Genomic DNA, 72,089 nt, shown 5'->3' with positions numbered 1-72,089 from the left:
TTGAGATTATTTAAGTTTAAGATATTAATAATCGTTTATTTGATTAACAAATTTAAAATAAAAAGATGTGGTATGATTGCAAACGAGACAACTATCCACCAGACCCAAATGACAGATGAAAGCAACTATATATCACCATACAGCCCTCGACAATGAAAAAATCCATACCGAATAGTAAGCTCTAAAAGGTCCCAACACAAAACAATTCAACCCTAAAAATAAGTCATCTTGTAACTAACAGTTGTTTTTTAATATTAGTAAAATGGTTTTTAAAAAAGTATTAATCTTGTAATTGCTTTCTTTTGCCTACTGCGCTATGTACATTGCAGTATATCAGTTTGATTTTTCTTGAAAAGAGAAAAGTATTTGATATAAAGAAAATACATTTAATTTCAGTTCTGTTCCAGTATCAATTCGCAGTTTTTCTGAAATATTGTTTTGCATCTTCGGCTTGTGACATGCATGTAAAGGGGTTACGGCCTACATATAGGTTTAGTATCATAGACTCGAACTTTTAATTTAAAAAAAAAAAAAACAGGTTACTATTGTGGTGACTTTTACGTGAAATTTTATAAGTACAAGGACAATTTACCGGCATTACTAAATAATCGAAATTTCCACTAATAGTAGTATGGAAGTGTAAACCAAAATTGATAGGATTTGTCCTTATATCCTTTGCCAAAGATGTAGTATATATTGTGATATGTTAAAAATATGAAAAACACAATGATAGGTCACCGAGTTTTGTTTTTAAGCTACAGGCTGTAAAAATATGAAACACTTTGTATGGACTATACAGAGAAAAATTTTAAGGTATCATCATATGAATATTTGAAGGTAAAATGAATGATAGAATATCAAAATAAAATGTGGAAAGATATAGCTCTTATAAAATTCTTTCAGAATACCAACAGAAAATATTGACATGTAGTAGACAGGGCCTCGGCTCCGTGTTGAAGACCGTACTGTAACCTATAATTGTTAACTTCTTATATATTGTGACGTGGATTGAGAGTTGTCTCATTGGCACTCATACCACATCCTCTTATTTGAATGTACAATTGTTTCAAATATTTCTGCGTCAGTGATATTTTAAACGGCCATGATAATGAAGAGAGATATAAAAGCAGTTTTAAAATACGTATTAGAAATACAGGTTTATCTTTAATTTCAAACATCAGACTATAATACAATGCATTCAATACCATTTTAATTTCTAAGCTATGTTCATGATCGACTTCATCTATGCAGAAGTTCAGTCCCAGCAACCAGAGTAATTTTCTACATATTTTCAACTTTATCATTTTTCATGCCATTAAAATTAATTGAATATCCTATATTTACCACGCTTTGCCATAAAAAAGATCAAATTGCTGAATGATCCCCCTCCTAAATTATTAAAATATTCCCAGTGGCATTAAGGTCCGTACTGGTCATGATAAATAAGTATAAATTAGGTACTAGGGTAAACATTTTAAATATCTGTATAAGGGGATGACCATTTGATTTTTAGAGGGGGGGGGGGGGGTTGTTCAGAAAATTATTATTCTAGTAGGAGTTAAAAATAAATAAGTATTACCAGGCAGGATGGAAAAGAATAATCTGCAGGATGCAGGAAATAATTGTGTACAAAAGTTGAATAAATCAATCAAATAGTCGCCCTTTATCAGTAACTGTATGTATAGATAAGGGTATGTTTTTATCAATTGTCACCTCGTGAGATTGTACAAGGTAAAACGAGGATTCCACATGGCTAAGGTGTTAATTGACTTCTTAATTTATAACCTAATACTATGTAGATGAAGTGAGCCCCGCTTATTTATCTAATTTATTCTTCTCGTTAAGTGAACGACCTCAGCGTGAATTTGTGACAATTAAAGGTACAATTAAAGCCAGGCGGCATATCAGATCGTATATTACCGCAACCAACAACACAGCAGTAGTCCGTTTTAAAATCTTTAAATTGGTCATTGTTAATAAAGTTGTCTCGTCAATATAATTTTTATATTTTGATTCAAATGATGCTCATGTTGCTTTGACATGTAAACGCAAACTTTTAATCAGATGATTTTTTTTTTCCAAGTCTGCATGGTCACTGCTTATCAACCGTTAGCCCCAAGTTGATGAACTCTCGGAAATTATCGCGTGATTTCATAGTTTGGTAATTAGATTAGACATGCGCAGTTAAATGTGAAACTGGTGTATTATTTATAAATATTTCGGATAACAGATATCCTTCATCAGAAATATGATTGTGATGTTGAATGAATCATATATCCGTCTACTTAGATTAAACTATAACAATCTTGAAATTTATACAATAAAAAAAGTCAAACCGAACATCAGGTAAGACGCTTGCACAATTCTAAATATGTGTTAAACACGACATAGGTTATATGACTAATTACAACAGAGAGTTCAAATATATGCTTTAAATAAAAATAATAATGTGCGATATGAACTAGCACAATTCTAAAGCTTTAACGGTGATGACAGTTATGATGTTACAAGAACGATTGCGTCAATAAGAATTTCAAATAAACAGCCCTGAACGATCTAAATTTGTAAATATTTCAAATTTGACAACGGTAGAGTAGTTACAACAGAGTCTGCGTATTTAAACATCGCAAACAAACGGCCGTTAAAATATAATAATACATTTTGACTAAGGTTAACTAGTTGAACGTGGCTTGGTCCTTTTACATCCCTCAAAAAATTAAGCAATTTAAATTGGTATATTCAACAGATTTATTTTAGAGATGAGTAAGGTAAAGAAATAGAAACAGAGACTGTAATAATAAGTAATATAACCCAAATGTGAAGCACTGCATGGAGTCGAACTACATCTTTTCATTTATCCCATTTGGTGCCAAAGTTGTTAATTTTCTTATCCAAAATCTTTCCCGAGTGAGTCTATCCTCCCTAGACCAAGCAGAGTTGTGGTCAATGATTGTAATGGTCAGTCGATTGAGATCTGCCTTAGTGTGGCCAGGGGATCTCAAATGTTGACTGAAAGGGAGGTCTGGCTTGCATTGGTAGTCGCTACGATGACCGTTCATTCGTTTGTGAAACGGCTGTTCTGACTCGCCAACATACTGTTTACCACATTTACACTGTAGGAGATACACAACATTTGTAGTCTTTCAATTAACATTGCAAAATATGGTGTATTCTGTATCAGTAGAGTGACTGTTAAAAGTCTGGGTAACCAGTATTTGTTTGCAAGTCAGACATCGTTTGTTTCCCCCTTGCAAGAGCCCACAGACGAAGAGCCTGCTTGATAGGACAAATCAGCTCTCACCAGCAAGTCTTTAAGGCTTTTGGGCCTACGGAAAGCCAGTACAGGTGGCTCGGGAAAGATCTTGGATAGTTTAGGATGTTTTTTGATTTCTTTCCAATTTTCGCGGATAAGGTGAGATAAGTTGTCAAATTTTGGATGGTAAGTCAACACAAAAGGCACCCTTCTGTTGACCTTTTTGACTTTATATTGTAAAAGTTCATCTCGGCTGATGTTGTTAGCACGAGAAAAACCTTTATCAATGTCTTTTCTTTTGTAGCCCCGATGTTTTAGGTGACCGCAAAGTTCTTGTAGTCGTTTTTTTGCAATATCGTTGGTGGAGCAAATCCTTTTTATTCGTATGGCCTGGCTGTAGGGAATGTTCTTGGTGCAACGTTTAGGGTGACAACTCAAAGGAGATAGATATTGATGTTTGTCTGTGGGCTTGCAATACAGATCTGTAAATATGTTTCCATCCCTCACTTGCGTTGTAGTGTCAAGAAATGTGATCTTAGAGTCAGAGATTTCATATGTGAATTTTATTGAGGAATGGGCATCGTTGGCATGTTGAATGAACAAATTTAGTTCTTGTTCAGTATTATCCCACTTCATGTCAATATCATCGATAAATCGGAACCAAGAGAGGGGTTGATGAAGAGAAGAATTGAGAATTCTCTGTTCTAATTTCCCCATAAAAATATTGGCATAAGACGGGTCCATCTTTGTTCCCATTGCTGTTCCATTGTTGTCTTTTTTTTAAAAAGCTTAGAGCTTTGAGTCTTAAAATAGCTAAAACCGAACATCATGTATCAAATTTAAAAACTTATCTGTCTCAGGGTATTGTTCCGATGGGGCTTGTTTCGAAAGCTTCACCCCTTACCACCGGTGAAAAATCTATCAGATTAATGGATAGATGGAATAATATTCTCCACAGTAATTCCGTGAAATTGATGGATCTATTACACGCTGAAGCGTCTCATAAACATTTAAATTTACAAACTAGTTATAACCATCTTTACAACAAATCATGCAAAGAACTTTCCGGTCCTGAATTGCTCACCATCAACGAGCGCCTCCATGACATCTTGCGCATTGAATTCCGAAAATTACACAAAAAACAAATTAATAAATTTAAACGAGACGGCGTACTTTTAGACACTGTTGTAAGAGAGCAGACCACCTTAACTCTCAATCGTACCATCATAACCGGAAAAAAATCCCGGAATCACCGATTCAGGAGAAAAAAACAAAGTTGCATGAACTCTACAAACACTGTAGTCAATTTGTCTTCAGTTGCTTTGTCGGAGACCGAGACTAAGGTACTGTCAAAAGGTCTTAATTTTTGTCCCACGCCGGGCAAAATAGATTCTATACTTTTGGAAGATGACCTAGAAAAGTTAGCAAGATCCCTCAGAATCAAGGAATATTTTTCTAAGGACACCACGATATTCCCAGATTCAGGAAAAAAAGTTCATGGATTCCTAAACCCAGTAAATGTGCTACTTTAGAACATATTATTGACAAAATTAAATCCGACGTAACACATCTGTCCACTGCCACTTCCCAAACATTCAACAATTTATCGTCTGAAGAAAATGAAGCTGGGCGGTTACTTAAAAACAGAGACGACATTATAATAAAACCAGCCGATAAAGGCAGCGCTGTTGTCGTCATGGACAAATGTGACTACATTCAAGAGGCAGAACGTCAACTCTCTGATGAGAGATTTTATAAGAAATTAGACTCCGACCCCACCCCTCAATTCAACAAAGAGATCACCACAAACCTGAAAAACATGTGTGAACAGGGACATATTGATGAAGACACATTTAAATATCTGAAACCTGAAAAATCAAAGCCGGGGCGTTTCTATCTTCAGCCCAAAATACATAAAGTCAATAATCCAGGTAGACCAATTGTTTCCGCCAATGACCACCCTACAGAGAAAATATCAGAATTTATTGACTTTCATCTGAGACCACATGTGGAAAATTTACCATCCTATATACAAGACACAACACATTATCTTAAGAAAATGGAATCTTTGAACCCTCTCCCACCTGAAACGATCCTTGTCTCGCTTGATGTTACTTCCTCTATACTAACATCCCCCATGACGATGGTATTGAAGCCTGTAGGGAAGTCTGGAACTCTCGTGACACCTTACATCCACCGACTGAATGTCTCATCCAGCTTCTAACTTTTGTATTACAATGCAATAACTTCACATTCAATGGTGAACACTTTCTCCAAGTTAATGGAACAGCAATGTGAACAAAGATGGCCCCGTCTTATGCCAATATTTTTATGGGGAAATTAGAACAGAGAATTCTCAATCCTTCTCTTTATCAACCCCTCTCTTGGTTCCGATTTATTGATGATATTGACATGAAGTGGGATACTACTGAACAAGTACTAAATTTGTTCATTCAACATACCAACGATGCCCATTCCTCAATAAAATTCACATATGAAATCTCTGACTCTAAGATCACATTTCTTGACACTACAACGCAAGTGAGGGATGGAAACATATTTACAGATCTGTATTGCAAGCCCACAGACAAACATCAATATCTATCTCCTTTGAGTTGTCACCCTAAACATTGCACCAAGAGCATTCCCTACAGCCAGGCCATACGAATAAAAAGGATTTGCTCCACCAACGATATTGCAAAAAAACGACTACAAGAACTTCGCGGTCACCTAAAACATCGGGGCTACAAAAGAAAAGACATTGATAAAAGTTTGTCTCGTGCTAACAACATCAGCCGAAATGAACTTTAAAATATAAAGTCAAAAAGGTCAACAGGAGGGTGCCTTTTGTGTTGACTTACCATCCAAAATTTGACAACTTATCTCATCTAATCCGCGAAAATTGGAAAGAAATCGAAAAACATCCTAAACTATCCAAGATCTTTCCCGAGCCACCTGTACTGGCTTTCCGTAGACCCAAAAGCCTTAAAGACTTGCTGGTGAGAGCTGATTTATCCTCTCAAGCAGGCTCTTCGTCTGTGGGCTCTTGCAAGGGGGAAACAAACGATGTCTGACTTGCAAACAAATACTGGTTACCCAGACTTTTAACAGTCACTCTACTGATACAGAATACACCATATTTTGCAATGTTAATTGAAAGACTACAAATGTTGTGTATCTCCTACAGTGTAAATGTGGTAAACAGTATGTTGGCGAGTCAGAACAGCCGTTTCAAAAACGAATGAACGGTCATCGTAGCGACTACCAATGCAAGCCAGACCTCCCTCTCAGTCAACATTTGAGATCCCCTGGCCACACTAAGGCAGATCTCAATCGACTGACCATTACAATCATTGACCACAACTCTGCTTGGTCTAGGGAGGATAGACTCACTCGGGAAAGATTTTGGATAAGAAAATTAACAACTTTGGCACCAAATGGGATAAATGAAAAGATGTAGTTCGACTCCATGCAGTGCTTCACATTTGGGTTATATTACTTATTATTACAGTCTCTGTTTCTATTTCTTTACCTTACTCATCTCTAAAATAAATCTGTTGAATATACCAATTTAAATTGCTTAATTTTTTGTGGGATGTAAAAGAACCAAGCCACGTTCAACTAGTTAACCTTTAAGTTAGTCAAAATGTATTATTATATTTTAACGGCCGTTTGTTTGCGATGTTTAAATACGCAGACTCTGTTGTAACTACTCTACCGTTGTCAAATTTGAAATATTTACAAATTTAGATCGTTCAGGGCTGTTTATTTGAAATTCTTATTGACGCAATCGTTCTTGTAACATCATAACTGTCATCACCGTTAAAGCTTTAGAATTGTGCTAGTTCATATCGCACATTATTATTTTTATTTAAAGCATATATTTGAACTCTCTGTTGTAATTAGTCATATAATCTATGTCGTGTTTAACACATATTTAGAATTGTGCAAGCGTCTTACCTGATGTTCGGTTTGACTTTTTTATTGTATAAATTTCAAGATTGTTATAGTTTAATCTAAGTAGACTGATATATGATTCATTCAACATCACAATCATATTTCTGATGAAGGATATCTGTTATCCGAAATATTTATAAATAATACACCAGTTTCACATTTAACTGCGCATGTCTAATCTAATTAGCCAAACTATGAAATCACGCGATAATTTCCGAGAGTTCATCAACTTGGGGCTAACGGTTGATAAGCAGTGACCATGCAGACTTGGAAAAAAAATCATCTGATTAAAAGTTTGCGTTTACATGTCAAAGCAACATGAGCATCATTTGAATCAAAATATAAAAATTATATTGACGAGACAACTTTATTAACAATGACCAATTTAAAGATTTTAAAACGGACTACTGCTGTGTTGTTGGTTGCGGTAATATACGATCTGATATGCCGCCTGGCTTTAATTGTACCTTTAAGTGTCACAAATTCACGCTGAGGTCGTTCACTTAACGGGAAGAATAAATTAGATAAATAAGCGGGGATCACTTCATCTACACAGTATTAGGTTATAAATTAAGAAGTCAATTAACACCTTAGCCATGTGGAATCCTCGTTTTACCTTGTACAATCTCACGAGGTGACAATTGATAAAAACGTACCCTTATCTATACATACAGTTACTGATAAAGGGCGACTATTTGATTGATTTATTCAACTTTTGTACACAATTATTTCCTGCATCCTGCAGATTATTCTTTTCCATCCTGCCTGGTAATACTTATTTATTTTTAACTCCTACTAGAATAATAATTTTCTGAACAACCCCCCCCCCCCCCCCCCCCCTCCCCTCCCCCCCCTAAAAATCAAATGGTCATCCCCTTATACAGATATTTAAAATGTTTACCCTAATACCTAATTTATACTTATTTATCATGGCCAGTACGGACCTTAATGCCACTGGGAATATTTTAATAATTTCGGAGGGGGGTCATTCAGCAATTTGATCTTTTTTATGGCAAAGCGTGGTAAATATAGGATATTCAATTAATTTTAATGGCATGAAAAATGATAAAGTTGAAAATATGTAGAAAATTACTCAGGTTGCTTGGACTGAACCTCTGCATAGACGAAGTCGATCATGAACATAGCTTAGAAATTAAAATGGTATTGAATGCATTGTATTATAGTCTGATGTTTGAAATTAAAGATAAACCTGTATTTCTAATACGTATTTTAAAACTGCTTTTATATCTCTCTTCATTATCATGGCCGTTTAAAATATCACTGACGCAGAAATATTTGAAACAAGTGTACATTCAAATAAGAGGATGTGGTATGAGTGCCAATGAGACAACTCTCAATCCACGTCACAATATATAAGAAGTTAACAATTATAGGTTACAGTACGGTCTTCAACACGGAGCCGAGGCCCTGTCTACTACATGTCAATATTTTCTGTTGGTATTCTGAAAGAATTTTATAAGAGCTATATCTTTCCACATTTTATTTTGATATTCTATCATTCATTTTACCATCAAATATTCATATGATGATACCTTAAAATTTTTCTCTGTATAGTCCATACAAAGTGTTTCATATTTTTACAGCCTGTAGCTTAAAAACAAAACTCGGTGACCTATTATTGTGTTTTTCATATTTTTAACATATCACAATATATACTACATCTTTGACAAAGGATATAAGGACAAATTCTATCAATTTTGGTTTACACTTCCATACTACTATTAGTGGAAATTTCGATTATTTAGTAATGCCGGTAACTTGTCCTTGTACTTATAAAATTTCACGTAAAAGTCACCACAATAGTAACCTGTTTTTTTTTTTTAAATTAAAAGTTCGAGTCTATGATACTAAACCTATATGTCGGCCGTAACCCCTTAACATGCATGTCACAAGCCGAAGATGCAAAACAATATTTCAGAAAAACTGCGAATTGATACTGGAACAGAACTGAAACTAAATGTATTTTCTTTATATCAAATACTTTTCTCTTTTCAAGAAAAATCAAACTGATATACTGCAATGTACATAGCGCAGTAGGCAAAAGAAAGCAATTACAAGATTAATACTTTTTTAAAAACCATTTTACTAATATTAAAACACAACTGTTAGTTACAAGATGACTTATTTTTAGGTTTGAATTGTTTTGTGTTGGGACCTTTTAGAGCTTACTATTCTGTATGGATTTTTTCATTGTCGAGGGCTGTATGGTGATATATAGTTGTCTCGTTTGCAATCATACCACATCTTTTTATTTTAAATTTGTTAATCAAATAAACGATTATTAATATCTTAAACTTAAATAATCTCAAGCATACATCATGAGAGAGAGATGTGTATTATTAGTTGATTTATCATTGTGTTGCTAAATATCAGAGTCAATTTGATGTAGCCCCCTGTCACGTATGATATCGTTAATTATCGCGGGATTTAAACTTAAACGCGCATAGGATTTCGAGATCAGCGTTGATAAGTCGCTTATGTGAAACTGGTCTATTACATTTATAGTTCCTTTTTTTGTAATTGGTGTTGTTGTGTACACTTTTTAGGCGTTTATATATATATATATATATTCTTACATTAGTACCTTTGTATTTATCCAGTGAACTTGGTTTTCGAATTTTAAAGTCCGAGCCTCTTTCAAAAAACTAAAATTATGAATTATTTTAGATGGAAAAAAACACAATTCAAAATGATTAAAATATTGATTGATTGTCCAATATTTCCGTTGTATTATAACAGTTGTTGTTTTTTTAGGTCGACAATTCATTTCGTGAGTCTCTTCCTTTAGATAAATCATATGCCGTATACGTATAAATAATTATATCCTTATTGTACTTTGGTGCCAATGTGTATATGCATTGAATTAGAAAATGTCTAACATGGACCGCTATGGTTTTGCTATATACCTTTATTTTAAAATTCTTATGTGCATTCTACTTTGCTGTAATAGTCATGGAAAGGAATTCACTGGACCAAACGTTTGCTGGTAAGAATATACCTTTCAGTTAATGTAGTTATATGTATCAAAAGCCAGAGGGGGAAACAACTTATAGAATCCCTTTGAGGAACACTGAAATTGTAACAAGAAAAACAACGAAAATAAACACACGAAAAAAACGTGTTTTTTCAACATCCGTAGAGATATATTCTCTCCTTTTTTACGCTGATCCGCCGATGTCGCGGAAATTTAAATTCTTGCTTCGAAATTATGATTGTAAAGTGATATATTCCATTTTTTTATATATATTTTTCTTTTGGTTAGGTATGAAAATGGGTGTGTTCCCATTTCGCCTTCACAGCCAATCAAGGTAAAAAGTACTACGGCGAGATGAGACTTTATCCTAGTGTTTTAGATTTTAACATACACGCGAAAACAATGAATTTGATTTTGCTTCAGAAGGACAGGATTAACGTATTATTACAGCAGTTCATTTGACACTATCATCTCTTTAAAACAAGAAAGCATTCGTGGTGATATGAATTTGATGTTTTGTTTCCGTTTAAATAATGTTTTGAAAACTACAATGTAGGTGAAAATATTTTTTTAATTTTACCTTCGAAGATTCTGTTCTATAGTCTTTTTTAGGACTTGTGGTTTTGTTATATTTAGTTTTTACGTAATACTATGATACTTTTTTAAGAGCGTACCAAACGTTTGTAAGTGGACTACTTTCTGTTACTCTTGGGGGAGATAGGTGTTTTTTTCTTCATGAACACTTACTTTTAATCATTGTGATTAATTTCTGACACTTGCATTATTTTTCAAAATTCTCCTCAAATCCTAAAATAAAACAATATGTCTTTTTGTTGTTTGTGTGATTGAATTGCTGTCTTATAAAGATATTTAGTCTACCCTACAACTACCTCTATTTATATTAAGTGGCTTCTCCAAACAAGTTCCATTCTGCAATGCAGATTTATCACACAACAAACCGTCGGTAACTGTGCAACAAATGGCAAATGTATGAAAACAAATTTAGGCAACCTCAACCAGGATATTCCATCTATTTGCAAACAAGGAAAACCGGAAATTTAACAAACGATTTCGATAAAATTTGTATGTTGAATTTGATAGAGACCATAAAACCAGGGGTCTGTTGTTCAACTTGACGTTACACTAATCATATGATTAAGAAATTTTAACGACTCGTTAGTACTAACGACAAATTGAACAACAGATCCCTGGACAAATTGTCAATGGAATCTGTATAATAAAGTTAAACAAAATAGACGTACAAACAACAACGAACAACACATTTTTCTGATATCCTGAATTTGCTCATAAACTCTCCCCCTCTTCTGTCTATCTAGACCATTAGCTAACTTCTAGTACTAATACTTTATTCTCTTAAAACCAGTAAAATCAAAGGTACAGAGAATTACCTTTAAAAAGAAATATAAATAATACATAATATTGTAAAGGTGAATTATATTGGTTTAGTAAGAGATACCATACAAAGACAACATAAATATTAAGATGAATGAAATCCGATGCTCGATCAGATGCCAGTAACTTGTGAAAGTGTATTGTGACCAACGAGCATAATGTTTAAACGTCAACAAGGGAAAATCGAGAAAAGGAAGCAGAATAGACATTGACTTCCTTATTAGGAAATGCATTTTCAATTATAACTTTATGCGCAGTATTTAAGTCGGTTTTTAGGAATTTCAACCACTTTGTTCACGATCTTTAACTGAACCGGTGTGGATTGAATAGAAGTGAAATATCTGATTTTGAAACTCTTAACACATGACTTATAATATTATATTAATATGGTCAAACTTTTCAGTTGATGATCATTCAAAATGGCTGTCAAAGACTAAATATATATATATATATATATATATATATATATATATACAACCAAGTCTAAATTGAAAACAACGTTCAAACCTTTGATTGCGTTGGATAAAAACCGCAATTTTTATACATGTGCATGCAAAACAAATTTCTTGTTAGAGGGATCTTAATACAGCACAAACAACATTTTCCAAAAGACCAAAAAAGTGAAAAAGTATATTTTAACAAAACGCATTTGACTAACAGGTCGAACAACAAATGTTCTTACACCCTGCTGACTGCCATTGGCGATTGCCAAATAAACGGATCACCGATGTAATAAATATATATATATAGTTGACAACATGGATGTGAAGTTAAAGAATAAACTAATCAGTATGATCCTCCAAAACAAAGGACAAACAGTTGTTTTAACTGACTGTAACCGGTGCATGATCAAAACATTCTTCAATAGATTATCTACTTACCCTCAAATCAATTATATTTAATTATCGCAAATCCTCCCCTACAATAACTAATCTTCAAAAACGTCAAAACAATTTAGTTCCAAATACTTTAGCCATAGTAAAAGTATCGAAATCCTCTGAATGCAATATTTCCCTTTTCACACGATACGTCTTTTTCCTTGACACGATGAATGAAATATATACATTTCCTTGTATGATGATGTCTGAACTTATACCTGTTTTGCATTAGTTTGGTTCGATTGCAGGATATAATTTGCAGATTAAAATATTTTTTTTAAGTTTGAAGATTATTTTTCAACAAAATGTTTATTACAATGAAGTACTTTTTCTAAACTATAGGAAGAGGATTAATGAACAGAATATTCAATACTGTTGCTTGACTTATTACTACGACAACGGAAAATGCAAAGGTAATGGTATAGATATATCAAATATGCACACAAAAATGAAGAAAAAAAGGAAAATAGTTCAAATTTATAAAAAACAATATATTTGAAGTTATTTGTATTATTTTTATTTTTAAGTGTATTATTAAATAAATAAAAGATTCCAAGTATTTTCATTTTTTGGTACAAGAAAATGTGATATACAACTTCAGTCTATCCAATGATATAATTTCAGTATGTATTCCAGGAAGTACATCTTTAGATGGCATAACATGTACTCTTTGTCCCCCTGACAGATATGGAGAAATATGTAAATATAAATGCAATTGCGGTTTGACACAAAAGTAAGTTCTCTTTTGCTTTTAAAATTTTACATGACAAATGTTGTTAATTTTAGTTGCCTGGCAGTGTTCTGTGGAGTATCTGAATATATAATCAAAGTACTGAAGTACTGAACATCGGATGACCGCAAGTTATTGTGGATGTCACAAGCACTTGTCTCAGAAAAAAAAATCACATCTTTATACCTGAAAGTGAGGTTAATGTACAGATGTATTTTTTTCTGAGACAAGTTCTTGTGTGGAAGATAAATAAATGAAAGGAAATTCAACATCACCGTAATAACTATTATATATATATACATATATGTATTGTAGTGATACAAATCAATATACTCTGGTTTATAATAATATTAATATTTGTATATTACAGTTACATGTACATATAATTTTCATCCATTTGTATATCAATCTATTCTACTAATTATTAATAGTGCAGTGCAAGTGCACGGTGGACACTCTTCTATAATAATTCGATTTTTCTTATAGATTGGATTTGAGTAGGCATTCATATTTTCCCGCAAAACGAGAGAGCAAGGACCAATAACTCTGCATGTATCTGTATATAATCTTCACCTCGTTTATAGGAGATTGCAATCGTTCTCGAGATTTCTTCCGCATGCATGCGTTAACACAATTTTTCTGTACGTCTGCATAGATATTGATAATTTTTACTTACATACATATAAAACATTTTAATATTATTAAATTATGTTCTAAAAAAAATATTTGATGAGTATTCATTGAAGAAATGAATATATAGCAAGCGATGAGGAATGTTATTTTGCACTCGATGATGTCGGCGTATTTATCATGTTTATAGATCGGTTAAAAACCCAAAACTAATTTACATAATGGAAATTTAGGCGATAGCAATACACCGGAATGACCTCACGGTCATCCGCTGTAAAAAGCTAGGAAATGGATGGAAGGGTTAAGAGCAAAAAAAAAAACAAAAAAAAACTAGTCTTACCCTAGTGTAAAACTAGTCCATAGACTGGGAACGATCTAGAGCATGACATTATTTTGACACCTGTCTGTTGATGAAGACTATTGCCGTCTTGAACTCTTTGGTTGTTGTTTTGTCGTTGAACATGGTTAACTGTCTCACTGAAGTATGTCCCATATGCCCATTTATTAATATATACTATATAACATGAAAACTATTAAGGTATATTCCTTAATAATTTAAATTTTATCTACAAATTGTGATTTAATTTGGCATGATGTGTTCCTCTTTCTGTTCACATTTGACCATATTTTTAATACTTTTTTATTCGAGCGTCACTGATGAGTCTTCTGTAGACGAAATGCGCATCTAGCGTACACAATTTTAAGCGTGGTGCTTATGATTAGTTTATTTATATACTTATTTTTAGTTCAATAACATGCGACTAATTCCAAATGGGTGAAAATCAAAACTCCCAATGTTGTCATCAAAATGTGATCACACTTATTAGTCATCTTGTTAGTTAACTTCCAAAATTTTCCAAATGTTTGAAAAAAATTATTAAATGGAAAATACATGTAATAATTGCTTTTTTAATTAGCACTCAGTATATAGAATTTGTTACTGATTCAATGTACAACAAATGGGTTACTGTTTTTTATAATGTTCTTGATAATAAAAGAATAAAGATTTTCTCTTATTTGAAACTATTATTTTCAAAAGCCGGAAAATAAGAAGCCGATATATAGCATATTTTAAAATATTATCAAGCACCAAATATTCTCTCATTGTCTGTTTTGGATCTAACACACGGCTACTGAAGGAGAAGAATGGAAGTATTTTTTTAAAGAAAGATCCGTAACTTTTTAAAACCCCTAAACTGAAACTAGCATGAAACAGCAATACTACAGTACACGTACATATATAGGCATATATTCAACATTAAAGGACGCAAAGCCAAAATAATTGCCCAATTAAAACAAAAAGTACTGAGGAATCACTCATATATCCGCCACTCGTTCTCATCTTCATCATGTTGTTTTCTGTTTATGCTGTTTAATCGGACCAAAACTCCCATTATTTTATTGAAAAGCTGTTACACCATTTCTGTTCCCTTTCCTACTACTTTCTATCCTTTTTTATACCTTCTAAACGCTATACAACCATTTTAAATAATAAAGCTAGCTGATTTTTGTTACATTTTTCAGTGATCAATAATAAAACGCATGTTACATTTTTTTTGTTTTTATGAAAGTTATAGAACCTTTGTGAGCACGCTCACATACCCCAAGCCCCTTCATTGTCACTGGGGCAAACAAAATCTCACCCAATTCCTGAATTAAAAAAAAATCCTTCAAAAGTCAACTGATAATTTTTTTTGTGTGGATATGCACATCTACATATTATGTCCTCATTAACTACAAAGTTTCATAAAATTCTGTTTTGTGGTTTCAGAGGAGTTCCGCTGACAAACTGTTGCAATAGTATACTTAGGCCAAAATTCTAAGTTATAAGGGACATAACTCCTAGAAAAAAATATGAATCATAATTTCATGTCGATATGCACATCTACATAGTTTGTCCTTATTATCTCCAAAATTTCATAAAATTCTGTTAGGTAATTTCAGAGAAGTTGCGATGACAAGAACAGTTCCACAAACCCATCCTCATTTCCCCAAATGTGACCTACCGCCTCGGTGGTCTCGTGGTAGCGTGTTTGCCTCGAGTGAGGGAGGTCGTGGGTTCGAACCTTGACCGGGTCAATCCAAAGACTTAAAAATTGGTATTTGCTGCTTTTCCGCTAAGCACGCGGAATTAAGGAGTAAGAGCAAAGACTGGTCGCCTCGGAGTCAGAATATCGTGTCCGGGTAAGGTGACATGTCTTCCTGCGGACTGTTACCTTGTGAACTAGCACGTTAAAAATCCGGCTCAGCGTGTCGGTCTAGTACAAAACAGGGTAAATATTCATATTGCATTAACATGTTCTCGTCCTGAACATGCATATTAATTTGCCGCTGGACGTTAAGCAGTCATCCATAATCATCATCATTCAATGTGACCTACCTTATTAGACTTATCACCGGGTTTGTACTTTTATGATCAACACGACAGGTGCCAAATGTGGAGCAGGATCTGCCTACCATTCCATAACACCGGTTTTTTAGTGGGGTTTGTGTTGCTCAGACCTTTTTCTATATATTTGTTTTGTGGACTGTTGTTTGTCTCTTGGTCCTTTTTTCGTTTTTCCATCGATTTCGACTTTGACTATCCGGTTGGTATCTTCCGCCTCTCTTTCACTAAATATTTGAGTGTTCTTTTTAATGGCAGATTAAAGATTTTTGCCTTTTTTCTATGATTCTTAATTCACAGTATCGGAATCTTTACTCTTTACCCCTCCCTCCACCCATTTCCTCCCAAATACCAAAAACAAATGTTTACAAGTTTCAACCGTAGATGTATAAACCATTAACCTATCAACTTTTAAAACAAATTAATGATAAATAGTTATCTCGTATTCAGATGTGATCACCAGATTGGCTGCACCGACATTTCTTCAGCAGTGACAATAAGGTCCAGTACAAAGGAATACAGTTACATTCATAGTAAGTTGAACGATTCTAAGTTATGAAACATATGGATATGCGTGGTATACGTCAAAGCGACAACAACAAAAAGATATGACAAAAGACAACGACTACCGAGGTCCTTAACCTTGGACAGGCGCATGAATAAGTGGCGGAATTTCCCAATTTTTATAATTTGAAGATCTCCACCCTCACCTTTAATCTGGATCACTGGAATCACATATTTTTTTTTTCTTAACAACTATTCTTATGGCCTGTGTGATAACTTTTCTGTTTATGAAAAACATTTCCTTTTCATAGTTGTTACATAACACTTATCTTCTTTAAAATGGACATATCTCAGATGGTTTACTGCGTATTATGCTCTAATTATATCAAGAAATACGATACAGTAAGTTGGTTTATTCTGGCTATTCCAACTTTTTGAATTTGATAGCTTATATATTAAGAAATTCCCAGAATTATTGTGTTATCAAGAGGAGTATGTTGGATATGCTGTTAGATTACGTAGATCGTAAGCTTTATTTGGCCAGGTGTTACTTTGTTTGTTTGATTGATCATTAACACGTGATTAGTTCCTTCCTTGGCCGAATTTCCTTGTGTCGAACTGTCTGTTAATCTGAACGTCTGAAAATGTTACGTAAAAGAATATTGTTTCTTGCATTTAGCCAGATAAAAATGTTAAAGATAACATCAATATCGTATTACAAATTTCATGTTACCGTTCAATATTTTTCGATAATGAAAAAACAAATATATCGAATGCTCGATAAATTTTATTGTTTTAAATTTTTTTAATTTCCCTGTCTCAAGCATGTAAGTTTTGGATCTCACTTTTCACAATGGTAGAATCTATCCATTTATTCTTAAATAGTATAATGTATATTTATTGTTTGTATTTTTTTCTATATATAAAAATAAGAAGATGTGGTATGATTGCCAATGAGACAACTCTCCACAAGACACCAAATGACACAGAAATTAACAACTATAGGTCACCGTACGGCCTTTAACAATGAGCAAAGCCCATACCGCATAGACAGCTATAAAAGGCCGAAAATGACAAATATTAAACAACTCAAACGAGAAAACTAACGACATAATTTATGTACAAAATAATGAACGAAAAACAAATATGTTACACAGCAACAAACGCCAACCACTGAATTACAGGTCCTTGACTTGGGACAGGCACATACAGAATGTGGCGGGGTTAAACTTGTTTGAAGGCGCCAACCCTCCCCTAACCTGGGACAGTGGTGTAACAGTACAACATAAGAACAAACTATACAAATCAGTTGAAAAAGGCTTAACTCATCAAATGGACACAAATAGAAATACATCTAACAAAAACACAGAGTGAACGTGGACGGGTACGTATACATACACACAACAGAAAGACAATAAGTACAGATCTGAGAGTACTCGCAGTTACTGACAGCTAGTTCAAAGCCAATAACAACTAATGAAAAATGCATCTAAGACTAAAATATCAATCAGTACACATCCAACTTCCAATTGATTTAGTGTAAAGACGTCATAAAATGTATATTACTTGGTTGGTACCGCTAATGCCCGATGGTTAATCATACCCTGTTGGTACTAACCGCCGAGTAACAAGTACTTAGGTACAGGCATATGATTTGAATGATTCCTTTGTTATTTTCCATTTCATAAATGATGTATTTGTACTAAAAGTAAAGTTATAACCACAACAGGCAAGTTTAACCTTGAATGGTACTTTGCTGTTCTGTTTCGGCTCTTAAAATGTTAGTTTTTTGGTTTTTTTCAAGCTTTTTAAAATTTTAACTTTTCAAACTTTATGTTGAGGTTTATTAAAAACCCAAAGATGTCGTGCTTAAATAATGAAAAAAAAATTCTTTGTTTCCCTTTCCAAGTTCACTAGCTGTGAAATTCATTACCAACTCATTAACTCGAACTATTTAATTTGATTTGTAACATTCTAAAATATACAATGTATACCAAAACTACAAAACTTCTATAAGAAACAATACAAAATGCATTTACTCGCTATAGTGTCAGCTTTTGGTGCTTCAGTTTGGACTAGACACCATCTCATTAACCATCAAGATGACCCCCAAAGACTGCCGATGGTCATGTTACCCGATATAAACATAGAATTAGATAGACAATAGTATACTGACGATTTTTCTTGGTCTGTCTGATTTCATGTCATAGATTAAGAAAATATGTAAATCTTCGTTTTACCTGTACAATAAAGGTTCTCGTAATGGCTCCCTTGTTTCAGTTTTTAATTTTGACATCTTTTTTTTATAACTTAACATTCTGAGCACATACTAAGGGATGCATTAAAGATTGCATGCATACGGACTCATACAGGCTGAATTATTGTCTTGCAAGACAATAATATATCCACGATATCTGTTGGCTTATTTTTACAAAATTGAACCAAATGACTGCTAATAAGCAAGTATTATTTCGACATCCACTTTTATAAATGTTTGAAACAAAACAAAATTATACTTTAATTTATTGTCTAAATCGTAGTTTTTGTCCATTAAAATGTATGATTAAAATTATTATGTAATGTAATGAATGAACAATTTTGAAGTATCAATTATTTGCTTTCATATGCATATGGCATATTTCATGTTTTGTTTTGATTTTACATTTGGTTTTCAATGATGTTGCATATTTTATGGTTTTTTCTTAAAATTCCTTAAATGTCTATATTTTTTTCAAAGTTAGACTTCTGAACTTCCGGATTTTGACAGACAAAAAAAAAACGAGGTAGACTTTTCAGTTTTGATTTAAAAATTATTCTTTGGGAGAAAGACAACTTTGTATGACAAGTACAATGTTTAATTTGATATAATGTAGTTTTGTTTCTTTTTTCTACAAATACCACAATGTATATGTGTAGCACTTAAAATATTTCTGAAAAGCCTTCGACGGCTACCTATTGACCAAATACTTAGTTACCCCTTTTCTAGGTATAAACATCCTTTGGTTTATAAAAGTTTGAACGGAAATTAACTATATCGTAGTTAAAAAAAATTAAAAAACGGTCAATTAAAAAAAATCGCTTTATTTGCAAAGTTATAATGCGTGTTTAAGAAGTTCAGAGAATTATTAGAAGTAAAAAATAACTTTTTGTTATGTCGGGGCCATTTATAGTTTGCTATGCGGTATGGATTTTGCTCATTGTTGGAGACCGTACGCTGACGTATAGTTTATAGCATATACGTCTTTGGTCTCTGTTGGATAGGTGTCTCATTGGCAATCATACCATATCTCCTTATTTTATTTTTATTTTGAGCTTGTAACATATGTTTGGATAACGATGGGGATCGTTTAATTCCGTATCAGATGATGTCTTTCAAAGCCAAGTCAGACATGCAATGTCAACTGCAAGATGAAATATAACATATGTACGAATTTACACGATCACTCTACCATACGAGATATGTTTTTTACCTGTCCGTTTTCATTAATTGAACAACTTCTTATCGACATTTTTATAGACAAAACTCGGGGGCCTTGGTGGCCGAGTGTTCTAAGTAGTCCAACTTTTGTATCACTAGTCAGTCAACACTGAGGTTGTGAGTTCGAATCCCGCACGGGGCAGGTGCACTCGACTCCAATCTTAAATGACTAGGATTGTCAGTTTTCCTACTGAAGGTCAGTGGTTCTCTCCGGGCACACCTGCTTCCTCCACCAGTTAAAACTGACCGCCACGAAATAGCACAATAGTGTTGAAAGTGGTGTTAAACACCAATCAATCAATCAATCAATAGACAAAACTCATCATTTTGAAAGCTGCAGTTCTACTGAATGCCACGATTTACAGTCTACCAGACAACACTCATGAAACTGCAGGCAAGTGCATGAGGTTGTTGTATCTATTTGTAGCATTTGCATTGTCAATGAAGAAAGTAAATAACACTCTTGACGGAATTAGGCGAACGGTTTTCATAAAGTGCATTGTCCGACTATCATCGACTCAACCTCTAAAAATTTTGTGACTTTGTGATTTTCTACCGAGACCTTTACCATGACTGTATAGCCCAATAGGTGAAACAATTAAACGATTTCCAATTGGTCCAGTAGTTTCGGGGGAGAAGTTTTTTGTACAATTTGACGGACGACGGGCGATAGACCGTCGCCAATGTAATGAAAATAACTCATTTGATACTTCGGGTCTATTGAGCGTAAAACTATTAAACTGAATAAATGGCCCTATTTTCAAAGTTTTCATTAATTTAGATATCAACAATAGTCTTGTTTTAAGTTTCAAAGGTATTGTGGCGTATTTAAACCATTCAAGTTTACCTTAGCCGTATTTGGCACAACTTTTGGAATTTTGGGTCCTCAATGCTCTTCAACTTTGTACTTGTTTTGACTTTCTAACTATTTTGATCTGAGCGTCACTGATGAGTCTTATGTATACGAAACGCGCGTCTGGCGAATAAAATTATAAGCCTGGTACCTTTGATATCACCCCCAGTTTTTGGTGGGGTTCGTGTTGCTTAGTCTTACGTTTTCTATGTTGTGTCATCTGTACTATTATTTGTCTGTTTGTCTTTTTATTTTTGGCCATGGCGTTGTCAGTTTGTTTTCGATCTATGAGTTTGACTGTCCCTCTGGTATCTTTCGTCCCTCTTTGATAACTATTTGTAGTATAGATTACTCCGACTGTACAACATGGATATATTGAAGAAAACAATACCTTCTTTTCATCTAAATTTAAAATTAAATCAAAGTAATAACGACTTTTACGACCAGACTTCCAGTTGAACCCCTTTGGTGCATCTCTATGCTTATTCTGCCGACAATGGGAATTAAAAAGAAAGTCTTTCCCATATTACCATTATTTAAATGCTTTTAAATTCATTTACCAGTAAGGTTTAAAAAAAATATAATAACTGATATCAGGGATGACCACAAATCTTTAATCTAGTCAACCCTTGCATGTCTATATAAATGGTACTTCGGTTTTTATATTAATTGTCCAATTAAATGTAAATGACAGTTTTTTAAACCTGAAAAAGATGTCTATTTTCTAGGTTGAGAATGGGGTTTGAACTAGGTTTCAGTAACTGCACTCGCGAGTATTCTGAGATTGATAATATACTTTTCTTAATTCTCCTTTGAAACATTTGGAAATCATTAAGAAATTAAGGTTTCAATACCCTAAGGCAAAGTTGACCCTAGGTTAATTTGGCTATTCATTTCAGGTCATTTTGGTTATTTAGCTTCTCGGGTATTCAAGTATTAACACATCTGCTATTTCAAATTTTGGGTTTAAGAGTTCTTGAAGAATGTAACACCTGTAAACCTGAAAGGCGCTTCTAAATATGTGTCATTTTCTAGCACTGAGTCGATATTGCTGCTGTTAGTTACCGCGGTTATAACGGTTTAATAGCCATTGCTTCAGCATTGAGATGATAACATTAGTTGAATTTGGCTATTTTTAGGCCACTTCTAGATATATAGGTTTTTAAGTATTCAAGTATTTAGTATGCATCCTTGGCGTTCTAATTCTGTCTTGGGCGTTCCAGTTGAAGGTTAATTCGGAAAAACGCTTCGGTCTCACCAAACTTATAAAGAGTTATTTTCTTTTTGCAATTTTTGGGGGTTTTTTTTGTACGATCTGATGAGTCGATCCCTTCCAATCGATTTTTTGCAACTTATCACAATGTCTTGCTGTTACACTACTGTTTCAGGTTAGGGGAAGGTTGAGCATTCACAAACATCTTGAATACCGCCACATTTATTATGTGTTAAGATTGTAGTTCAGTAGTTCCTTTTTTTCGTTTATTGGTATAAGTTTAAATCAGTTCATATTGATTATTTTTTCAACCTCTCCTCTGAAACCAAAGGTCCAATATTGACCAAACTTGGACGAAATCATACAAGCGAGAAATAATTTATGTCGCATATTCGCGTTTTACAAAGTTCATGGCTACAAATAGAAAATATGGTTATATCATTGACTCTTATCTCGAAAAATATATCAGATAGAAATAAAAAACAATCTGTAGTTAACGTCAAAACGATCTACATGTCATTATCTTCTTCCATTTTCTAATGGTCCGCAGCGTCAAGAGATTCATTATAATGGTTAATTTTACTTATTTAGTTCAGTTTTTTAAATGATTATTTTTACCTACCGTATTTTTGTATTTTTATACTAAATAGTCTTATCTTAGTTTGCTACATTGCAGGCTTAAATGCTACTTACAGCGGACTTAAACAACGTGAAAGCACTACAGTCATTTCCCTCTCTACAGAACAAAAAGAAACAGATGACACAAAGAAACATACAGGTTATTGTTATTAGTATTATTGGTAGCAAGTCATTTGACCATTTCGTACATCTGTCATTTCGTACCCAATATTTTCCATTTCGTACCCATGATCAAAACCATTTCGTACCCTATGGGCCAACTGCATTAACCATTTCGTACCTCATAGACTAAATACATGTTTACTATTTCGTATCATATATATTTGTTAATCATTGAAATTTTGTCCCAACATAGGTATTGGAAATTTTGTAAAACAAAAATGTATAATTAAAAAAAGAAAAGATCCTTCATAGTGCCCCATTATAAGTTTTTTTAAATGTTTTTAAAATATTTAATGCATACTGTTCTATTCAACAAAATATATACAAAAAATGTCATTACTTTTTTTATGAACAAATAGGTAAAATATGCTATAAAACCTTATGATATAATTTTAATTAAAAAAAAAATATTAAAACATAAATAAAATGCTTTCAGCAGTAGAAAATTTCTAAAGACTTATGCTTGGTGGAATTAAGCAATAAATACGAACTTTGATAGTTTTGATTACACTTTGTTTGTTTGCAGGGTTTATCCTTAACTTTTTAACTCTAAAAATATGAGGTTAATTAACAAACAAAGGAATAATTATCTGTAACTGCATGTTTTTATAGTTATGAACAGTTGTTTTGTCGTGAAATGCAGTGAAATGGGATGAAAATGAAGAAAGCCAGGAATCAAAATGTTTGCATAAGAAATGGCACACATATAAATTTTCCATGAGGTACGAATAGGTATACATATAAATTTCCATGAGGTACGAATAGGTATACATATAAATTTTCCATGAGGTACGAATAGGTATACATATAAATTTTCCATGAAGTACGAATAGGTATACATATAAATTTTCCATGAGGTACGAATAGGTATACATATAAATTTTCCATGAGGTACGAATATGTATACATATAAATTTTCCATGAAGTACAAAATGGCATACAAATATTATAAATATTCAATGAGGTACGAAATGGTCAGATTACGAAAATGTTTTTGTAAGGGTACGAAATAGGGGGGGGGGGGGGGGGTGAACGAAATGGTTAGGGAACTATAATTCGTATTATTAAGTACAATATGCTGTGTTGTATTGTACCTAAATGGAAAAAAAACAACTAAGATTTCTCGTTAAATTGTTTTACATTTGCCACATAGGAGCTTTTTATAGCTTGCTATGCGGTAATTTAGTCGTTGTCGAAGGCTGTACGATGTACTATAGTTGCTAACTTTTACGTCATTTGGTCTAGAGTGGGAAGTTGTCTCCTTGCCAAACATACCACATCTTCTCATCTTTATTTTGTTCAAGGAAAGAAAGTTTACAGATTTGCAATTTTGTATAGTAATACAGAAGACCTCTTCAGATATACATAGTATGAAATTTCGAATAAACATATTTTACTCGCAATGAATGCTTTTTCATTTATTATCTTTGAAGAGATCTATGGTCAATGAGTCCATGAATGATAAATACAGTTTCCTCTTCTTTCAGATAATAACACAACAATTATTTATTATCTGGTGGTAGCGAGTGGTTTAGTTGGTTGGCTTATATTTTGTTTCGCCGCGGTGAGATTAGTTTGCAAGAACATAAAGCGAGAAAGACCTTCTCGTCAACTGCTTTCTCCTCCATCTCAAGAAAATGGTGTCGAAATACTGTCTCCAATTATACACAATGAAAGTATCTATGACGAAATAGACGTAGGTCCGGCTTTTCTATATTCAATAACTTGTCATTCGCAGTCTAATTTTGGTGTAAAGAAAGACAGTGTAAAGCATCTTAACATCTCGACCATGGAACACAATTCCATTTGTGAAGCTAGTATGTCCTCTCAGAAAAATAAAGTATCAGAACAAACCGATTCTTTATGCGATAATAGCCAGGATCCTTTTGATGAATGTAATGAGAACAAAAATGATGATAACCTACATCCATACACGTCATCAACAGCTGGCAAAGAAGACACAAGATGTTAATTTGATACAAACTAAAGACATTGTTACTTTGTGGCATCACTGGTTTTGTCGGCTCAAATTGAATCAAGATCTTATTATGTAAAAGTAAGTTTAAGGAGCGTATGTTGTGACAAACTCAGTTTTGATAGTTAATTTAGTTAAATGTAGTATATAAAATTGAGAATGGAAATGGGGAATGTGTCCATGTAGTAATAACCGCTTTCGTTTGCACAAAACTTATTTCTCAAAAACCTTCATCCTGATTATGATATGAAGGATCATCTATCAATGCTTCTCAATAAGACGTAATACTTCTGTCAGAAGAGCAGACACAAATCGGTAATAGTGCTTGTCAAAGGTAGAGATAAATATTGTCTTAAAAGAGAAGAATTGAGTTAAAAACAAAAACACCGAAGATATTTAAAAAAAACTATAGATTTTTAAATGTTATTCAAAAAGGTACATATAATGAGTATTTATATACTATTTTTATCTTACAACCATTTTTATTTAACAATTGAGAATTTGAATAAACGGGCGATTCCTCAATTTTGAAATAGATTGTTGTGAAAATTAATTATTTCGTTATGTAGACAAGTAATATCCTTCGTATGATAAAGTATAATCTTATAGGGTTCCAGAACATCTTTGTTTTCGTTTTGCTCGATCGTTTGTTTTTCTGTGTATATTTTGTGGACTGTTATTAACTTTTTTTAAAACAACTTCATATCTCGACTTGAGTCCGGATTAAGTGTTGCTTTTTATTATATACATTCATATTGTTTGTAGAAATGTTATGAAATGTAAGAAAAAGTTGTAAGAACAGGAAATTGTCCACATATTTGTTAAGTGGCAAAAATGTGCTCTGTTGTTAAAGTTGTGCTCAAAGTTAATCAGTTTGTCAATCTATTGCCACATTGATATCAAACAGTTTTAAGATTTTAGATAACAATTTTGATACTGATAGATCAAATTATTTCTTGAATAAAACAATAACAAGAGACGAGGTTATCAAAGGTATACAAAGTGTTAAAAATAATAAGTCACCTGGTGAGGACTTGATAATAAATGAATATATTTTATCATCTTCTGAATTGATGTTAGATATATATGTATATATGTTCAATTTAATTTTCGATACAGGTTTCTTACCTGAAATATGGCTTTTAGGAAATGTTATTCTAGTGTTTAAAAACAAAGGTAGTAAAAGGAAACCGAAAAACTATCGGCCAATAACGTTACTATCCAGTTTAGGTAAAATATTTACTTCCATTTTAAGCAATAGACTTTGTGATTATTTAGATGAGTTTTTAATTTTACAAGAAAATCAAGCAGGTTTTAGACCAGGATACAACACAAATGATCATATTTTTGCTCTTTATGCCTTTTTTGAACTCTTGAAATTAAAGAAGAAAAAGTTTTATTGTGCGTTTATTCATTTTCAGAGAGCTTTTGATACTATTCAAAGAAATCTCCTTTTATTTAAACTTTTGAACAATAATATTAACGGAAAAATTTTCCGAGTTATACAAAATGTGTATAAAGATATAAAATCCCGTGTTGTCTTCAATAATGAGAAATCTAACTTCTTCCCTTGTGAAATTGGTGAACGACAAGGTGAAAATTTATCTCCTGCTTTGTTTTCTGTATACCTGAATGATTTACAAGCATTTTTAGAAGAGTTAGATACAAAAGGTTTACTGTCAATAAGTGCAGACCTAGAAAATGAACTAGATGTGTATCTGAAGATTTTCTTATTGTTATATGCTGATGACACTGTTTTATTAGCGGATAGTAACACTGAATTACAAAATATGTTAAACAAATTTGCCATATATTGTAACAAATGGCAACTTAAGGTAAATGTTGATAAAACAAAAGTTCTTGTTTTTGCTAATGGTAGAATTCCACAAAATTTTAATTTCTCTATTAATGATACTGAAATTGAGATTGTTAAAAATTATAAATATTTAGGAATATTTTTTTCAAAAAGTGGTTCATTTTTACAAACAAGAAAATATTTAAGAGACCAAGGAATACAGGCTATGTATTCTATCTTGAAGAAGAGTAGAATTAATAATTTATCCATTGAATGTCGTTTCGTTTATTCAAATTCTCAATTTATCTTTTGAATGTCAACTAGCACCGGATTTGTAATAACACAAGCAACACGACGGGTGCCACATGTGGAGCAGGATCTGCTTACCCTTCCGGAGCACCTGAAATCACCCCCAGTTTTTGGTGGGGTTCGTGTTGCTTAGTCTTTGGTTTTCTATGTTGTGTCATCGGTACTGTTGTTTGTCTGTTTGTCTTTTTATTTTTGGCCATGGCGTTGTCGGTTTGTTTTCGATCTATGAGTTTGACTGTCCCTCTGGTATCTTTCGTCCCTCTTCTAGATCTCTTTGATAAGGCTGTTGTACCTATTTTGTTATATGGTTCAGAGATTTGGGGTTTTGAAAACTTTGACTTATTAGAGCGGGTGCACCTAAAATTTTGCAAACTCATTTTACATTTAAAGCAATCAACCCCAGACTGTATAGTTTATGCTGAACTAGGTAGATTCCCAATACTTCTTTATGCAAAAGTTCGTATGATAAATTTTTGGGACAGAATTATAAACGGTAAAGAGTGTAAAATTTCTCATGTTCTTTATAAATTATTACTTATAAATTTGAATAACTATGGTTTCGAAAGTAAATGGTTGATTTATATAAAAAATGTTTTAGATAATTGTGGAATGTCTAATATTTGGAATATGCAGTTTGCTGACAAATGGGTATCAAAAAGTGTGGAACAAAAACTGAAAGATCAGTTCACACAATTATGTTTGTCACAGATAGATAGCTTACCTAAATGTCTATGTTATAGATTTTTTAAGACTAATTTGAAATTTGAGAATTATCTCAACATATTGCCTAATAATTTATTATTTGTATACTGCAAATTTAGATGTGGAAGTCACCGGTTACCAATTGAGACGGGAAGATGGCGAGGCTTGTCACGAAACGATAGACTTTGTCATCTCTGCGATTCAAATGGTATTGGTGACGAATATCATTGCATCATGACTTGTAAATCTTTGGATGTAGAGAGAAAGACATTTTGACCTGAATATTGCTGTAAAAATCCAAATACTTACAAATTTAATGGTTTATTTAATTCAGACAATACTATCATTTTAGAAAAATTATGTAAGTTTATAAAAATAATACAGGTGAAAGTCAGTCCTCCAAGTTAAGTTACGTTTGTTCACACATGTGCATGCTTATATATACATATATGTAATTGTAGATATATATTTTCTCTGTAACTATGACATGTAGTTTTGTGAGAATAAAGTTCATTCATTGAACGAAAGTAATTATAATGATTAAATTGAACATCTCAATGAGTAATGATGGGGACCGCAATATTGAATATTTTCGCTATGTAATTTTTGTCTTGTTAATGTGTTTTCAAAATTTCCAAATATAGTTAAAAAAATGCAAATTCATCCGCATTAATCGAGCTTATCTAGGCTGTAATATGTTTTGTCTTATTCTTGAAGATATTGTAAGGTGTAGGTCACGGTTTATATATATATGTATTAGTATATATAGTCAAAGATGTAATGCGTAATATCATGATTTTTATTCGAGAAACAAATATTTATATCTTAGAAAAGGGTGAATTTCACAGATAATAATAACTCAACACATTAGATGTTCAAATATTTTAATGTTTTAAATAAAAACACAAAGAACAGTTTTAAAATATTTTATTATAAGTTCAGAGCAATTCATATTCTTCCATAACAAATAGATTGACGAATACCAATAGCAATACGCCGAGAAAAGTAAACGTTCATTTTTTTGGGGTAATATTTCGATTGTCAGTTTTCGACAGTGAAATTCACACATGTTCCAAACCAGTTTGGTAGAAACGAGACGACGTATGTCGGATATATTGTCTGTCACTGTTAGCATATCACTAATAAATAATTGTATGTTTGTATTTTTACTGCACTATGTCAGGGATTTTCAGGATCTCGTATTTTTGTATCGAGCACCTGTTTACATATTTTTGGAGAAAGTCATCAACTGCGCATGTGCGTAGAATTTAGTCAACTGGAATATCTGTAAATTCTACGATTTCTTAGATTGTCAACCATATTGAGCAAAATTTCAGGGAACCATTCGATTCATTTGAAAGCTTACTTATCTTATTTCATGTAATTTCTGCCATTTTCCAGCCGGCTGACTCGCATGGCTTTTGATTTCTCCGATTACCGCTTTCCGGTGGTGGCGCTACTATCGTGGCTCAAAAATTATGAAAACTTATTTTATTCAAGAAAATAAATTGTTCTTTCGTGTATTTATTTTTATCTAGTAGGAATAAAATTGTATTAGGATAGTTTTTGTGATTTTAAAAATTGTATTAATAATTTCATTCTTCCCCACAATCTACCCCACAAAACACCCAACGGACCATCCAACAGAATACCCAACAATATCAGTTTTGGAGAGAAATCAGTTCTGCTGCAAATTTTGGTTTGAATGGTTAGCATTTTCTAATAGTCTTTTATTTTGCATTGATTTAAGTAATTTTCAGTAATTTACTTTTGCAGATCTTAATTTTATTCAAAGATTTTCATTGTTCAGTAATTTTCTCATTTCATTGATTCACATTTCTTATATAAAACTTTTGGCAACATAGGATTTCCTTGTGAAGGGCCAAGGAAATATAAAACCACATTTTTTTGTATATAACAGTTTCCTGTGAAGGTCCAGAAACCTGTTATCTTAGCACTTCTCCTGTGAAGGACCAGGAGGAAAGTTGTTGATATTGTATAGTATATTTTTGTCAGATCCTAAGAAGGATCATTCTAGTATCAGCATACCCTGTGAAGGACCAGGATATTTCTGATTGTATTTCATTGAAATTTATATTAAATAACTAGTCAAGTTTCAGATAAAGTTTCTCATTAAAACAAATAAATCCACATAGTCCATGAAAAATAACATTTTGTTGTGTTTCTCCTTGAGGCGTTTTGGCAAAATTTAGTATATTTTTTCTATTGCATAACCATATTATATTTGACACCTTGGTTGGTACATTTCCACCACAATTTTTGTGATAGCACTGACTGTGAAGGTCCTGTCGGTGGCTTGGTGAATATTTTGAATAACTGAAATTCAGTTACATTTTTGGTGTTAAATAGTCATATTGGCTGTGAATGGCCAGCCAATCTTTTGACTTGTAATTGACTGTGAAAAGCCAGTCAATGGTAATCTTTTAGTGATATTTTGACTAAGGTCAAATAGAAATGTACTTTTATGGTGATCCCGTCACAACATATTTCTGATTTTCTAATGACATTGTGATGTTAAAGCTTCTTTTGAAGATATACAAATAAGATAATTATTGTTCATTGACTATTGAATATCATACACAAGTTGAATAAATTATGGAAACCTTTACTCATTAGTTGCCTTTTGCTGTGCCTTCGGTTTTCTTAAAACCACTATAATTTCATCAGGCTTTAGCTCATTCAAAGGTTTTAACCCAGTAGTCAGAAAATAATTTATTAATCAACCCCCTAGCACGCTACAAATTTTGGCATCCACGGTGGGATCCATTTTTTTAACAAGTGGATCCTGTGATACGAACTATTGATTTAAAATGGTACGCAAGAGAAATCCTAACCCACCACCAGCTGGTAGTGGCGATGAATGTGACACAGAAGTCACAAATGCAGAAACTGAAACGGAACAAGATTCTGAAGGAGAAAGTTGTTTCTCTGATTATAGATCTGATACTGAGCCTGAATGTTTCGTATCAGAAGGAAAAAGAATGAGCCCAAAGTTAGCAAGTACAAGCAAGGTTAACTCCTCAGAAACAACAAGCCTGAGGCGCAGCTCTAGACTGCTTAAGAGAAGGCAAGCAAACCTAGACAGGGGGAGGCTCCCACCCTAGAATTAAGTAACAGTCATAATGCCCTTGATACTTCTCAAACTGGTATATATAGCACTATTAAGAATGCCATCCAAGAGATGACCACTCAAGTAGTTTCTGCTATACAAGCAGCATTTCATGGCAGTACTCCCATGCCATATTCCTCAAGGGATATTAAAACTCCACCCAAAAACCCTGTTCATAGAAATAAAAGAGGTCACTCTCCTGTGAAGAGTTTTACAAGACTCATGATAGAAATAGTGACTCTTGTGACTCAGAAGACAATGACACTGACAGTGTCGCCACTGGTAGAATTACCTATGCTAGATCAAAATCAAAGTTTGGAAACAGCATTAAGCTGCCAGCTTTCACTGGTGCTGAAAAGTGGGAGGTATGGGTCAATCGTTTTGAATCTGTAGCTGACCTCAAGGGTTGGACAGATGAAGACAGATTGCATGAAATTTTACCCAGACTGCAAGGTGACGCAGACGAGTTTGTGTTCGATCAGCTCACCCGAAAAACACTTAGAAATTATAATAAACTCATAAATGAATTAAAGAATCGTTTTGGGGTCATTGAAAGTTCTAGAACCTACAAACTGCAATTTAGTAGGCGAAAACAATTGCCAAATGAAACACCTGAAAAGTTTGCAGCCGACTTAAAGCGGCTGTATGATAAAGCATACATTTGTCGTGATGCTCGAACTAGACAGGAAGACCTTCTTCAAAGGTTCATTTAGGGCTATATGACTACAAGGCCCGTATACATATAGAGCTCAACCGAGACCCCCTAACTATAGAAGAGGCTGTGCACGAAGTTGTTACGTACACAGAAATTATGAAAAACCCAAACAGTGGACAAGAAAACAATAAAAGATCAGTGAGACAAATCAAGAAGGCCCAAGAAAATGATAGTCCTAATGACCAAAAGAACAGTAAACCCAGTTTTACAAAACCAAAAGGGTTGCACCCAAACCTAACACATGAATCAAGTGATTCAAAAGCTGTTACTATGAACGAATCTGACTTGTTGACTCTGTTCAATTAAATGTTTGAAGAAAAGAAACACGAGTTAAATTTCAAACCCCCCAATAAACCTGATCAGTCCAATAGCAACAATACTAGCTTTAACAGTGGTTTTAAAAAGCCCATATTTTGTTATAGCTGTGGCCAACCTGGTCACATTGCAAGGAGTTACACTTCAAAAACATATGACAGACCAAATATCAAACCAGTCCCTAACCCAAAATTTCAGTATACAGGTGACAGAAGTCTGAATCCTGACAGTCGGGTTCAGCAAAGCTTTTTAAACTAGAAAGGGGTCAGCTCCGATGGCCGGGAGGTGACCCACATTGCAAAAGCAACTAAAATTGAAGGTCAAAGCTTGTTTTTTAAAAGTACTCCAAATGACAGTTCTCGATGCTCAAACATAACTGTTTGTAGTGATAAACTTAATGATAGAGAAACATCCAAGAGAGACAAAACAGAATATCTCAAAATTGATAGTAGTAAGGAGGTTCAAGAGCCACCTTGTAGTAGTGGTGTTTGTCCTCCAGTAGATACTGAGGTAAAAGATTTGCCTATTCAGTGTAGCAAACAATTTTAGGTAGTGAGACGTGTGTAGATAAGGAGCCATTGCATGAAAGTGGCAATGGTCCTTTGACTTTGAGCTCTATATCTGAAAAGGATATTGGAAATTTCGACATTATAGGTCGACAAATTTTGAGAAGTAAAGGTGTCTATATTAAAGGAAGCATTGAAAATACAAATGTAGTATTTACTGCAGATACTGGTGCCACAAGAACTGTCATTTCGACGAAAGTCTTTAAGAAAATTCCACATGCAAACCGCCCAGAATTACAAATGTCAAATTCTCTGGCAAGTGCAAATGGTCAGCCCTTAAGAGAACTTGGAAAAGCAAATTTTGAACTCAAACTAGGTCCTCTCTTGCTAATTAAAGAGTTAATAGTGGCTGAAATTGAAGATGAAGCTCTATTAGGGCTATATATTTTAATGAAGGGTGACAAAGGACCCGCTGATATTATGCTTACTGAAAATAAAATCAAGTTGAACAATGTAGTTATTCCCTGTTTTAAAGTAGGTCAGAGTGACCCAATTAGGAAAGTCACACTAGCAGATAATTATGTGATACCTGCAAGGTCTGAAGTCATTGTAGATGTTTTTATGGATCGATTTGACATTGATACTAAAGATAACCCAACAGAATTGTTAATTGAGCCTCAAACTCAGTTCACAGATAGATATCCATTAATGATGGTTTCTTGTCTTGTAGACCCCAGTCAAACTGTCACCTGCAAAGTGAGATTGTTGAACCCCTTTAATAATGAAACTGAAATTGTACAAAATACCGTCCTAGGGACTGCCGAAGAAATTGAAGGTTCCCCAATTCCTCTATTCAACGAAAAAGACCGTGAAGAAAATGCAAATTTCAATAGCCCTCGGAGAATTAAATTTGCAAATTCTAAAACCAGTTTAGGGGACAGGGCAACAAATACTGATGTTGTATGCTGTTTGTCCAAATCTATGTCATCAGACGAGTGTTCAAGCGAAGTTGTTCCACCACACCTTGAAAAATTATATAAAGAGGCTGCAAATGGCAGAACAAATGAAGAGCAAAATGCTATTGTTTCTCTATTAAATACTTTCTCATCTGCCTTTTCAAAATCTGATACAGACCTTGGTCTTATACACTTGACTGAGCATGTAATAGACACAGGGAATGCTAAACCTGTAAGACAACCCCCTCGGAAGTTCCTCTGGCATTCATTAATGACGAAAAGAATGTAGTGACCCAGATGTTGGATCAAGGGATCATACAAAGGTCTAATTTTCCTTGGGCTAGTCCACTACAGCTAGTGATAAAGAAATCAGGCAAAGTGAGACCATGTGTTGATTACCGCAGAGTCAACGCATTAACAATTCCGGACGCCTACCCATTAGCTCGCATACAGGACTGCCTGGATGCCGTGTCTGGGGCCACGTTATTCTCCACTTTCGATTTAACCAGTGGGTATCATCAGATCCCTGTACGAACACAAGACATACCCAAGACCGCTTTCGTGACAAAGTATGGCCTTTATGAGTTTAAAGCCATGCCATTCGGTGTGTGCAATGGGCCAGCCACTTGCCAGAGGCTGATGGAGCTCATATTACAAGGTCTCCAGTGGCAGATATGTCTCATCTATCTTGATGACATTATTGTTTTTAGCCAAGATTTCAATGAACATATGAGTCGTTTGAACTCAGTCCTCAAACGAATTCAAGATGCAGGCTTGAAATTGAGCCTGAGAAATGTGAGCTTCTCAGATCCGAAGTAACATTCCTTGGTCATGTAATCTCCAATAAGGGAATAAAACCAAATCCTGACAATATTTCCAAAATATTGGAATGGCCCACTCCTAAGAATGTGACAGAGGTCCGTCAAATATAAGGCATAGGGAGTTCCTATCGACGTTTTATAAAGCAATTTAGTACTATTGTGAAAGACCTTACAGAGTTGACGAAAAAGGCAAACAAATTTGTCTGGACAACTGATTGTCAAACTGCATTTGAAAAATTAAAACAGGCATTTGTTAGTGCAGACATTATGGCCTTTCCAAGGGACACTGGGGAGTTCTATTTAGATACTGATGCCTCAGATTTTGTAATTGGGGCAGTATTAAGTCAAATCCAAGATGGACAAATGAAAGTCATTACCTATGGCAGTAGGACTTTAAATAAAGCTGAAAAGAACTATTGCGTAACAGACAAAGAACTGTTGGCTGTCCGATATTTCATAGAGTATTATCGTCAGTACCTTTTAGGACGCCACTTTCATGTTAGAACTGATCATCAGGCTCTCGTATGGCTTTTTAGTCTGAAGGAGCCAAAAGGCAGGATTGCCCGTTGGCTTGAAATCTTATCTGCCTTTGATTTTTCCATTGAATATCGGGCAGGTCCAAAACACTCAAATGCTGATGCTATGTCACGTATCTGTAATCCACGTGACTGTGACTGCCCTGAGACAGACAATCTTGAATACCTTAAATGTGGCCCCTGTAAAAAGTGCAATAAACGGGCCATTGATATGCAAAAAGTAAAATCACAAAAATACTGAACTCCGAGGAAAATTCAATCGAAAAGTCCCTAATCACATGGCAAAATCAAATTACAAAACACATCAAACGAATGGACAACAACTGTCATATTCCTGACTTGGTACAGGCATTTTCAAATGTAGAATACGGTGGATTGAACCTGGTTTTATAGCGCTTTACCTCTCACTTGTACGACAGTCTTATCAAATTCCGTTACATTTACAACGATGCGTGAACAAAACAGACATTATAAATAAAATAGTCAAAATATGGGTACAGCAGTCATCACTGTGTTACAATATCAAAACAAACAATTATTTCCAAAAAAGCACAAAAGCATCTATCATATTAAAAACCACATTCATTTCCAATCAATTAGACATAACAGATACTCAGACTGAGAAAATATGTGCTGTTAAGACTAGACAGCAAACCAAAGACGAGCATGTCTGGACACTCTGGGAAGGTGGGGGATACTCAAACAAAGATTTACAAACCTTTCAAGAAAATGACCCTGATTTAAGCCCAGTACTTGAATGGGTTAAAACTAATACAAGACCCAGTTCAGCAGAAATGGAAAAGTTCAGTGCTGCAACTAGGCATTACTGGCATTTATGGGGGTCTATTGAACTAATAGATGGCGTTTTATATAAAACCTTCACTAAAAGGGATGGGGTGGAAAATTATAAGCAATTAATGGTCCCAGCAAAACTTAAGGAAGAAGTGCTTAAAAATATGCACGACTCTGTTCTTGGCAGAAAGAAAACCAAAGGCAAATTGTCCAGAAATCACTTTTGGTTTGAAATGAAAGAAGATGTAAACCTTTGGATAAGTCGCTGTAACTTATGTGGTGCTAATAAGCCACCTCCAAAGCATGCCAAAACACCTTTGGGAAATATGCTTGTGGGCGAACCACTTGATTGGCTGGCAACAGATCTAATTGATCCCTTCTCAGTAACCCCAAGAGGCATGAAATATTTTTTGACAGTTTCAGATTACTTCACCAAATGGGTTGAAGTTTTTGCCGTGCCAGATCAAGGTGCCAACACTTGTGCACAAGTTATATTAAATGAGGTCATTTGCCGTTATGATTGCCCCTTAGCCTTACATTCAGACCAGGGTCGCAACTATGAAAGCGAAACTTTCAAGGAGTTGTGCTCTCTTCTTGAAATAAGAAAGACAAGAACCTGTCCAAGAAACCCAAAATGCAATGGACAGGTAGAGAGATTCAATAGGAGTCTGATTTCCATGGTGAAATCTTACATAAAGGGTGAGCAGACTGAGTGGGGCAAAAATCTAGGCTGCCTTGCTGGCGCCTATCGAGCCACCCCTAATGAGACCACTAGTTTGACACCCAATATGCTCATGCTCGGCAGAGAAGTGAGATTTCCACATAATTTGTCCAAAGAAAATGTATTTACCCACCAAGATAAACAAGGGGCGGGGGAATATATATGGAAAGTCAGAGAGCGAATGCAAAGAGCCCATGCAGTCGCCCGAAAACACCTCCAGTCAAATTCTATAAGAAGGAAAGACATATATGACACTAGGGCTAAACTGATATGCTACAGTGTGCATGGCCCAGTCTGGTGTCGAAACGAAACTAGAAAAGAGGGCATCAGCCCAAAATTGCAACCCTTGTACTTGGGACCATGTCTGGTCACCCAGAAATACAGTCCTTTAAATTGTGAAATTCAATTTGGTTTAAATGGGAGAAAAAGTGTTGTCAATCACGACAAACTAAAACCATTTACGGGAAAAACAGTTCCCAAATGGATTTTACAAACCATAAAGAAGGCAGTCAAGACCCTAAATGCTAAATCAGTTACATCACCATAAATGCCATACTATTAAATGACCCAATTTGTGAAATGCAAACTGCATGCATTCTGTACCTGTATATATAATTTTGTCACTATGGTTATAGTGAAAACAAGGTTCATGGTGACCTTGATATGATTTAATCTTTATGTAGCCATGTCTACATCCACCCTTAATATTGCCTCATAAATCAAAAAAAAAGTGTCTGTTTCAAATATAATGAAACACCCAAAGAGAATTTAATTAAATTCTAATAAACTGACAGTGTTTTGCTAATTTACATGTATGTACATGTATTACAGATCTTGAAATGATCACATCCAATTGATGTAAATTGCTAATATATGTAGTAAGATTCTTTTTTTTTTTAATTTTTGTCTTACTGAGTTATTCAGTGTTCAATAGATAGTCTCAACTTAACCAGCAGTAATGTGATGGAAACCAATCAATATTTTTTTACTATGTCAAATCAAGGATATCGCAACTTGGCGACCAACCAGTGTGTCAAACCTATAAAGTCTCAGTTTTGTTACATGTCTGGTGACCGTTCTCTTATTTCTATCTTTGCAGATGTCTCACTACATGGATCTTGCGAGTAAGCGTGGGTTAGCTTACAGGTGTATGAAATGTCTGCCACCATCCAGTTATATTGGGGAGAAGGGCAGAGTGGAGGCCCACATATGGAAGCACCACATTCCTCTAAATGAAATTCCATTTTTCTGTTCACTATGTCTCTTTAGAGCCACCAGGGAGGGAGAGATAAGAAGGCATGTTATGACATTCCCCTCCCATTTACTTCAAAAGAACAAGTTAATGGCCAGCAATAAGTTCGTTGGAGACGAGTACTACTTAAAGAAAAGTAGTAATCCGTATCACTTAACACCATTAGACTTGGTACCAATGACACATCAGGAGAGCCATGATTTCTGGAGTACCAAGATGAGGAGGGTAGAGCAGCCTAAGGGACTACAGTCAGGTAGTGTGTCCTTATCTCCAGTCCACCTTGCTCCACTTCCAGTAGCTCCAGTCCACTCTGCTCCACTTCCGGTAGCTCCAGTCCACCTAGCGCCACTTCCAGTTGCACCATCCCAGACGTTAGATCCCTTACTGTCATCATCCACATTATCAAATTATAGTTGGGTTAATTCATCAACAGCATCACATACAGCTACTTAAGCAGCACCCATAGCCACTTCATCCAGCATGATACCACAGGTGACCATACCACCGGAGTCTTTTAGTCAGTACCTTCCGGTTGATCTAACTGACTTCTCAACAGGTCCTTATTCCCCTGAGCTGTCCTCACCCGCAAGAGTTATAGTTGAGAGGGACGCTCAGGAAGATGTAGAATACATATTACCTCAGATACTGGAGGAAGAATTACCACCATCTTTAAATCTGCCCCTGTATACCCCACCAGTAGTTTTGTCTACCCAAAAGAGTGCATGTAATTCATGCAAATGTGATAGTACCATAAAAGAACTACTTTGTGCCGTTAAAACTTTGACAACAGCTCAGGAGACAACGTTTAAGCAGCTCCAATATTTTGATAAGACAATCTCATCCATAAGTACAGAAATAGCCTGTTTCAGGGGCCAAATGAGGCAGTACTTTGAAAGGCCACGCCCTCGATTCCAAACCGAAGAAAAAACTTCAACCCTCGGCCACAACCAAAGATGAAATCCACAGTACAAAAGAAGACTCCAGAACCTACAGAAGAAGAACAGTAACTTTAGAACTTTAGACAATTGATGTATATTTTTGGCAATTATAGTAATTTATTAGAGGTGCAGAGTAATTGATTATTTTGCAAAATTCATATAACATTTATCAAAAATTAAAACCAGTTTTTCTTTCTAAAAAGTTAGATTGTTTGCATTATGCATACAGTACATAATTAAAGTTCTACTAGTAAAGATATAATTTCATTCAATTTATAGAATTTAGAACTTTTATAGTAGTTACCAAAATAAATAATATCGACACTTTGAATTTACATAAGAGTGGAAACTCAACTACTTCAGTCATAATTTTACCTTTTGATGATTGTCTTATATTTGCGCTTTAAAGTCATGTAAAATGAAATAATATAATATTTTATTTTGAATAAGACATAACAAGTTGTATAGGTACCATTTGATTTTTATTCGAGAAACAAATATTTATATCTTAGAAAAGGGTGAATTTCACAGATAATAATAACTCAACACATTAGATGTTCAAATATTTTAATGTTTTAACTAAAAACACAAAGAACAGTTTTAAAATATTTTATTATAAGTTCAGAGCAATTCATATTCTTCCATAACAAATAGATTGACGAATACCAATAGCAATACGCCGAGAAAAGTAAACGTTCGTTTTTTTGGGGTAATATTTCGATTGTCAGTTTTCGACAGTGAAATTCACACATGTTCCAAACCAGTTTGGTAGAAACGAGACGACGTATGTCGAATATATTGTCTGTCACTGTTAGCATATCACTAATAAATAATTGTATGTTTGTATTTTTACTGCACTATGTCAGGGATTTTCAGGATCTCGTATTTTTGTATCGAGCACCTGTTTACATATTTTTGGAGAAAGTCATCAACTGCGCATGTGCGTAGAATTTAGTCAACTGGAATATCTGTAAATTCTACGATTTCTTAGATTGTCAACCATATTGAGCAAAATGCTCACTTTCTAGATAATGTCATGGAACCATTCGATTCATTTGAAAGCTTACCTATTCTTATTTCATGTAATTCTTGCCATTTTCCAGCCGGTTGACTCGCATGGCTTTTGATTTCTCCGATTACCGCTTTCCGGTGGTGGCGCTACTATCGTGGCTCAAAAATTATGAAAACTTATTTTATTCAAGAAAATAAATTGTTATCTCGTGTATTTATTTTTATCTAGTAGGAATAAAATTGTATTAGGATAGTTTTTGTGATTTTAAAAATTGTATTAATAATTTCATTCTTCCCCACAATCTACCCAACAAAACACCAAACGGACCATCCAACAGAATACCCAACAATATCAGTTTTGGAGAGAAATCAGTTCTGCTGCAAATTTTGGTTTGAATGGTTAGCATTTTCTAATAGACTTTTATTTTGCATTGATTTAAGTAATTTTCAGTAATTTACTTTTGCAGAACTTAATTTTATTCAAAGATTTTCATTGTTCAGTAATTTTCTCATTTCATTGATTCACATTTCTTATATAAAACTTTTGGCAACATAGGATATCCTTGTGAAGGGCCAAGGAAATATAAAACCACATTTTTTTGTATATAACAGTTTCCTGTGAAGGTCCAGAAACCTGTTATCTTAGCACTTCTCCTGTGAAGGACCAGGTGGAAAGTTGTTATTATTGTATAGTACATTTTTGTCAGATCCTAAGAAGGGTCATTCTAGTATCAGCATACCCTGTGAAGGACCAGGATATTTCTGATTGTATTTCATTGAAATTTATATTAAATAACTAGTCAAGTTTCAGATAAAGTTTCTCATTAAAACAAATAAATCCACATAGTCCATGTGCTCCTTGAGCCGTATTGGCAAAATTTAGTATATTTTTTCTATTGCATAACCATATTATATTTGACACATTGGTTGGTACATTTCCACCACAATTTTTGTGATAGCACTGACTGTGAAGGTCCTGTCGGTGGCTTGGTGAATATTTTGAATAACTGAAATTTAGTTACATTTTTGGTGTTAAATAGTCATATTGGCTGTAAATGGCCAGCCAATCTTTTGACTTGTAATTGACTGTGAAAGGCCAGTCAATGGTAATCTTTTAGTGATATTTTGACTAAGGTCAAATAGAAATGTACTTTTATGGTGATCCCGTCACAACATATTTCTGATTTTCTAATGACATTGTGATGTTAAAGCTTCTATTGAAGATACACAAATAAGATAATTATTGTTCATTGACTATTGAATATCATACACAAGTTGAATAAATTATGGAAACTTATACTCATTAGTTGCCTTTTGCTGTGCCTTTGGTTTTCTTAGAACCACTATAATTTCATCAGGCTTTAGCTCATTCAAAGGTTTTAACCCAGTAGTCAGAAAATAATTTATTAATCAACCCCCTAGCACGCTACTATATACCAACAAGGACTGGAATCACAAGTAAAAGTTTCTGTGATTTGAACGGAGAACATTTGTCATTCGAGGAGGAATAATCAAACTTGTTCTTCTGTATGTCCTTGGATCCTGGACTAGTTGTTTCATTTGGGTTATACAATTAACGCCTAATATGCATATTTCTAGTGACCTTTATAAGATTTTTCCAATATTATCAGTTCTAATTTGTTGAATTCTACTCTAATAATTTCTATATAGATATAAGAAGATGTGGTATGAGTGCCAATGAGACAACTCTCCATCCAAGTCAAAATTTATAAAAGTAAACCATTATAGGTCAAAGTACGGTCTTCAACACGGAGCCTTGGTTCACACCAAACAGCAAGCTATAAAGGGCCCCAAAAATGTATTTATGTATTTATGAACTTTTTATCTTGAAGAGTTTATAAAATAAAAGTATAGCAGTCCAAACATAAATTTCTATGAAAATTAAAGTAACCATATATCTGAAGAACTCCATGGATTAACAGGAACAATTTATTATCTTACAGCTGAACAATATGCTTTAAAACTGTTTAAATTTAATTGCTTTTAAGAAAGAACTGGTTTTCGTAAGAACATAAGTAGACAAAGGGTAGTTTTGATGATAATTGAAAATTCGGCGATAAGTCGCATTTGGTGATGTCACTGACGAAGAAAAGATGTCGAAATTGTGACTAGGATCAATGAATTATATCTGTGGTTATCTTCATAAGGGTCAATCAAAACATAATGACGTCCCTAATGCTTTCAAAGAGTTGCAGGACAGGATAACGTTGTCTTTAAGTTTAATTGGGCATTGCTCTAGAAAAAGTCAATGACTGGTATATCCTATTCACATGCACGGTTGCATATTAGGATCTAACCGTGGTACTTATTTCCATGTCGATATAATAAACCACGAAATAGAAGTTGCGACGACAAGGTAGGTGCTGAAGATAACCAACATTTACTTCGCCCAAAGAGGCATGTCTAAATGGATTGGATCATCTTACCCACATGCATATCTTTATATAAGGATTAAACAATCTACAAAGTTTCTTGTAGATACGATTAAATATGAAGGAGGAGTTGCGATGACAGGGTCGATGCTGGACAGAAACAAAAATTAAGGGGCGTAACTCTAAAACAATTTAATTGGACGAGTCGACAACAACCTACCAACATGCACATAGGCATATTAGGATCTTATAATCCATTAAGTTTCATATAGATACGATAAACCATACATAAAGAGTTTCAATGACAAGGTCTGTTTTGAAAAGGGTCAAAATTCATTAGGTGAAGGCACTTGGGGCATAATTCTAGATAAACTGAACATAATAAGAAATCATTCAAATGGCGAAGCATATGATGATCAACTTTTCTTCAAATAGAAATTAACAAATAATAAACTAGGGATACTGTGAAGAATTAAACTCTCGCCCCTTGCAAAATCTATGCTTTGTAAAGGGAAACCTAAAAAATAAGAGGTGTAATTTTGCTTAATATGATGAAGAGACGATACTTCTGCTGGTGCACTATAAGCCCCCGAAGGAATCATCAACTAAGCAGTCAGTGCTTCGGTTCTGACAATATTTATAGATTGATTTTCTTAGATTGTCTGTTAAAACATTTAGAAATTATTAAGAAACAAATGTTCAATGTCCTCAGACAAAGTTGTGTCCATAGTCCAACAGTTTTTTTTTGTCTAACGTCTTAAAAACATACACAAAAGCAATAAATGTGAACATAATTCATAAAGCATTGCGATAGTATTGATACAAATCAAAATGACCAGATGACAAGAATGGTGTATAAATTATGCGTAATAAAAAATAATAATCAGGAAACAGGAAACAACATTCAACATTTAAATCAAACAAATGATATTAATATAATAATCTCGCATATAAATTGATGTGATCAGAGACACATTGCTCTGAACTAAATTATATATAGATAAATTGACAGTGCAGAAGACTACATAAATATTGTCATATCAAATTTGTTTGCTTGCTAATCTTTAAATAATTGGTGGGTAATCAAACAACAAAAAAGTTTTGAGTAGAAAAATGACTATTGTTTTAGCATGATAAACTTTATAATACATATGCACATTCATGGCTCTACAATCTGTAGATACCTGTATCTTGGCATTGCACCATGTCATGTTTTTCTCTGACTGCTAATGAAGTTATTACACTAAATCCATTGGATGTTGGATGTGTACTGATTGATATTTAAGTCTTAGATGCATGATTTTTTTTATTAGTTGCTTTTGGCTTTGAACTAGCTGTCAGTAACTGCAAGTACTCTCACATCTGTACTAAGTGTTTTTTGGTTTTGGGGATGTATAAGTACCCTACCACGTCCACTCTGTGTTTTTGTTCCTTGGTTTTGTGCTTTGTATCGATCTGATGAGTTAAGCCCTTTTCAACTAATTTTTATAGTTTGTTCATATGTTGTACTGTTACACCACTGTCACAGGTTAAGGGGAGGGTTGGGCGCCCGCTAACATGTTTAACCCCGCCACATTCTGTATGTGCCTGTCCGAAGTCAGGAGCCAGTAATGCAGTGGTTGTCGTTTGTTGCTGGATATCATATTTGTTTTTCGTTCATTATTTTGTACATAAATCAAGCCGTTAGTTTTCTCGTTTGAATTGTTTTACATTTGTCATTTCGGGTCCTTTTATAGCTGACTATGCGGTATGGGTTTTACTCATTGTTGAATGCCGTACGGTGACCTATAGTTGTTAATTTCTGTGTCATTTGGTCTCTTGTGGAGAGTTGTCTCATTGGCAATCATACCACATATTCTTATTTTTATATTTATAAGATTGTTATTTACAAACCTATTTTGATTCTGTAAAACCTATAAAGTTGAAGAAAACAGAATGTTAAACCGGTATATACAATACCATGTGGAAACGTAATTTTCAAACCTTGTTTGTCTTATACGACCATGACCGCAAAAAGAACACTAAGTGAAAATACAATCAAAAGTGGGTGCAAGCACTGTCCTGATTAAATTAAGAATTTTTTAAATGTACCAGAATTTGATTTTGTATGGATGGGATGTATTCGAAATAACGGCAATCTAATTAATACTCCGTTGAACATAAAATCACTTTTAATGCAGAAATCGGAGTTTATTTTTTATTGTCATTCTCTACATGAGTTATCCCATTTCAACCCTCATTAACAGTTACATATGGTCAGTTGAAAATTCCTGCAGCAAATGTCAAAGTGTCATAAAATGGCATTCGGCACTACCGTAGGGTAGCGGAATTTATATAGGTGGCAGATACCAGTTTTGATGTACCAGAACATGTGTCCCACTCAGAAATTTTGTTATCGTTAAGTAATGAAATATATAATTATAATATGCAGACTGAAAAAAAAATGAATGTAAATTGTAGGCTATTGTACTGCATACACAGGTTGGGGATTTCCTTCACATATGGGACCAATCAGAAGTCAAAGTTGGGGTCTCCTCTCTAGATTTCATCCAACCAAAGTGTGGAAAAAATTCAGTTTTATGTAAACAAAAATATCTTGATGGTTGTGATAGGTGCGGACAAGGCTCTAATTCGTTGAAAATCATTTATCTCTTGAAATTTGCCTAAACTTCTTGTCTGACATTAGCAGGATTCTGAAGGTGAACATTAGATTTGTATCAGAGCATCACATTTCTTGCCTTATTTGCAATGTATTTATAACTGTTAAAATCTCCATGCTGGCCAGACACCCAAATTAACAGGTTTTCTATATATTCATATAAGCACGCACACATCTTAGTTACTCGAAACAATAAATTTAATTTGCATATAACCTTGAATGATTTTTCAGGAAAATTAATTCATAAATCCATGAAATTCTAAAGATTTATTGTAAAATTACTGGTTTCTGCCACCATAAGTTTGGCGACAGATGAAATGGAAGAGTCGATTTCCTGTTATGTACGTACTATTTTATCTGGATACTTTCAAGCTGTACATATTGTTCTTTTTTAACGCATTTTTAACCATCAAATGGTCGTTTAACAGTTACAATTGCATTCCTTTCTAACTAGTTTTATTTTCTTATAATATAGTTCATTACATTTTTAATCTTATTTTTCTATTGGCCCTATACACCCTTAAACTTAATTGACTTCTCTGCTTTACGCGATCATCATAAAGGCTGATACAGAATGAGATTGAAGCGATATCAAAACACTATTAAGTGACGGAAAACGTACCTTTATGCTAATATGCCTATACCCTAATGACGATGGTTATTTTATTCAGTTATTCTGTATAACCAACAAAAAATAGGGTTTGCCATAACAAATATGAATAATAGATATTTTTCTCTCATTTTTAATGATATTGGCTTAAACGGATTTCATGCAAATGTGACATAGATAATTTGTTTATGACATCATTTTCTCTACATGGACTCTTCTGCTTCTTCTTCTTTAGTTATACAATATTACATTGGCATCCGCTGATAACATATATTGTTGCATAGGGTTATCGGAAGACTTAAATGTGTATATGAATAGTTGTTACATCAAATAAATAAATACGTGTGTAGGTAGGGATCTTTTTATGTTTTGCTTAATTTGTTAAGGCCCCCTACAGTTTGTTGAGGGGAGCACCCTGGTATGCATGTACAGTAGAACATGTGATTCTTTCAGAACGAATCATATTGGTTAGATTATGCAAAATGATGATAAATGTCAATGTTAAAAATAGAATATTTGGTATACAAAAGCAATAAGCAACCTATCGACATAAATGAGTTTTTGGACGAACGGACAAGATGGTTGTAATATACACCCACTCTAGATATAATACAAACATATGTATCACCTACTAATACTACTAATTATTCTTGTACATGTATATGACAATTTTGCATATTTTTTATAACAAAATTATCTCATTTCTTGACATATATAATTGATCTAAAAATATACATATCAGAGTTCAAATAAACTCATCAAAGATACAACAATGTCATCTACCTTAAAGTAAAGTAACAAAATTTCTACGGGACAAAATGGTGTATAGATTTTTGCTATAACCACACTTTTCCATTTCCTGTAGCACTCTGCTTTGCTGCTAAAGATAAAAATTATCTAAATATTCTGATTTGACAGACGGGTTATTGGTCTTAATTAAACAAATTCATTATATATTAAACGTATATCAACTGAACTAAAAAAAAATCTGTCTGCATTAGATGTTGTAAATAAGGGTAACGTACAGTTCACTTGCCGGTAGAATTGATTAATTTGATTTCTGGATATTTTGGCGTTCTGGACAACAATCTTTTAACATGTTAGCATACTTGGAAACAGTAGTCTTTGCTCTCGAATCAATTATTGTGGAACGTAAATGAGACAAAAACCTTTTCAATTTTGTAAAATGTCATTGGCATTCCAAAATCCGCTTAATCATCTGTAAATAAAACCTTTTTTTTTTTAAATCGAAAGGAAAACATTGAACCAACTTAAAATAGATAAATATAATTACCTCTAATGGTCACTGAGCCATCAGTGACCAACTATCACCCAGTGGTAAACACAAGACAGGTCCAATGACTCCAAAAGGTACATCAAAGAGGTTCAGTCACCAAGTACGTTACAAAAGTAAGTCCAGTGACAAAATACAGATGTATAAACATAGTCCAATGACCAAATAACATCATGTCCAGTGACGAATGTTCTCTACAATAAAAATTAAACAATAGCATTCAGTTTTAATGCGAAAATTGTAACCGAAAACGTTCCGTGTGCAAACATAGAATTCAAGTTATGTCCAGGTACAAAAATCATTTTTTTCTCATGAAATTCTATTACGTCTTCCACATATTCCTTGTACCATAAATTCTCATGAAACATTGAAGTCCAAAATGATGCGTAATGCCATCTAGGGACAACCAAAGTACATGTTGTTCTGCATTTAACTAATGGTTATTTATATTAGATGCCAGAGAGAATGGAAGTACTAACCAACTATTTTCACCAGCCCAGTTACATTTCAAAGCGTCTGCAGCAGATTTACCAGGGTTCCAATAAAGAAGACTTAATCTTTTTGTTTATGCGTTTTTAGTGTTCGCAATTGCAAATTTGTCGAATTAAGAAATCTAAAAAAATCTGCGGAAACACCCTAGTCATCTACATCTACTATTCTACTTAATAAATTAGCCCGATGGATCCACTGTACGTGTAAAGAAAAATTTGTTAAGCACAAGTGTAAAAAATGTTCAATGCTAAGTTCTGTAACGCATTTCAAACAAACGTGTATCGATTTTATCTCTTTCCATGTTGAACTTCTAAATTTCTCAGGATTTAACAACATTTTATGAAAAACATAAGCTGAATCTGAGACATAACCAACAGCACATATGTCACTCAAATCCGTAAATTCATGAACTTCTGTATAAATTTTGAATAATTCAGAAGGTTTTAGCGACAAAATGTTTTCTTGCTAAAATCTCAACTTTTCAATACAATCTGGGAACGTTAAAATGTTTACACATTGATCCCAATGCTCACGTTGATTGATCATTGAGAAAATATTCCTAGTCACAATCTGCGTTGCATTGCCAATAGAAGGCTTCAATGAGATAGTCTTACCACAAAATTTTGTTAAACATTGATTTTAACTCTTGAACCTGTTTGTAATAAATAGCATAGTTGAACTATATCACAAAGTTTTTTGATTGGAACTGAGAGTTTTCCAAATTTCAAATCCCAGTGAACTTAACCAGTCAATATCTTGAGATATGTTCCAGTTGCATTTATCTTTGTTAGGAACAAACCCCAAATTAATTAGGTCTGTTTCAACTTTTAGAGAATGTAAAGTACAGATATCAGACGTTTTGGCTACAGCAACCCCGTTCGTCTAAATTCATGACTATTTTTATCCCGTTTTCCGCCAATTTTTAACTAGCCGTCTGATGACTTTTGTAAAAACATAAAACTTGTTTTTCCATGAAAACCTTAATATTTTTTGTGTGAATGGAAGGCGTCTATGTGATTATAGCCCGACTTCAAATCAAAAATAAAACCAAAACACACAGACATGCTCATTGACATGGCATAAATCCAACATTAACCTTCATTACCTTTAGAACTGATAGATACCGTTAGCGGATTTATTACATGTGGTCCTTCCAGCTGCCTCTGAAATTACAAGATCTTCAATAGCTAAAACTACAAATTTTTCATGCTTGAAATCAGATTTATTATTTTTCGAAAATTATACTACCAGGTTCATTTCTCATTTGAATTTCATACCCATTTTGAAAAAAATCATGGATAAAGTTAGACGCTCCAATATTTTACCGACAATAAAGAGATTTTTATAATTTACTTTTCACATGAATATATTTGAAACCCTCTTCGTAATCACAATAAGAGCTAATCATGTTTAAATTATCATGTACCTGAAAAAACGTCACTGTGTTGTCCATACTGTTTAAGCGGCACCTCCTTTGCTGAAACTGTTTCTAGATTATTTTTTCCTTAGCTCGGCAATCTATATTGCCCGATGTTTGCATATGAATAGCACATGTCTTCGGACTTTGCTTGTCTACTCGGACAAGCTTGGCCCTGGCTGCTACAAAAGGGCTGTTGAGTAGAAATAGCACTAGTAACGCCGTTATCTGTACTTTGACTTGGTGCTCTTACAGCTTTTACGGGTCTTTCAAGGCCATGCTTTTTTCTGCCATTGCCGACAGAATTACTGGCGACATCATCGGAGAGATACTCCTGAACTGTATTCCAGCCACCCTCCCACTTGTCGGCTATTCGGATCAGCTTGTTACGCTTCTTTATAATTTGTACCGACTCTTCGAGAAGCTTAATAGCTTTGGCGGGTCTTTTGCTTTCAATTAACTCAACTGCTCTTTAAATATTGTCTACAATGTCAGAATCTAATTCAAATTGTATCTGGTTACCTTTGAAGTGGAACGTGGTCCCAACTTTCCTAACCTTCTTTGCCAGACTAACTCTATTGTTATTACAATTAGCCCGCTTTCTATAATCGAAAATGCATCCTCTTACCGTACATAAACATATGATCAGGCCAGTTTCGAGATTTAAACTACAGTTTATGGAAGGTCATTGTTGTATTTCAACATTACTGTTAATCTCCTAGTAAAGTAAATGCTACATTGAAACAAAAAAGGACTCAATTCATTTCAACACTTTTAAGAAAATTAATCTATATTTCTTTTTTAACATTAGAAGAAAATCTTTTGTTTCCATTTCTGGCTTGTCACAATATACTTTAGGAGTCTAAACTCCTCCTAATGTTTCCTGATATATGCCACTTATAACTAAGGGCGATAATTAGTTGTAAAACTCAAAATACAATAAATATATATTCCATTATACATTATTATACTTCATGTCAAAATGCGGGATTCTGATTGGTTAATACGAGGTAGACAATTTACTCTATCCCATGGCAAATACTCTATTACTCTTCACGGAGACGCTTGATCATTTTTGCGCTTTACTAAACAGGGATGACTTATGTACAAGACGTGAAATTTAACAAACAGTAAATAACAGAGAACATTCGGTATAATAAAGTAAATAACACATAGCTAAAAGGGTAATAGAGCAGATTGTTACCCCTCGAAAAGTCTTCTGTTGAATTCTTTTATGAAAATTGAACATACATGAAATTTTTTTTGACGCTTTGTAAATTTGAAAACTTACAATTGCTTCAAAGTAAAAAGTTAAACATAAATATTCTTCGTCAGAAATTTTATATCCAAAAAGTAAAGTTTGGTGCTATCTTAAAAATATACTCCTCTTTAAAACTTCATGTATTTTATTCCAAAAGTTCTCATAATACAGACACAATATAAAGAAATGATCGTAATCTAATTTGTCTTTATTGTGTTGGAGATTTTGGACATAGGGCACAAAATTACCAGATATTCTCGAATTTGGTAGTGCGAAATTGGTTGCTTTTGTAGAATGGTTGTAACTAGTGACTTTTGTCATTGCCAATTGTTTAGCAATTAATTAAACATTCATCAGCAGAGGTTGTTGCTGAAAAAGAAAGGCACACCGAGCTTTAAATTTATAAAACTGAAAATTATAAATTAATTTATATGAAACAAAACAATTGAAAATGAATAACATATTGATTGATTATGCAATATTTCCGGTGCTTTGTTGGTTTTTTTTAATCGACCATTCATTTTAAGAGTCTCTTCCTTTAAATAAAACATACGCAGTATGAATAGTTATATCTGTATTGTACTTTGATGCCAATCTGCATATGCATTGAAATAGAAAATGTCTAACATGGATCGCTATGGTTATGCTTTATACCTTCATTTCAAAATTCAAATGTGCATCCTACTTTGCTGTAATAGTCATGGAAAAGAATTCACTGGACCAAACGTTTGCTGGTAAGAATATCTCTCAGTTAATGTAGTTCTATGTATCATAAGTTGGAGGGGAAAACAACTTATATAGTACCTTTGAGGAACACGGCGAGTGTTCTTTTTGGAATGGCAGAAAGAAAACGGGAAAAAAGGTAAAAAGTGGAATTTCTTTTCTGTGGCTTTCAATTTCTTCCTATTAAAGGCAATAATCAACATTTGAACAGACATATACATATACATACATATATGTATATGTACACGCCTAAACATGTGACAACTTAACAACAGACATTCTCCACCGTAAAACCCGTGGTTATACAGGACTAACACAATAATATATATATAATTCGTCTCAAATTTAGCATAATGATTTTTATCGGAAAATTTAGTTTGCAAATTTTTGTTCTTCCCTCAGCGGGATTCTTGCTTCTGTGACATCGTGGCAGTACCACCTGCATTGTGACTAGCGTCCCAGACCACTCGACCAACAAGGCTATAAAATAAAAAAGCTTTCGTTAGTCGAGTAATGCCTTTCCTCGTCGGCTTTTTCTAGGGTTGTTACACAGTACATGATTTATAATGGCAGGTATATATACTCTCCTTTTTTTTACGTTGATCCGCCGATGCCGCGGTAATTTCAATTCTTACTTCGAAATTATGATTTTAAAATGATCTATTCGATTTTTTATTTTTTCTTTTGACGATTTATTCAAACGGATGTGTTCCCATTTCGCCTTTTCTGCATATTCCATATGTTAATATCAATGGCAACAGAATTGACTGCCTCGTGTATTCAGATGTTATTGCTATTTTTTTTTAGTTCCAATGCAGGTCTTCAAAAAAAGTTAAATCCAATTCTAGACATATGAAGTATACTTTAAAGTCCTCTAACTTAGCTGTGCTAGGAGAATTTGGTAGATTCCGGTTATATTTGTTTTCAGTTGTATTATCAATGGTGAAAAATTAAAATAAAAAAAATATGGAACATGGTTTACTGTATGATGACAATATGTGTAACAAAAACAAGTTTACAGATAAGATTTTGGAACACTAAAAGAACAGATACAAAAAGTAGTAAATTAGATACTTATTTCAAACTAAAAACTTGCAATTTCTAAAGAAATTTATCCTTCTTTAAACAATTTTTCATTGAGAAGTGTCATATGTAAAATGAGAATCAGTGTCCATGATCTTAAACTAGAAAGAGACAGTTATAAAACTTCATAAATAGAAAGAGATCAAAGGCTTTGTGAAAATGTACTCTGAATTTGGTTGAAGATGAACAACATTTTATTTTTAGTTGTCAGCATACGATGGTGATAGAGAGATATTTTTCAAAGAGATAAACAATATTTGTCATAAGTTTTTCAGATCTCTCAATTGAAGTTTCGTTATTTACTAATGAAAATTTATCATAGGGAATTGTAATATTTAAGGTCTACATGTCAGACGAAATGTTAAATAATATAATTATGAAATTTTGGAGTGTAGGAAATTCCTTGGATATTTTAAATAAATTACGTGCTTTTAATGGTCCTTTTGGTTCGGTTGACAGTTTTGACTTTTCCACACTTTATACTACACTTCCATACAATCCTATCAAAATAAAGTTTTCCTATCTAATTAAATGGTCGTTTAAAAAATCAGATTGGCAATTTATTTGCTGCAACTCATATAAAACCTTTTTCTGTAATGAGAAAAGTAAATATGCTAGATATACTTACTGGATGTGTGATGAGATGATTAAAGGTGTAAATTTTTCTCCTTGGCAATATTAATGTCATTTCGGCAATAAAGTTTATCGACCGGTTGTAAGTATTCCTATGCCAACCAATTGTACCCCTTCGATAGCTTCCTTGTTCCTGTACTGTTATGAATCATAGTTAATGACCATTCTAAATAAAAACCCGTATAAATTTAATTTAATTGATAAATTCAGCAACACTTATCGTTATCTTGATGATTTTTTTTCGTTAAATAATCAATAATTCTCTAAATATATTGCCAAAATCTACCCAAAGGAACTTACTTCGAATAAATCAAATATTAACAGTAATAACTGTCCATTCCTTGATTTAGATATTTCAGTTTTATACGAGAATCTCTACACAAAAAATTACGACAAAAGTGACGATTTTCTCCAACTGGTTTGCTATGTCCGTGTCTGTAGTGACGTTTTGGATTTCAATGAGCGTAATCTATGTATTACTGGTAAATTATTAAGTCAGTGATTTCGTTACCACAAATTATGTAAAACCTTCACTACATTCTTCCATAGATACACAGAATTGGAAATTTGGCTGTACCTGTATAAAATTTATTTCAAACGGAATAGCACATCCTAATTCTTACGGTGATGTTGTATGTAGAGCCCTGGAATTTAGATACGATCGGGGTAAACTTATCAATCCTTTGAATAAACTCATTCTAAAAGGTCACTGTAATAAGATCTTTGATTATTGTTTTATTGGTATAAAATATTTGATTTTGTCATCAGTAAATTATAACCATACCATATATTATTGTTTTACATATATGCACATTCACTGTTCTAAAATCTGTCGATACCCTTTATTTTGGCATTTGACAAGGTCATGTTTTCCCTGACAGTTAATGACGTCTTTACACTAAATCCATTGTATGTTGGATGTGTACTGATTGACATTTTAGTCTAAGATACATGATTCTTTTTATTTTTTATTAGTTGTTATTGGCTTTGAACTAGCTGTTAGTAACTGCGAGTACTCTCAGATCTGTACTTAGTGTCTTTTTTGTTGCGAGGGAGCTATATACATACCCTGCCACGTCCGGTCTGTGTTTTTGTTTGATGTTTTCTGCTTTGAATCGATCTGATGAGGTTATTATTATATTAATAATAATAATTATTGTAACTTATTTTATGGTTCTGGTCCTGCCAGGAATAAAATCTACATGATTTATATAAGATATATATATATATATATATATATATATATATATATATATATATATATATATATATATATATATATAAAATATATGTAGGTTTATAATTATAAAACATTTATTATAACAGTTCAATGTGAAAATATCTTACAAAATCATAGCGTAATCTTTTTGTGTATGTATATGTCATGCTTCTTATCAAGGGCTCTTAATTAGAACAATAAATAATCTTATCTATGTTAATTTTATTCTCTTATTATTCCAGGTTTAAAAAAAGGTAAAAAGTACCAAGACGACATTGGTGTTTATCTGAGTGTTTTTAATTTAAACATACACTAGAAACAATGAATTTGAATTTGATATGGCTGCAGAAGGATAGGTTAAACATGCTACCAATTCAGTTTATTTGACACTATCATCTCTTTAAACAAGAAAGCCTTTGATATGATTTTTTCCCCCGTTAAACAAGGTTTTGAAAATTAGGTGAATATATTTTTTTCTTTTGCTATATTCTGTAAATACGTATGGTACAAAATAGCAGTGATGTTGCTTTGTTAAACTTTCATAGCGTAGCAAGGATGACGTTACCACTGTTTTGGAGTTTGGCCTAAACCCTCGAAAGACTCGTTTGTAAAACTGCTCTTTTAGCATTTTAAACAAGAGTAAAGCTTTAGATTGTTGGAAAACATGACATGGAGATTGTTTGCAAACAAACGCGTCAAGGCAGGCCTCATTCACTTAAGAGACTGACCTGTAGTAAATCAGTAAAAAAGAACAATAAACTACATACTTTATCAGACTGTTATTGTTATTAAAATCTCCTGTACCAGTGAGAGATAGAAAACTTCTATCTGTCTAATGTTTACTGGTGGTTGAAATGCCGTCTCATAAAGACATTAACGTCTATCCTACATCTACCTCTATTGATATTAAGTGGCTTCTCCAAACATGTCCCATTTTGCAATGCAGATTTATCACATGTGTCAACACACGCGGTAACTATGCAACAAACGTCAAATGTATGAAAACAAATTTTGGCAACCTCAATAAGGATATTACATGTATTGGTACAAGAGAGAAGCCGGATATTTAACAAACGATTTCTATAAAATTTATATGTACGATTTGATAGAGACCATAATACGGAAAATGGAATAAAATGTATAATAGCCTGCAATTATTTTTTTTTTTTGCTCGCTTTTGTTCATTGCATCATCTTTTAATTACATGTTTAAAATGTGCATGTCGTCTTCTTCGTCTTCCTCGTGAATGTACGGTGCCATGCCGTTTATTTTGCATGACATGAAACATGTTCACAAGTACAAGGATTGGTTTTGGTTGAGTTTCATTTTGTTTTCATTTACGTATTCTTATGTGTTTTAGCTATTATCATTTTCATTTTCGTGTAAAAGTTAGTTTTGTCTTTGATGATTTTACCAGATTAAAAACGCCGTTTTTAGCATATAGTACATAACAGTCATCCAAGTGTTCTTCAAACGGTTTTATTTTTTCTAAAGAAATGTCTCAAGTGAATATAAATATAAGTCTGTTATGCTATATTTCTTCGAGATGGCGGGTTTTCTCGGCCTGTATATTGTCACTTGCAAATGAAAATCAATTCATCAATAAACTAAGTACCTCTGATCCTGGTAATAATCACTTATTTCTCTAAAAGTCAAATTTTCCCCATTTGCAAAAGTTGTAAAACATAAAAAAGTGAAACGAGAATTACTAAAAATATTGGACATGCAGTACAACAGACCACACCAATCACCAACACGTCAAACAAACAACGAACAACACATTGTTCTGATATCCTGAATTTGCTCATTAACTCTCCCGCTGTTTTGTCTATGTAGACCATATGCTTACTACTACTAGTAGTACTTTATTATCTATAAAAAAAACAATAAAATCAAAGGTTCATATTGAAAAGGTAATTGAAGTATATATAATACATGGTATTGTGGAAGTGAATTAACATTGGTTTGGTAAGAGATACAATATGAAGACAATATAAATATTTACATGAATGAAATCAGATGCTTGATCAGATGTTATCAACTTGTGAAGATGTATTGGTAACCAATGAGCAAAATGTATAAACGTTAACAAGGAAAAATCGAGAAAAAGAAGCATAATCGACAATGACCTATTTACTAGGAAATAAAGTATAAAACTATACAAACTATAACGTTATGTTCAGTATTTCAGTCGGTTTTTAGGAATTTCAAACACTTCGTTTACGACCAGTAGCAGACGTTTGCCTCTGCAAAACAATAAATACTGAACTGTCTGAAAAGTACATAAACAGTACTGGACTGGATGCAAATGAAATATCTGAACACCATGGAAATTTACCAAAAATAACATGAATAAATGAATTTATGTTCAAACTTTTCAGTTGATGATCATTAGAAATGGCTGTCTCAGACTAAATATATATACTTGACTACATGAGAGTAGAGTTAAAGAATGAAATAATCAGTATGATCCTGCAAAACAAAGGAGAAACAGTTCTTTTAACTGACTGTAAATACTTTAGCCATAGTAGAAGTATCAAAATCCTCTGAATGCAATATTTCCCTTTTCACACGATACCTCTTTTTCCTTGACACGATGGATGAAACATATATATTTCCTTGTATGATGTCTGAACTTAGACCATTTTTTGCACTATTTTAGTTCGATTGCAGGATATCCTTTGCATACAAAAATCATATTTTTTCCAAGACTTGGAAGATTATAGTTAAACAAAATTTTCATTATAGTTAACTATTTTTCCAAACTACAGGAAGAAGATTAATGAACAGAATATTCGATACTGTTGCTTGACCTATTACTATGACAACGGAAACTGCAAAGGTAATGTTAAAGATGTACCACATATGAACCCAAAAATGAAAACAAAAAGGCAAAATGATTCAAATTTCATAAAAACAATCTATATTTGAAGTAAAATATATTATTTTTATTTTTAATGTGTATTTCAAACAAATAAAATATTCCAAATATTTGCGTTTTTTGCTACATTAAAATGTGATATACAAATTCAATATATCCAATGATACAATTTCAGCATGTAACCCAGGAAGTACATCGTTAGATGGCATAACGTGTGTTCCTTGTCCTCCTAATACATACGGAGAAATATGTAAATATAAATGCAATTGCAGTTTGACACAAAAGTAAGTTCGCTTTTGCTTTTAAAATTTTATGAATTGAGAAGAACATGACAAATGTTGTTAATTTTTATTTTCCTGGTTGTGTTCTGTGGAGTATCTGAATATATAAAAACGATAGAAATGGTTGGAAGGATTTAGAGCTATAAAAAAACAATAGTTTACCTCCGCTGCATAATCAAGTGCCTGGCTCATGTCATGAACCTCGCCAGTGGTTGTCTATTTTTAAAGGCAGATTAAAGATTTTGGGTTTTTTTTCTATATCATTGTTTCAAACTATTTAAAGCCTGCATCAATTCTCCCCATCCCCCCCCCCCCCCCCAAACACGCACACACACACACACAAAAAACGAGAAACACCTATGTTTCAACTTATTTAAGAATTTAATGATATATAGTAATCTCCTTTTCAGATGTCATCGCCAGTATGGCTGCATCGACATTTCTTCAGCAGTAATAATGTCCAGTACAGAGGAATACAGTTACATTCATAGTAAGTTGAACGATTCTAACTTATGAAACTGCAATATGAAATATAATAGGATGTGTGGTAAACGTCGATAAGACAAAAACAACAAAAAGATACGACAAAGGACAACCAATACCGAGGTCCCCAACTTAGGACAGGTGCATGAATAATTGGCGCAATTTTACCTTTTTTTTTTTTCTTTTTTTTTTTTTTTATTTTTTAGATCTCCACCCTTCCCCTTAACCACACATTTTTTTTCCAACGGTTTCTTAAAAACTATACTTATGACCTGTGTGGCAACTTTTCTATCTTTTAAACTTCCCTTTTCATAATTGTTTCATGACGTTCAGTTAGCTTCATTAAAATGGACATATCTTAGATGGTTTGCTGTGCAAGATTTAACAACGCTTTAAAGGAATGTACTATGCTCTAATTATTCCAAGGAATAAGATTTAGTGAATTGGTTTGTTCTGGCTATTCCAACATTTTGAATTCGATAGCCTAAATATTAAGAAATTCATGTTGGGAGTTCCCAGAATTATTGTGTAAACAATGGTTTTATGTTGGATTAGTAGATTACATAGATGGTATGCTAAATTTTACCAAGTGTTATATATTTGTGCCTTCTTGTTTAACTATTTTGTTTGTTTGTTTGATAATCAACACATAATCAGTTTCTTCCTTGTCCGAATTTCCTTACTGTCGTCGAACTGTCTACTAATCTGAACATGCAAGTTTGCTTTTGATATTGTGACGGTATGAAAACGGTTGTTTTTGATATTGGGACGGGATGAAAAAGGTAACTATACCTGAAAATATTACGCAGAAAAAAAAATTTTTTTTTGCATTTTGACAGAAAAAAATGTGAAAGATAACATCAATATCGTTTTACAAATCAGATGTTACCACTTAATATTTTTCGAAAATACAATTACAAATACATAAATTATAAATGTATGTCAAATGTTCGGTAAATTTTGTGGTTTTAAAATTCTTAAACCCTGTCCTCAGCATCTTACTCGTCACAATGGTAGAATCTATTTATTTATTTATAATTAGTTTATTGTGTCTTTATTGTTTATATTTTTTATCAATGTTTTACTACAACTCAGGAGGTACCGATTATGCCCGGTAGGCAATCAGACCCTGGTGGTTCCACCCGCCGAGTAGCAAGTGCTTCGGTACTGGCATATGCTTTGAATGATTCCTATGTCATTTTCCATTTCATAAATAATATATTTGTACTAAAAGTACAACAACCTTTACAGGCAAGAATGAGCCTGAACGGTTCTTTGATGTTCTGTTTCGGCTCTAATGTTGTTGTTTTTTTTGTTTTTTTAAAGCTTTATTTTAAATTTTGACTTTCCAAACTAAAATGTTCTCGAGCATACTGGAAAAAGCAAATTCCAAAAACATATATTTCGTGCACAATGAAATCGTCATCAAAAGTCTTTTTCATCTTTTTTCCTTTCTCAGGTGCACTGCCAATTCATTACCTACGAATTGGCTCAAACTATTTAATTTGATTTATAACATACTAAAATCTATACCAGAATTACCAAATTTCCATAGGAAACAATGAATAATGCATGGACTCGTAATACAGTGTCAGCATTTCGTGAGAATTTTAGGACAAAACGCCATCTAAATGACCATCAAGATGACTTCCAAAGACTGTCGATGGTCATGTCACCCGATACTAATATAAAAATAAATAGACAGACACGCACATGCAATAGTATATTGACGATTTTTCTATAGATTTATTTGATTTCATGTCATAGATTAAGAAAATATGTAAATCATCGTTAAACTTTTAAGAAAGAATTTGTTTGGCCGACACAGTCAACGAAACGCTTCTTCCTGGTGGCTCCGTTTAATTACTTTTCAATTTTTACATTCCCTTTTTTAGTAACTGAGCATGCTAAGGACATGCACAATCCATCTGCAACTAAGGGTTAAATTAAAGAGTGTGTGAATACGGACGCAAATGTGATTGAATTATCGTCTTGCAAGGCAATAAAAAATCCACACTGTCCATTCGCTTATTTTTACAAAATTAAACCAAACTGACTGATAATACGCAGTTATTATTTCAGCATCCGCTTTTATTAATCTTTTAAACAAACAAAAATCAAATTTCAATATTTTTGTTTAAGTTGTAGCTTATGTGTCTTAAAATACATTATTAAAATATATGTAATGATTGAATGAACAATATCAGAGTATCAATTTATTTGTTTTCAAAGGTATTGCATATTTCAAGTTTTTTTTTTTTAAATTCCTTAAACGTGTATTTTTTATTCAAAGATAGCCTTCCGAAGTTCCGGATTTTGATAGACAAAAAACACAAAACAAAAACGAAGTAGACTTTTTTTGTTCGTTCAGTTATGACAGATATTCTTCATTGGGGAAAATTTTACTTTGTATGACAAGCAGAATGTTTAATTTATAATGTTATTTTGTTTTCTACAACTACGGCAATGGATTTCTGTAGCTTTTAAAATATTTCTAAAAAAGTCCTTCGACGGCTAGCTACAGTCCAAAATAACCATATATCTAGGCATAAACATCTTTGCACTTATAGGTCTTTTAGCTGTCCGTATTCGTTAACTTTTAATAGAAAATATTAGTATCAACATCTTTTTATAGACAAAACTCATCATTTTGATAGGTTTACTTCTGCTAAATAGCAAGGTTAACATTGTACCAGAACACTTGTGAAACTGCAAGCAGGTGAATGAGTTTATTCTGTCGACTTTTAGTATTTGCATTGCCAGTTGAGAAAGTAAATACCATTCTTGAAGGAATAAGCCGAAAGGTTTTCATAAAGTGCATTGTTTGCGTTACGATTGTAGTCAACTCAACATATATACCACTTTCCTTGCTTTGTTATTTCCTACCGATACCTTTTCCATGATTGTGTAGCCCAACATTTGAGGCAGTAAAACAAGAGTTATTTTCACTTTTGGACGACCTGTGGTTTTAGTAGAAAGGAAAATAAGAAAAATATCGAACTCTAAGAAATATTCAAAACGGAAAGTCCTTTATAAAATGGCAAAGTCAAAAGTTCAAACACATCAAACGAATGGAAAACAACTGTCATATTTCTGACTTGGTACATGCATTTCCTTATGTACAACATGGTGGATTAAACCTGTAGGTTTCATGTTGCTCATTTTATAGTTTTGATTGCAAATTTCTAAGGAGAAGGCATGCCAATAAGACCAGATTTATTACCCCTTAAATTGTAAAATCAGAAAATATTATAATCGATCATCCAGATGTTCATAAGACATAATTCTATCAGACATAATATGTATTATATATATATATATATATACAAGTCTAAATTGAAAACAACGTTCAAACCGATGATTGCGTTGGATAAAAACCGCAATTTTTATACGTGTGCATGCAAAACAAGTTCCTTGGTAGAGGGGACTAAATACAGCACAAACAACATTTTCCAAAAGACCTAAAAAGTGAAAAAGTATATTTTAACAAAACGCATTTGACTAGCAGGTCGAACAACGGATGTTCTTAAACCCTGCTGACTGCCATTGGCGATTGCCAAATAAACGGATCACCAGATGTAGCAAAATGGATCTTAACTATTAATTTAATACCAAACAGAAAACAAGAAACTTGCGGAAAAGATGGTATACCGCAAACAAAAGGTGCAAAAATTAGTACACCATATCCGGATTTCGACAATTAATGTCTCTTCAGTGATGTTAGGAATCGAAACGGTATTTGGAAGGCCATATAATTTACCTCAACTTAGGATAGACTCTTGAATTTTGAAGAGTCGAAATAGGATGAACGGATCATATAAACCCGAAGGCAAATATAATACAAGCCCAAACGAAAAAATATAAACAAATCTAAATTGAAAACAACGTTCAAACCTATGATTGCGTTGGATAAAAACCGCAATTTTTATACGTGTGCATGCAAAACAAATTTCTTGGTAAAGGGGTCTGAATACAGCACAAACAACATTTTCCAAAAGACCTAAAAAGTGAAAAAGTATATTTTAACAAAACGCATTTGACTAGCAGGTCGAACAACGGATGTTCTTAAACCCTGCTGACTGCCATTGGCGATTGCCAAATAAACGGATCACCAGATGTAACAAAATGGATCTTAACTATTAATTTAATACCAAACAGAAAACAATAAACTTCCGGAAAAGATGGTATACCGCAAACAAATGGTGCAAAAATTAGTACACCATATCCGGATTTCGACAATTAATGTCTCTTCAGTGATGTTAGGAATCGAAACGGTATTTGGAAGGCCATATAATTTACCTCAATTTAGGATAGACTCTTGAATTTTGAAGAGTCGAAATAGGATGAACGGATCATATATACCCGAAGGCAAATATAATACAAGCCCAAACGAAAAAATTTAAAGAAGTCTAAATTGAAAACAACGTTCAAACCGATGATTGCGTTGGATAAAAACCGCAATTTTTATACGTGTGCATGCAAAACAAATTTCTTGGTAAAGGGGTCTAAATACAGCACAAACAACATTTTCCAAAAGACCTAAAAAGTGAAAAAGTATATTTTAACAAAACGCATTTGACTAGCAGGTCGAACAACGGATGTTCTTAAACCCTGCTGACTGCCATTGGCGATTGACAAATAAACGGATCACCAGATGTAACAAAATGGATCTTAACTATTAATTTAATACCAAACAGAAAACAATAAACTTCCGGAAAAGATGGTATACCGCAAACAAATGGTGCAAAAATTAGTACACCATATCCGGATTTCGACAATTAATGTCTCTTCAGTGATGTTAGGAATCGAAACGGTATTTGGAAGGCCATATAATTTACCTCAATTTAGGATAGACTCTTGAATTTTGAAGAGTCGAAATAGGATGAACGGATCATATATACCCGAAGGCAAATATAATACAAGCCCAAACGAAAAAATTTAAAGAAGTCTAAATTGAAAACAACGTTCAAACCGATGATTGCGTTGGATAAAAACCGCAATTTTTATACGTGTGCATGCAAAACAAATTTCTTGGTAAAGGGGTCTAAATACAGCACGAACAACATTTTCCAAAAGACCTAAAAAGTGAAAAAGTATATTTTAACAAAACGCATTTGACTAGCAGGTCGAACAACGGATGTTCTTACACCCTGCTGACTGCCATTGGCGATTGCCAAATAAACGGATCACCAGATGTAGCAAAATGGATCTTAACTATTAATTTAATACCAAACAGAAAACAAGAAACTTGCGGAAAAGATGGTATACCGCAAGTAAAAGGTTAAAAAATTAGTACACCATATCCGGATTTCGACAATTAATGTCTCTTCAGTGATGTTAGGAATCGAAACGGTATTTGGAAGGCCATATAATTTACCTCAATTTAGGATAGACTCTTGAATTTTGAAGACCTAAAAAGTGAAAAAGTATATTTTAACAAAACGCATTTGACTAGCAGGTCGAACAACGGATGTTTTTTAAATTTTGTCTCTGGTGGAGAGTTGTCTCATTGGCAATCATACCAAATCTTCTTATTTTTATATCATTCAAATTAAGTATTGATTGCTCGGACTATACAACATGGATATATGAAAAAAGACTTTCTTTGCATTTAATTATAAAATCAAATCAAAGGAAAACCGAGTGTTCTTCTTATTACGACCAGACATCTTTTGACCCCCCTTGATGTATATCTATGCTTATTCCATCAAGAAAGAGAGGGATTCGAAGTGAAGTCTTTCCTAAATAACCTTTTGAATGTTTTTAAATTGATTTATCATATATACAATGTTATATAAAAATAAGAAGATGTGGTATGATTGCCAATGAGACAACTCTCCGCCAGAGAAAAAAAAATATATAGAAGTTAACAACTATAGGTCATCGCACGGCCTTCAACAGTGAACAAAACCCGTACCGCATAGTCAGCTATAATAGGCGGCCCCGAAATGACAAATGCAAAACAATTCAACGAGAAAATAAGGGCCTGATTAATTTACAAAACAATGAACGAAAAACAAATTTTATATACAACAACAAACGACAACCACTGAATTACGGGTTCCTTACTTTGGACAGGCACCTACAGAATGTGGCAGGGTTAACATGTTTGCTGGCGCCAAACAGTGTAACAGTACAACATAAGAACAAAGTATAAAAACCAGTTGAAAATGGCTGAACTCATGCGATCGATACAAAACAGAAAAACAACAACTAACAAAAACACAGATCGGACGTGGCAGGTAATTAATACATCTACTACAACAAAAATAGACACATGGAATAGATGTGAGAGTACATACAGTTACTGACAGCTAGTGCAAATCCAATAACAAATAATAAAAAATCATGTATCCAAGACGAAAAGTATGCATTGAAAAAATATGATAATAATAATTCGATGACCATACATCTATACCCAAGTCAACCCTTGGACGTCTATACAATACATGTACTGAATGATATGAGTACAATTCATCCTTTTAACATCGACTGCATGGAAAATTAGTGGTAAATGTGTGATAATTATTTTTGGCATTGCACAAGGTCATGGCTTTCCTCGCGTCAGTCTGGGAAAACATGTCTATTTTGCAGTGGAGAATGGGTTTTGAACTAGCTTTCTTTTTCTGCAATCGAGAGTAATTTAAGATTGTTAACATAATTCTCATTTGCTAATGTATTAAGAAATTAAGGTCCCAACACACTCAGGCATAATTAACCGTAGGTGGCTTTGGCTATTGTTTTAGATCAATTTGGTCATAAAGCTTCCCTGGTATTCAAGTATTCATACATCCTTGACTTTCAGATTTTGGTTTAAAGAAAGTAAATCAATGTGCTTCCCAACTTTATAAAATGTTAGTTTTCCTTTTGTTGCACTGTGTCGATATCGCTGCTGATGAGCTGTTAGTCCCCGAGGATATCATCAGCTAAATAGTCCGTGATTTTGGATTGACATGCTAATAACCTTTCTAAAGTTCTCGGTTGATAACTTTGGAAATTGAAACTAAGGATCTACCCCTCATGTACATTATATATATATATTAATTAGATGGATTTGACTATTCATTTTACGTCACTTTTGGTCATACAGCATTATCAAGTATTCAAGAATTTATGCAACCATAAGTTTCAAATTTTGGGCCTGAGCGTTTCGGATGAAGGTTAAATCGGAAAAGCGCTTCGGACGCACCAAACTGAATGTGTTATTTTCTTTGTGTAATTTTTACTTTTTTGTGCGATCTAGTGTGTCGAGCCATGTTTTACTGTTACACTACTGATCCACGTTAGGATTGAACGTTCATAAACATCTTGAATCCCGCCACATTTTCTATGTGTTAAGACTGTAGTTAAGTGGTTGTCATTGATTGCTGTCTGCCATTATTGTTTTTGTTTATTGCTATTAGCTTAAATCAGTTCATTTTAATTCTTTTTTTAATCTTCTCCTCTGAAACCACAGGTCCAATATGGACCAAACTTGAAAAAAATAATGCCTGAGGCCTCTTATCTATCTCGCATATGCCCCTCTGGTAAAGCTGTGGCTTCAAATAGACAATAGTGTAAACTATTGACTCTTATCTCGAAAATTGATATATGTCATAATCTTCTTTCATTTCTCTTTTCTCTATTGATCAGAAGCGTCATAAGATTTCCGTTGAAAGATTAATTTTACCCAATGTTTATATTCTTAGATATTGTCTTGATGATAAAGATAGTAATTGGGATCAGCAAGCCAAGATCCACAAATATGTCACCACCGAAATTTTCAATTGCTACCTTATATTAGTTAAGTTCTTTACTAATAAATAACTGTTCTACCTATTTTTGTATTTTTATACTAAATTATATTATTTTTTATTTGCTTCATTGCAGGATTAAATGCAACATACAGAGGATTCAAACGAAGTGAAAGCAGTACCGAAATTTCACTCTCTACAGGACATACAGAAACAGAGTACACAAAGAAACATAAAGGTTATTGTTATATATATAATTAAGTAGAATATATTATGTTGTATTGATTCTAATTGAAAAACAATTAAGATTTTTCGTTTGAATTGTTTTACATTTTCCATGGCTTTTTATAGCTTGCTATGCGTTATGTTTTGGTCATTGTCGAAGGTGACCTATAGTTGCTATAGTTTACGTCATTTGGTCTCTGGTGGAAAGATATCCCTTTGGTAATCAGACCACATCTTCTTATTTTTATTTTGTCCAAGGAAAAAGAGTTTACAGATTTGCAATTTTTTATTGTAATACAAACATCTTCATATAAACGTAGTAAGAAATTTCTAACATATTTACTTGCCATGGATACTTTTCAAATTATTATCTTTTACGAGATATATGGTCAATGAATCCATAAATGATGTAGACAATTGTTTCCTCTTCTTTCAGATGCAAACACAACATTTATTTATTATCTGGTGGTTGCAGGTGGTTTAGTTGGTTGGCTTGTATTTTGTTTCGCCGCGGTGAGACTAATTTGCAAGAACATAAAGCGAGAAAGACCGCCTCGTCAACTGCTTTCTCCTCCGACTGAAGTAAGCGCTGTTGAAATGCCACTGCCAGTGGTACCCAATGAAAGTATCTATAATGAAATAGAAGACGAAATAGAAGACGGTCCGTCTTTATATTTAGCAGTTTGCCATTCACCGTCTTACTTGAGTGTGAAAGACGACAGCGAAAAGTCGCTGAACAGCTCGACCACTGAAAACAATTCCATTAGTGAAGCTACTGTGTCCCCTCAGAAAGAGGAAGACTTAGAATATACCGATGCTTTATCCGACAATAGCCAGGAGTCTTTTGATGAATGTAATGCAAATAAAAATGAAGATTACCTACATCCATACACGACATTACAAGTTGACAAAGAATATACATGTTCATACACCAACTAAACACATTTATACTTTATGGCATCAATGGTTTTACAGATTAGAACAGAAATTAAAATCATATTATGTAAAATGAATTTGTTTGTGATTTTAAACAGCGTATCTCATAACAAAGGCAATGTGGGAAATCAAAGTGTAAAAGTAATATTAAAGTAGTAATAGCGTGTGATACCACTTTCCTAGGTCCAACACGTATTTGTAGAAAACCTTCATTCTTTTTTAACTTTTACACTGATGATTCTAATCTAATAAATCACCTATCCAAGTTTTCTCAGTTAGACGTGTTAATTCTGTAAGAATGATAGAAGTAGAGCTGTAGTAGGTCCCTGTCCGGTCGAGATAGTTATTTTTAAAGAACAAGTGTGGTCACAGTTCAGTGTGGATAGTAATTGTTAAATTTGTGTTAATATGTTTGACAGTGTTATCTCCACTCGGTTTATGTATTGGTTGTGCCCCAACCAGATGTTTTTTTTTTATCTATTTCTATGTCTTTCACAGATGGTTCTATGTAAAACTGTTTTCCAAACTGACGGTCATCTTGTATTTTTAGATAAGAAGCAAAAGCTAAAATCGCATTGTGAAGGGTTCGACATTAATTTTGTTTTTGTTTTGCCCTTGTGCAAGTGACCATCATATATTAATTATCTGAAAGAGACAACAACTTGACGAAATTTTGTACTTGCTTATGAAATTTCTATACTGCCATTTACAGACAAAAATTGATGTAATATAAGCTTTCTTTTTTTCTGTCAAAATGTTCCCTAGAGTCAGCTGCCATGCCATCTTATAACAGAGCAGATCAGGATTGGTATTTAGGAACATAAATGATATCTTTCCAATGAAAACAATGGGAATAAAACAATTTTCAAATGTGCATGTACTTTATCTGGGATAGATACTGATGCAACTCTGGTATATTTTTACCAACATAAACCCTTCCTAAAAAATACTGTGTATCTGATAGTTTTCCTTAAATAATCAGGTCTAATCTGAATGGTTCATCATAGAATGTTTCTACAACTGATTCTTACTCTAATGGGTCATTATCTTGTTAAATGTCTATATTTAGATAGGAAAATACTAAAAATATGCACGTTTGTCAATATTGTCAGGGGTTATTAATATAATGATTTATTTTTTTTAAAGAGAATTAATGAAGAATAGATTCTGTATTTTATAACTTTGAATTTTTACTCGTCTAAGTCAATTTGAGCAGCTGTTAATGGCTAACCATGATAGTGTAATTTATTCAATGTTTGTTTATATAAATGTTCAAGATTTGGAGAAGTTACATTTGTTTTTGTATTTGTATGGATCTACAAAATGATTACATTGTAAAAAACATTCATCAAAGACACCAGGCCTTGCGATCATAAACTTTCGAGTACGATTTTCGTACTAATCATAAGCCTGCCTGATGGTACATGTATATTGTATATTTTTAAAGAAGAAGAAGATTTGGAACCATAATCTTTAATATAATATGACGTCAGATTGTACAATTTTAATCCTACATATTATTATGACACTTCTAAATCTACTTGTCACATTAATGATTTGATATAGTCAGGGGGAAACAATTTGATGTTGTCTCTAGTATACATGTTGTACTAGTACTTTACATTTACAATGTAGCACCCCATTAAATTATATTCTAATTTTGTTATATCCTCTTCTTTCTGGTCACATTTCTTTATTCTGAAGTTCCAACAAAAAAAGGAGAACACATTATTGCCTAATTTTCATAATTCAGATGGACTGCAGATGATTTGGGAAGTTCCGACACGTGTCCTGTTGGTTCTGCTGTTTACAAAATATAATGTCACGTAATCATTTCATGACGTCAGATACAATCAGTGTGATATCAATCTGGGAGTTAAGTTAGGTGTTTTGGTGAGTTAATCTTATCAGACCTGCTTAAACTGCCCAGCGATGTCACTCATTATTATATTTCTATTTTTTTATCAATTGGAAACAATTTTCGTCCAGTCTTAACTGATTCCAAACGAAATGAGGAACGTCTGCTTTTGAAACAACTACTATATGCAGTGGACATAAAACTTGACAACAAAGATCTAGTCTTCTATTGTACCTGTCCATGATTCTACTGTCAGTCCCAAATGACATTGAACTGAACCCTGGTCCCAGTGTCTCAACAACAAACACCTCTATATACCCATGTGGTACATGTGACAAATCTGTTAATTGGGATGACCTAGGGATAGTCTACGACACCTATAAAAGTGGTATCATGCCCATTGTCAGTCGTTAGATACAAAATACTGCATAGAACATGTCAATAATTCTGCTATTGCCTGGGACTGCATTATGTGCGGATGCCCAAATTATTCTATTTTCTGTTTCTCACTCGTCTTCAGTACGTCAAACCACTTCAGTGTACTCTCAAATAGAACATTTGATAGCCCGGTTCCATCTAGAGATTTAAAACCAGTACATTAATCAACACAAGATAACTCCAAAAAGCATAATTCAAAAGAACAAAAAACCGTACGGATGCTTAATGTCCACTTTCAATCAATCAAAACCAAACAAGGCCAATTGCACAACCTGCTAGACAGTACAAAACCTGATATCATCTTTGGAATAGAAACTTGGTTGGACTCCAGCATCAAAGACAACCAAATATTTCCTCAAGGTTATAAAAATCTTTAGAAATGACAGAAATTTGAATGGTAGAGGCGTTCTTATTGCAATGCGGGATAATCTCATCAGTTCACCCGTACCAGAATTACACACTGATTGCGAAATAGTATGGTGTAAACTGGAACTTGTTGGTCACAAAGCAATCTACCTAACATCATATTACAATCCTAAAACATCTGAGGAAGGATACATGCAATTTGAACGCAGAATAGATGGAACTACCAATATAAAAAAAAACTCATTTATTATAGCAGCAGGAGATTTCAACTTACCTGGCTGGGACTGGAAAACAAAACCGCTGAAGCCGAACACCCAACATGTGAATATTCACCTTAAATTCACTGATACACTAGACGATCATGGCCTAGCACAACTAGTTGAAGAACCAACAAGAGGAACAAACATCTTAGACATTATACTTTCAAACTATCCAGAAAGCTTTAGGAGAACTGAGAATATACCAGAAATATCTGATCATGACATTGCATATACAGAGGCCAATAAGATAGCAGCAAAGATCCACCAAACACCAAGAGAGATCCTACTCTACAAAAAGGCAAAATGGGAAAATGTAGAAAATATACAAGCTAAGATTGCATTCTTATTTAAGGAAAATGCCAGCGCGGAATTCATTTGGGAACTCTTCTGTAAAACAACTGAAAACAGCTTAAAAAGAAATATTCCACACAAAACAGCTCGCACTAAAAATGGTTGCCCATGGATTACTACAGATATCCGTCGACTTATAAGGAAGAAAGACAGAGCATACAAAAGGAAGAAGAAATCAAATAACGCAAATGACAACTCAAAGTATAAAGAACTCAAACGTGAAGCACAAAAATTAATACGCAAGGCAAACTGGAGATATATAGTCACAATAAGCAGTGAAAACGATGAAAATCAGATGGCCTACTTTACGAAGATTCATTTGAAAAAGCCAAAATATTAAATCAGCAGTTCAAAGATGTATTTTCCAGTAAAGATGAATTTTCCAGCTCGGAGTACAAACAGAGATGCAAAAATGACTGGGAACTTTGAAACAGCTACAGATATAATCATCACAGAAAATGGAATAAAAAGCTACTATTAACACTAAACCCACATAAAGCAGTAAGCCCAGACAACTTAACACCTAGAGTACTAAAAGAGATGACATTACAAGTAACACCAATCCTAACAATGATATATAGAAGATCATATGAAACTGGAATAGTACCATTGATATGGCAAACTATGGAACGCCGTAACTGTCTTATAGTGTAAGTATTTAATGTGTTTTGTCGCTTTGTCTTTACGTCTTATCATTTCTTCTTTATGTTATGTGTAAGTGCCTTTGTTTCCTGACACTGCATCTCTGTGTTATGTCAAACTAATTATTTGTTTTGTCGAACAATTGTATAATATGTCATTGCTATTCTTTGTTGTGTGCAATATGCATTACATTATGCTGTAACTACTGTATATTTTGTGAATACCTCTAAACCTTATGATCAACCACCTTTACGTTCTTTCACATTTCCTCTATGTTGTGTCTATTCTTCCTTTAAGTAAGTCAGATAGTAAATGCGTCCTGTCTCAAATGTGATTGTTATGTTGAATGTTCTAAACGTTTTGTTTTGATACATATTCGTTCTAGTAGAGATTTCCAATAAAATGACTTTACTCGACATAACCGACCTAACTCAACGTATATCGTCCTATTGCAACGAAGCATGACGGAGGGGAGCATACACTGCATGCATTTTTTGCTCTTTGAACACGAATTGTTTGCTGATATAGACTTAATGTAAAAATCAACCCTAACTACTTTTTTTAATCTTTCAGTATTTTGTTATCAAATTTTTAATGATTTTATTGACAAAAATATTTTAATGGAATAAGTAAGCTAGCAACTTGTAATCAAATACACCCATCATTTCTTGTCATTTCACTTGACCCATATTTCAGTACTTCTCAACATATGAATTTTAAAAACTACCAAGTAAACATTTAGCATGAAAATATTAAAATAATGAAATCCGAAGCGAGAAGGTTGTCTCTTTTTTTGTTTTTATAAGTTTTAACGTTTAAAAAGTGGATTCCAACACACCTGAATGTAAAAGGTGTACGCGACTAACTTCAAAAAAAAATATTTTTCTTTAATTTATTTAAAGATAATTTGAAGTGGGCAGAAATTCATATCATTGATGCATTTATCAAAAAGTACTTTTTAGTCTTTAACTATAATAATGCATGGGACGAGGTTTTGATCATGTATACCTAAACGTGCATTCGCAGATACAGGGGTAGAGGGCGTACTCCCCCCCCCCCTTTTCGATCGCCAAGTAATTTTGAACATCTCACATTTTCCACGTTATCTTTACAAATGTTTAGTATAAAATTGTCCAATATTTTTTCGCGTTGCTTCGCTCGGCAGTATAAATTCAATTATCGGGAACTACGCCCTCTTTCAAATATCTTGGATCCGGCCATAATCACAAATTGTATAGCACCAAAAATAAAATTAAATGCTTGTCGTTTTGACTTTGATAAATACGTTTTAAAAACAACAATGTTTGAACATTAGACATCTCGCACGAAATTTAAACGTTTAAGACTACATACTGAATCGGATTTTTTCCTGGATTTTGAGCTCACTTAACACGGAAATGTGATACTGGCGTGTAATCTAATGGACACATATTCTTGTTTCTGATGTTTCTTTTAATATAAATATTCATTTATTTAGTTATATATAATCCCACTAACAAATAATCATGGATCCTTTACTGATAAATTATCACTACATTTTATAGAAACTACATATAATCTGCTATACAGTTATGAACACTAATGGTCCTACAGACACTCTGTGCTTTTGACATGACACAAGATCTTGCCTTTCTAGAGTGTTTATGTACTTTTTTACCTAATTTGTGATATGTACAAAAAAGAAGATGTAGTATGATAACCAATGAGACAACTCTTCACAAGAGACCAAATGACACAGAAATAAACAACTATAGGCCACCGTACGACCTTCAACAATGAGCAAAGCCCATACCGAATAGTCAGCTATAAGAGGCCACAAAATGACAAATGTAAAACAACAAAAACTATAAAACTAACGGCCTAATTAATGTACAGAAAAAATGAACGAAAGCACAGAAGCAAATGATAACCACTGAATTACAGGCTCCTTAATTACTTGGAACAGTCACCGCCATACATAATGTGGCGGAGTTAACGGGCCCACTTTCCTGGGACAGTGGTGTAACAGTACGAAATAATTGATTAATATTCTAGACTGGATAATTATTCTGTATTTACTAGTTGTAGTTGTTTTTAAGATAGTGTTCAGTTGATCGGTACATGGAGTTTATTTTGAAATACTAGTATTTGCTGTTTTTGTGCTTCGTTTTAGTCGGACGAGTCAATCCCTTTCTTACTGTTTTAATTATGAGTAGACATGATCATTTGATACTTCTATGATCTCTATTGGCTTTAACTTGGACATTTATAAAAATTATGTAGCAAAGAGATGCATGCATAAAATAA

At 33.4% G+C, this 72,089-nt stretch overlaps 1 protein-coding gene across 1 annotated transcript; it reads left to right on the top strand.

The window, feature by feature from the left end:
- Window positions 1–50,253: 50,253 nt before the first annotated feature.
- Window positions 50,254–67,453, top strand: LOC127732621 (uncharacterized). Its single transcript, XM_052241703.1, has 6 exons — window positions 50,254–50,425; window positions 56,121–56,191; window positions 56,406–56,514; window positions 56,922–57,001; window positions 64,864–64,965; window positions 65,389–67,453. Exons 1-6 carry the CDS (start codon window positions 50,310–50,312, stop codon window positions 65,889–65,891), a joined length of 981 nt encoding a protein of 326 aa, XP_052097663.1. The 5' UTR covers window positions 50,254–50,309; the 3' UTR covers window positions 65,892–67,453.
- The last annotated feature ends 4,636 nt before the right edge of the window (window positions 67,454–72,089 follow it).

This window comes from Mytilus californianus, unplaced genomic scaffold (genome assembly GCF_021869535.1).
Source record: "Mytilus californianus isolate M0D057914Y unplaced genomic scaffold, xbMytCali1.0.p SCAF_26, whole genome shotgun sequence".
NCBI lineage: Eukaryota > Metazoa > Mollusca > Bivalvia > Mytilida > Mytilidae > Mytilus > Mytilus californianus.
The sequence above is the reverse complement of the archived record's forward strand: the minus strand, read 5'-3'. Positions and strand labels throughout refer to the sequence as shown.

Bases quoted from the DNA above. Each gene is read 5' to 3' on its own strand.
- LOC127732621 (XM_052241703.1), top strand. From the start codon at position 50,310: ATGTCTAACATGGATCGCTATGGTTATGCTTTATACCTTCATTTCAAA. The intron at 50,426-56,120 runs GTAAGAATATCT...TCCAAACTACAG, and splicing joins ACTGGACCAAACGTTTGCTG to GAAGAAGATTAATGAACAGA. The intron at 64,966-65,388 runs GTTATTGTTATA...CTCTTCTTTCAG, and splicing joins GTACACAAAGAAACATAAAG to ATGCAAACACAACATTTATT.